The 54,919-nt window shown below is 37.5% G+C and overlaps 5 protein-coding genes and 1 long non-coding RNA gene across 9 annotated transcripts; 5 read left to right on the top strand and 1 right to left on the bottom strand.

Moving 5' to 3' along the window:
- The first annotated feature begins 9,173 nt into the window (after positions 1-9,173).
- LOC114167215 (TMV resistance protein N-like) lies at positions 9,174-13,124 on the top strand. Of its 2 annotated transcripts, XM_028052224.1 has the most exons (6): positions 9,174-9,576; positions 9,658-9,797; positions 9,901-10,993; positions 11,132-11,407; positions 11,520-12,248; positions 12,454-13,124. In XM_028052224.1, the coding sequence occupies exons 1-6, from the start codon at positions 9,274-9,276 to the stop codon at positions 12,829-12,831; spliced, it is 2,919 nt and encodes a 972-aa protein (XP_027908025.1). In that variant the 5' UTR covers positions 9,174-9,273; the 3' UTR covers positions 12,832-13,124. The 2 variants fall into 2 exon arrangements, with proteins under 2 accessions (XP_027908025.1, XP_027908023.1); XM_028052222.1 differs by having other exon boundaries at positions 9,175-9,797.
- An 8,998-nt stretch (positions 13,125-22,122) lies between these two features.
- Positions 22,123-28,619, top strand: LOC114166374 (putative disease resistance protein At4g11170). 2 transcript variants are annotated; one of them, XM_028051093.1, is made up of 6 exons: positions 22,123-22,789; positions 22,885-23,203; positions 23,348-23,890; positions 23,972-24,244; positions 24,373-25,101; positions 28,033-28,619. In XM_028051093.1, exons 1-6 carry the CDS (start codon positions 22,161-22,163, stop codon positions 28,477-28,479), a joined length of 2,940 nt encoding a protein of 979 aa, XP_027906894.1. In that variant the 5' UTR covers positions 22,123-22,160; the 3' UTR covers positions 28,480-28,619. The 2 variants fall into 2 exon arrangements, with proteins under 2 accessions (XP_027906894.1, XP_027906893.1); XM_028051092.1 differs by having other exon boundaries at positions 22,885-23,890.
- A 947-nt stretch (positions 28,620-29,566) lies between these two features.
- On the top strand, positions 29,567-32,843 carry LOC114166378. 2 transcript variants are annotated; one of them, XR_003599908.1, is made up of 3 exons: positions 29,567-30,001; positions 31,004-31,128; positions 31,698-32,843. It is a non-coding gene; the product is annotated as an uncharacterized LOC114166378 (long non-coding RNA). The 2 variants fall into 2 exon arrangements; XR_003599907.1 differs by having other exon boundaries at positions 30,328-31,128.
- Positions 32,844-33,362: 519 nt separating this feature from the next.
- On the top strand, positions 33,363-34,586 carry LOC114165115. Its single transcript, XM_028049783.1, has one exon. The coding sequence runs from the start codon at positions 33,363-33,365 to the stop codon at positions 34,584-34,586; it is 1,224 nt and encodes a 407-aa protein (XP_027905584.1).
- A 297-nt stretch (positions 34,587-34,883) lies between these two features.
- On the top strand, positions 34,884-35,762 carry LOC114165114. The gene has a single exon (XM_028049781.1). The coding sequence runs from the start codon at positions 34,884-34,886 to the stop codon at positions 35,760-35,762; it is 879 nt and encodes a 292-aa protein (XP_027905582.1).
- A 7,185-nt stretch (positions 35,763-42,947) lies between these two features.
- LOC114166997 (syntaxin-125-like) lies at positions 42,948-43,271 on the bottom strand. The gene has a single exon (XM_028051885.1). It carries the CDS (start codon positions 43,269-43,271, stop codon positions 42,948-42,950), a length of 324 nt encoding a protein of 107 aa, XP_027907686.1.
- Positions 43,272-54,919: the final 11,648 nt, after the last annotated feature.

Genomic DNA, 54,919 nt, shown 5'->3' with positions numbered 1-54,919 from the left:
GGTGGAGAACCTAGGGTTTTACAAAATTGAAGAATAAGGAAGAAATTGGAACCATAAAGTAGAAACAATCCCTCTCCCAAGGTTCTTGAATACTGCTCATGGTTCAATTGCGCCTCCCATTCGCATCTCCGTCTTCAATTTCGTAGCCCATCATCCTCTCCAACCCATAAGGGGTAAAACCTCAATGGATGAAGAAGGAAACCCAAGAAGGAGAAGGGAGAGTTTCCCAACACCCCTAATAGCCTCTAGGAGTCTCTCCCAAGCACCCAAGGTGTTTCTATTCGTGAAAAATGAGGAATCCCCTAATACTCTCGTAGAAACATGATTAAATAACCATATTTGCGTATTGGGGTCGATATTCTCGCCCAGCGGCTTCACACTAGCCCAGCGAGGCCTAAAATCGACGTTCTCGGACATGCAACTCGCTGGGCGAGCCACATTTTCGCCCAACGACTCAAATACTGCAGTTCTGGTCTGTCATTTTCGCCCAACGAGCCACCAGCTCGCCCAGCGAGTGACCCTGGCGCCTAATGATCGCTTTTTGGCCTTCCAAGGGTTGTCCAAGGTAGTATATACATATAGGTGAGTCCTTTCTCCATGTTTGCAGTGTTGGACTTGATCTCGGTGCCCCTCGACATGATTATTTTTGTAAAAGTCAATCTTTCATCTCCAATCATGCTTCCTTGAGCTTTAGCTTGTTTTCTTCCACCAGAATTGTTTCCTATTGTTTTATTTCACACACTTATAATAGAGATTAGAAGTAAAAACAACATAAACTAGAGGATTAAACAAGATAAAAGTTATGTAGGAGTTGATTTTATTCACAAAACTTAACATCAATAAAAGGTAGAAAACAACGTTATCAATTAAGCGAGAACTTGACGGACTCAGAGCATTACCAACAAAGCCCCTAGGGCCCACAATAATTGAGCTAAGGGGCCTGGCTAGGCCCAGGCCCACCTACGACCCAAACAGGGGCCCAGCCCATGACGTGGCTAGACATAATTAATAATCTATAAATATGCATGGACCCCAGCAATTAAAGGTACGCATTCATTAATTCCTTAGTCACGAGATTTGACTTTCTGAGAGTTCTTTGCTGACTTGAGCATCAAAGTCTTCTCCGCAGGTAACCCCTCTTGGGTCCAAACCGGTCCAAGCCGAGATACCAGCAAATAGCATATACCAGTCAGAAGGAAGCCTACTGAGGAGATTGCAGATTGAGGTAAGGTAACGTTTGTGTCTGACATCTCTTATTTATTTTCCGCAGGAACAATTGGCGCCCACCGTGGGGCACAAAGTAATACTTTACAGATCAACCCGCATTCTCTCGAAGATGGTCTCAACCCGCAGCACAGCAGGAGTTAACAAGCAAGCTGAAGCAGGTCTTGTAGCACCTGCTATTACCACCCCGGACTTGGCCGCTATGCTGGACGGCCAAGCCAAAATGCAACAAGAATTAGCATATTTGAAAAAGCCCAGTGCTGATGAAATGAAGGCACTACGACATGAAAACTCACGTCTAAGGAAAAAGATCGAGGCCGCAAAGAAGGGAAAAGTCAAGGAAACATCTGAAGCCGCAAAGTCGCCAGCTTTCCAGCCTAGTGAAGAAGAAAGTGAGTACAATGCTACCTTGCACACCTTCACCACCACTCAATAGACTCCCATCATCTCAACCCATCATACACACTTCCATAACACCCTCTCAAGACACCCTGCAACACCTACCCCAGCTGCCACCCTCCCCACCGCGCACATCCCACCTCCCAACTTCACCTCCACCCTCCCCACCACCCACATTCCACCTCACAACTTCACATCAACCTTTCCTACCCTCATCCACCATCCCATTCCCTCTTACCCACTGCCACCCCCACAACCCAGACGTCGCCACCCTTTTACTGATTTCATTGCCAACACCCCTCTCCTTGCCCAGTGGGAGCCTTTCACACTGGACCGTTACACAGGCGAAACTGACTCAAATGAGCATCTCAAAGTATACATAACGCATGTAGCCCTCTATACTTCTCATGATGTCGTTTTTTGCAAAGCCTTCCCAACCACCCTTAAAGGCCCCGCCCTCGAATGGTTTACCACCCTACCCCCATACTCCATCGACTGCTTTGACACCCTCTCCCATATGTTCACTACTCACTTCGCCGGCAGCTGCTCACATCAAACCACAACCATCTCTCTTCTCGGCGTCAGACATCAGACATCAGACGCATCAACCTGTTATAAAAAATGTCGCCTGCCGTAACCCCTTTTGAAATCTATTGATATGCTCCTGGATGATACAACCCTTCAAATCATCCAACTCCAGCTCCATACCGTCATATTTCTCCTTCAACTCATCGTAGTCAGCCTCTAAATCGGCAATTCAGCCCTTCAGCTTCTCTTCTGAATCCAGGCAGCGCACCATCCAAGTTGCCAGCCTCTTCCTTTCCTCTTGCCATTCCTCTTTTTCCTTTGCCCAAGCTTCTTTCTCCTCGGCGTGCTTATCCAACTGCCCTTGCAACTCCTCAAGCTTTTCTCGATTTCCTTCCTTCAACTATCTTTGGTACGAGGACCCAACCCGACGTCCCAATAGTAGCGCCTTGCTACCAAATTCCACCATAGTCCTCACTAGATGGTTAGGATCCATGTTATCAATCGAGTTGATCCGTGTCTCTGGCACATTGATTTCAATATCTCGTCGTACAACCGTCTTTGGCAGCTCAATCAACCCAACCTCCTGTCCTTTTGTGCCACTAGACGACCCCGACCCTAACAAAGCGACCCACACTTTCTTCACATCTTTGCCTCTACCAGGCCTAGCCGGCAACTTAGTCTTTCTTTTTGTCCCAACGTGCACATGTACATCCACCAGCGACTCTTGCAAATTAGGAAACCCAGTGTTCCCAGCAGCTTTGGCTCTAGCCACTTTCTCCTTTCGCAATGTCTGGAAAAGTGTTAGATTCTTTTTTCCCATCTGCGCCATGTGACTTGTGATAATGTTAATTTTTACCATTATCCAAGCTATAATTCATTAGCAAAATCATCTATGCCAAAGCTTTTAACCTACTTAATCCTCAATTTTACCTTACTTTTGTAAATAAATACATTGTGGGTTACATTGATCTAAATATACCACTAATCCCCATTTTTGTGTCCTTTTTGTAGATTGGAAGCTTTGCTCCAAAAGTTCACACAAATGAGTGACCCGGAATAACAAGGAGAAGAGCAAAAATGTCAACAGGAAGCGCCCGGCGACACAAAGTCAGCGCCAGGCGCCATACTAGCGCCAACCAGGCGCCACTGTTAGTCACCGCCTGGCGGCACATTGGACACCGCTGGGCGGTAGCGGGAAGTTTTGGCCCCTGTTTGTTGGTCACCGCCTGGCGGTGAGAGGCTTCCGCCAGGCGCCTGTTTTCGCTGATGTGTCAAGTGACCCTTTTTCTTTTGTTTTTCGCGAGGGGAAACTTATCTTGGACACTTTGGAGCTCGAACAACACGTCTTGGAGCGCTTGGAGGTCTGCTAGGGCTTGTGGGAACAACTCCATCTTCCTTTTTGTGTGTCCTCCCTCTTCCATTTCCATTTTGTAAGCTTGAGCTCTCCATGACAATGGAGAGCTAAACCCGTTTTTGTTGGGGTTAGATGTAGCCACTGAACTCTTATGTATTTTCGAATGGTTTGAATATATATATATATATGATTCTTCCACTGATTTCTAGTATCTTTGTTTATGTATTTAAGGCTTGCTTTGTTTTACCCATTCATTGCATGATATTTGGGTCATTAGGTATTGGAAAATATCTCTTGAAACCTAGAATTTGAACAAGATACCTAATGGAACTTGTATCTAGGAATGGAACTTGACCCATTAGTTGTCTTAAACCCTAATTTGTAAAGCGGGTTTGTTTATTTAGGGATTCAAGGAATTGACTCTAAATAAGGGAACCTAGGCTCATTCAACTAAGGGATTAGAGTTTGAGTAGACTTGTGGGTTGACATTAGTAATTAATGGAGAAGAGTTTTATTGTTTAATATACATGAGAGTGAAGTAGGTGAAGTCTAACTCCAACAATATCAATCCATTGCATTTCTAGTCTTTACCATTTTCTAGAGTCTTCAAATATCCAAGTTCAATTTTACTTGTTTATGAAACATTTATTTTATTGCATACAAAAACCTAAATTATGAATTTATTCATTAGTTTAAATTAGTCACTAATTACGCAAATATTTAGTATACACGAGTCTCTTGGGAAACGATATCCCGGTCTTACCGGTTACTACTTGCGCGACTTGGTACACTTGCCAAAGTCTTAACAACTTGTAAACAACAACAAACATCCATCAGACCACACACACACAATATAACACTCAAAAATACAAAAAGGATACCTTCAATATCAATAATCGGTTGAACCGAATTATAAACCCTATCTAAGCCCTTAGTGGGCATCTTATCGCTAAAAAGCATCATCGCATCCAATACCTTCCGGTCAGCCACCGACAACTCCTCTTTCGCCATCCCCTTATATCTCCAAGGGTTGCTGGTCCAGAAAAAGGGAAATTTAGTACTCCTATCGTTGGTGTAAAATGTGAACGTCCAACTTGCTTTACCACCACTTTAAAGAACCCATCTTTAAAGTGTTTGAAAGATTGGGTAAAAGCATCCAATCTGTTAATTCCAGGCCGACTTATAACTGACAACCACGTGGTCGGACTTATCGGCCTCGTATCAAAGAAATAGAGAAACGCCCACGGGGATGGTTGCAAGTACAAAGCCATACAAAACAACCAGAACGCTTGCAAGTACGCCCAGCTGTTCGGATGCAGTTGAGTGGGAGCAACATTCATCAACCGCAACACTCCCATGGTGAACTCGTCAAACGGCAACCGGATGTGCAGTTGTGAAAAGTTACACATGTACATATAAAAGAACTCCTCGACAGCTCCGTCTCGGCCGTGACAGACACATTCTACAACACTTACCCTCTCTGGCACCACAATATCCCTTTAAGCGCCCTTCTCAAAGATAGGAGTACAATTCAGCCACGACATCAGCAATCGCAACCACCGAAATATTGAGTATTGTGTTCGCACATCCGCTGCAACCCATTCGTATCCCGCCTTCGTCGACTAGCTGCTCTCCACCAACTCCTCTAGCGGACCCTCCCTAACTTCAACTGTTTTCTCCATAGGGATCCTCCCCACATATCCCGGTTGCTCCCTATCACTACTACTCGACTGACTACTCCTACTCCCCCCTGGCCACTCACTACTCGAACTCAACAAGGAAACCCTATCACTACTACTAGACATACCTATTCTTTTTAGGATGACGGTGGAAATAAGGAAGATATCGGACAACTCTAACGCACACAAATAACTGATCTCAGATTTCTTACAAATGAAGCAACGTGAGCACACTTTCAACAACATCCTCATTTATAAACATGAATCCCAAACGCTACAAGTTCTTCTCGCCAAAAGTCATAAGCCATATGAAGCGTCACAACGCAAACCAAGGGTCACCAACCTTAAAATGTCGGTACAAAACCCCTTTGACTAGACCTCTGACATCTGCCACCTCTTCACCTGCCACAAACCTATTCAAATTCCAAGCTTTAACATTGTTCATCACACTTAAAGGTTGGCGGACTGGTGTACTACACCTAGGCGGCCTAACAAAAGACATCAACACTTCTCATCCTTTGTCGCTATAGATACACCGACAAAGGTAGGGGGACTGGTGTACTACACCTAGGCGGCTTAGCTTGACTATAGCCGTAAAATCCGTCTACATAACCCCTAAGGACGCAAATAATCACCATATATATGCTGAGCGAATAAGAGTAACCAACCTAAGCCGCCAACTTAAGGAAATTAAGCGAGAACTTTACGGACTCAAAGCATTACACGCAAAGCCCCTAGGGCCCACAATAATCGAGCTAAGGGGCCTGGGCTAGGTCGAGGCCCACCTACAGCCCAAACAGGGGCCCAGCCATGACGTGACTAGACATAATTAATAATCTATAAATATGCATGGAACCCAACAATTAAAGGTATGCATTCATTAATCCCTTAATCATGAGATTTGACTTTCTGAGAGTTCTTTGCTGACTTGAGCGTCGGAGTCTTCTCCGCAGGTAACCCCTCTTGAGTCCAAATCGGTCCAAGCCGAGATACCAGCAGATAGCATATGCCAGTCGGAAGGAAGCCTACTGAGGAGATTGCGGATTGAGGTAAGGTAACGTTTGTGTCTGACATCTCTTATTTGTTCTCCACAAGAACAACTAGTATTATTTTACATCATAAAAGTCAGCAATAATTACTATAAAGGTCCACACTGTTCGCATTTATAAATTAATTAATTAAATTTCTCGAGTCTTACAAGATCAACACATAACATTAAGTAAAATACCCACACGACCCATTCATCTACTACTCTAACTAACAAAATAAACCCACAAACTCCCATGTTAAATTTACATGCGCATATTCCACCACGATGCCAAAAACTCTTTAACTAATTAACTCATAATTTTTCTAATCTCCCAATTAAGTCAGTTTTTGCAATTCATCAACATGCTTAAACACCCATTCATCCACCGAAACTTTAATTCCAGACCTCCAATTAATCCTTAGTTTCCTTTCATATACCAAAAATCAACATCTTAAAAGTTTAATTTCTCAAACTACTTCTCCCCTATTCAATCCTAAATTCAACCTTTAACATCATTTTTCATAAATCGTATCAAAATCACATAAACCCTAAACACATAAAATCTTTCTAATACAATAACAACCTTACTTAAAAAAAGATCAAAAGAAAATCATAAAACAACACATAGTCACAAAAAATAAAACAAGATCTAGTTAACTCCCCTTACTTGGAAATCCCACTCTAATATTGTTCTCCTAGCATTCTTCTTCGCACCAAACTTGTCCTAACTTTGGCCTCTACCATTGGGCACTCCTTCCAGCCTTCTAACTCTCTCTTAGGTTCCGTTGTTAGGGTTCTGAAAACTCCTTAGTTAGCCCCACGAAAATAGTATGTTTCCTTCACTAATCCACTCCCTCACTTAACTTTTCAACTCAAAACTAATTTAATTAAAATAAAATAAATTTAATTAATTAATTTCGCACTTAATGTCTAATAAACCCAATTAAACCCTTTGTTTATGTCCAGATTCATAGAACCTTCCTTTAGCTCATGACCTACCCAAATGCCACTAAGGTTAAAAATAAAATATAATAATTTTTGTTCTAAACAAGGTTCAAACTCTCATCCACCCCATTATCAAGCAAATGCACAACCAACAAGCCAATCCATGTTTCTTGATAATTTCTATGCATCTACGATTATATTATCATGCCCCATGGTCCAACATATTATTAAAATAATAAAATCATTAAATTAACACCCTAATGACATACACAAGATTCAAACTCAAGTCCTTTCAAAAGGAAGACGTATTCTCAAACACTTGACCTAGTACTATTCATTATCTTCTCTTTTAACATTAATTAACTTAGTGATTCCCGCCTTGCAATTATTAAATAAATTTATTTATTTAATTTTTCCGGATCTTAAAAAAAAGTAAAGCAACTTTTGTCATCAATTATGAGGAAATAACGATAATCATTATAGGTACATGCTTAAAAGGACCGCAAATGTCCGCATGGATAAGGTCAAAACAGTTAGGACAGAATTCAGTATGACTAGAAAAAGGAAATTTATTTTGTTTTGAAAGATGACAAGTATCTGAATGAAAAGAGGGATGAATGTTAGCTAAAGGAGTTTTTCATAAACAATTTTATACACAGAAGTAGGGATGTGGCGTAAACGTTTGCGTCAAACATCATATGAAACAGAATTACAAGATGAAATAATGTTTGCAGGGGAAATAAAATCAAAAACCAGAAGCCCATGAAGGAGTTTAGTTGTGCCAATCTTCCTCTGGGTGTGGATGAAGTAGGAAATAAAATACAAGGTAGCATGCTTAAAAGGACCGCAAATGCATGGATGAGGTCAAAACAGTTAGGACTGAAATAGAGGGCAAGGAAGGGATCATAAAGGAGGATTTGGCCCCGGATCAGTGAGAAGGTGTTGTTGAGACCCATGAGTAACGTCATCACATATTCCGTGTCGCCATAAGAACATTGAAATTGAGCGCGATATCATGATAATTCCTCCCACATTGATTTAAGCATCGTGTAGTATGTCTTAACAGGATCAGGACCTTGCTGTAGAGAAATAAGTTGGCGGCGAAGCTGGTAAATTCGAGGGTCGTTCTTCCGAGAGAAGCGAGTCTTCGAGTCTTCCTATATCTCACGAGCCGTCAGAGAAGCACTTCCATCGACCAAGGAAAGTTTGTTCTTAACTAATAAGGCAACCAACATAGTACGATTCCATGTTGTGTAGTTCTTATGATCAATAAAATGGAAAACAAAGATCAAGTCGGACCATCCGCGTGATGTACAAAGAACGTGATTGGAATCTTGAATAAAATAATACAAGTCCAAATATAAAGGGCATAAGAAAGACGGAATAAGAAAGAGGCCCAATGGAGATCCATTATACAAGCTGTAATAGCGACAAAGGAATTGCTCCCTTCTTCTCTTTCTGTACTTAGCGTTAGTGAATGTCCACTATTACAACAGAGCATCGGTGAATCATCCATATTAAAACTTTAGTGTCTTCTGGAAATATATTTTTCTTGACCTAAGCACTTTAATCAATAAACCAAAGGAAGAGAAAACTATGAATGCCGCATAATATATTTTTCATAGTTTCGAAATCATTATTTCTTACAATGTTTAAAAATCTTAATTGAATATCGTAAATTTTGTAATACAAAAAAGTTATTTGGAAAACTTCTGAAATTCTAAGTGAATAATTGCAACCCTTAAAGTTAAAGTATCTTTTTAAAAGCTTGACGTGAAGGTCGCGGAAAACAAGAAGTATGTGCACTCAGCTGGGTAAACGACGAAAAATATGAAACATATATGAGTCGGGGTCATATCGCACTGAAAGATTACATTCTTTCTTTAATATAATATAGAGTCTATTATCTTTTGAACAACTCATTTTGGGTCATAAACAAAAAAGTTAAAGGTTTTATTGTATTTCGACTTTTTCATCAGCACTTTTTGTTTTATGATAACTTATAATTTGTCATGTAAATTCTTATTGGACACTTAGAGATGAGATGATAAGTGCATAAACAACATCTTTAACATTATTGTTTTACCTTTGAAGATTTCATTTCAATTACTTTGATGGAGTTCGGTTCTTCTTCATCATCAGCATCTTCATCTTCATCCTTCTTAAAATCAGAACCGGTGTTCATATATGATGTGTTCATCAACTTTGGGGGAGAAGACATCGGTAGAAGGTTCGTTTCTCATCTCCATTCTTCCCTTTTACAAGCTCAAGTCAAAACTTTCATTAGCCAGGAGAATCTGCAAGAAGGAATGAAGTTGGAAGAACACATGGGAGAAATAGCAGCCTCTAAGATCGCAATAATCGTTTTCTCCAAAACATACGCTGAATCTACATGTTGTCTTTTTGAGCTTGAAAAAGTAATTGAATGCCACCAAACCTTTGGGCAAATTGTTCTGCCCATATTTTACGAGATTGACCCATTGGATGTATATCTTCAGAAGGGTGATTTTGGAAAAGCGTTGGAAGAAGCTGCACACAAAAGCTACTCAGGAGAACAACTGGAACATGTGTTGTTCAGGTGGAGTTGTGCACTCACCAAAGCTGCAGGTATCAGTGGTTGGGATCTCAGAAATTTCAGGTAAACAAATGAATCCTTCCCACTTTCTTGTGTTTCAGAATGAATGTAGCAAATGTTGAGGTTGTGATTTATTTTCCGTAATACATTACCTTTCATCTTGAAGGCATGATGCTGAACTTGTGGAGGTAACTGTTAACCGCGTTCAGAAATTGCTGGATTATCAAGGCTTGTTTATTACCCAATTTCCTATTGGATTAGAGTCGCACGTGGAAGAGGTGATCGGATGTATTGAAAATCATTCCACCAAAGTATGTATGATAGGGATATGGGGAATGGTAGGATCGGGTAAAACAACCATAGCCAAAGCCATCTATAATCGAATTTATCGTCCATTCATTGGTAAGAGTTTTATTGAAAATATTGGAGAAGTTTGGGATCAAGTATACAGAACACATGTTGATTTGCAAGAAAATTTTCTTTATGATGTTCTAAAATCCAAGCTCAAGTTGGAAAGCGTTGGGATGGGAAGAACTATGATCAAGAATGAACTTTCTCGAAGAAAGTTGCTCATTGTGCTTGATGATGTGAATGAGTTCGGCCAATTAGAAAACCTATGCGGGAATCCTGAATGGTTCAGTCAAGGAACTGTGATAATCATTACAACTAGGGATGTTCGATTGCTGAAGCGAATCGAAGTTAATTATGTTTATAAAATGGATGGTATGAACGAAAATGATTCCCTTGAGCTTTTCTGTTGTCATGCCTTTGGAGAAGCAAGAACAAGAAACTTGAACGAAATTGCAAGAAACAGAGTTTCTTATTGTGGAGGACTACCGCTGGCACTTGAGGTCTTAGGTTCCTTTTCATGTAAAAAGACAATGAGAGAGTGGGAAAGTGTACTGTCAAAAGTAAAATTAATTCCCTTGGAAGTTGAAAAGAAATTGAAATTAAGTTTTGACGGTTTAAACAAGGAGGAAATGGATATATTTCTTGATGTATGTTGTTTTTTTATTGGTAAAGAAAGAGGCTATGTCACAGAGATACTAAATGGCTGTGAACTACATGCTGATATTGGAATAACAGTTCTCATAGAATGTGGCCTCATAAAATTTGGAAGGAACAACAAACTTGAAATGCATCCTTTGTTTCGAGACATGGGAAGAGAATATATATGTCAGAGATTTTTAAAGGAACCATGGAAAAGGAAACGGTTAGGGTTTCAGGGTGATGCAAAATATGTACTAAAAAAGAATATTGTAAGGCATTATTTGATTTTGAAAGTGTTCTCTATTTCAGTGCAAAGCATGTGTTACTAAATTGTTAGACTCACGTATCATTCATCAACATAAATTTAGGGATTTCTCAATTGTTTCTCTTTATTATTTTCATCACAGGGGACAGAAGCTACTGAAGGATTGTTCCTGAAAATGCATTCAACTAGCAGAGATTACTTCGAAGCTCATGCTTTCAAGAAAATGAAGAGATTAAGATTGCTACAATTGGATCATGTACAACTTGCTGGAGATTATGGGTACCTTTCAAAACAACTCAGATGGATCTGTTGGAAAGGGTTTCCTTCTAAATACATTCCAAACAATTTTCATATGGAAAATTTAATTGCAATGGATTTAAAGTATAGTAATCTTCTACTTGTTTGGAAACAATCCCAGGTATTCATTACATGCCTTTTCTTTTAAAATTCTTAGGATAATTAAAATAGAAATATTACTACAAACACTTTTTTTTCCTACCTAATCTTTTATCCAAAATCTATCTTCGTAGGTTTTAGAGCAGTTAAAATTCCTTAATCTTAGTCACTCCAAGTACTTGAGAGAAACACCCGACTTTTCAGGGCTACCGAGTCTTGAACGACTCATTCTAAAAGATTGCCCATGTTTGTGCAAAGTACACCCATCCATTGGAGATCTCTGCAATCTACAACTCATAAATTTGAAGGATTGTGCAAGTCTAAGCAATATCCCTAGAGAGGTATACAAGTTGAAATCTTTAAAATCTTTCATCCTCTCTGGTTGTTTCAAGATTGAGATATTGGAAGAAGATATAGTGCAGATGAAATCATTGATAACTCTAGTTACGGAAAATACAGCTGTGAGACGAGTGCCCTGTTCAGTTGTAAGCTCAAAAAGCATTGGATATATATCCCTACGTGGATTTGAAGGATTGTCACAAAATCTTTTTCCTTCAATCATTCGATCTTGGATGCGACCAATGGTGAATCCCCAATCTTATTTTAGTCCGTTTTGCATGGATATGGATAATAATAATTGGCGTGACCTTGCACCATTGCATAGCGGCCTTGCAAATATTCGAAGTTTGTTGGTTCAGTGTGACACAACATTTCAACTATCTGAGCAAGTGAAAACAATTCTTGTCGAATACAGTTTAAATTTTACAGAGCAAAGAATTTCAAACCATTACTTGAGGTTTTCTTTGATTGGTGTTGGAAGTTACAGTGAATTCCTCAACACTCTCAGCGATAGCATTTCTAAGGTTCCTTCTCTAGCTCTCACCTCTGTGTGTATAACTTCAACATTCAATTTAGCTGTCCGTTAAGACAGCATGAAATGATCCTATTACAGTATCTAAAGTAAACTATAGAACTCACCTTTCTCGACCTGTCGTTTCTATAGTATCAATGCTTCATTTAAATGGAAAAGTTACATACATTACTTAAGCCTTTGTTCTCGTGGTACAGGGATTGGCAAGCAGTGAGTCTTGTGATGTTTGTCTTCCAGGTGACAACCATCCTTACTGGCTCGCCCATATCGGTGAGGGACGTTCTGTTTCTTTCACTGTGCCTCAAGAGCGTGACTTGAAGAGAATGGCTTTGTGTGTTGTTTATTTATCAGCCCCTGAATTCATGGCAAATGAATGTTTTCAAAGCGTCTTGGTTGTTAATTACACAAAGTGCACATTGCAGATACACAATCATGGCACAGTAATTTCCTTTAACGATAGAGATTGGGAGGGTATAATATCAAATTTAGGATCAGGAGATAAGGTGGAGTTTTTTGTGACTTTTGGTCATGGATTGGTGGTCAAGAACACAGCTATCTATCTCAATATATGGTGAACCAGCAAAGGCTTGGAAATGGGGCCTTGCACTGACCCAAAGGAAAATGCTTTGAATAAATTCACTAAGTAAATAGTAATGTGTGGCTTCTGTAAGTTATTGTTCTTATTGTTCTTCTTTGGGACAGATAAGGATCTCTTGATGTATGGAATAAAATCCTAGTGTCCTTGTTTATAGTTTAGTTCTTTGCATGGTTTTCTTGAGTCTGTTAGGTAGTAGTTTATAGTTAAGAAGTATCTAACCATGTAGAAACTATTCTGATCGAAAATTGTGCAAATATTACAAAATCGGAACTTCAAAGCAGCACTTCAAGTCTGTATTGATTGGTGTTGGAAGATTCAAAGATTTCTTCAATGCTGTCAGTGATAGAATTTCTGATGTTCTTCTCTAGCTTTTCCTTTATTCATTACTTTCACTATCATTTTAGCTATTAATTAAGAGAACGAAATTAGCCTAATCAAGTATGTAGCTGATTTTAATAACCAACTAACCAAGTGATTATGCTAATACTAAGTACTAGCAAATTCAACTAAAGTTTGATGATTGTTTTATTTCCAATGATGGTCTAAATATAAACTGAGACAAAAACAGAGCCGCATTCTAAATCCGTATAGAAATGATGGTGATATATACACAACAAAACTATTAACAAGATTTGTTTTAATCATGTATTATCTTTTTATTTAACAAAACATGCCCTTATTTATCTTACGATACAGGTATTTGAAAGCAGTGGGTCATGTCATATTTCTCTCCTAAGTGACAATGATCCTTATTGGTTGGGCGTAGAGATGGCAAACAAACCCGTCCCCGTGGGTATTGTCCGAACCCGTCCCCGTTTTGACGGGGAATCCCCGCATTGACTGGGTATGGGTATGGGTATGGGGAATCCCCGATTTTTTCAATTGGGTATGGGGATGGGGATGAATATATCCCCGCCATAATACCCATCCCCACCATATCCTCATCCTGATTCAAATTATTAAAATATTTACAATTAATTAAGTAACCCTATATATATATATATATATATATATATATATATATATATATATATATATATATATATATATATATATATATATATATATATATAGGGTTACTTAATTAATTGTAAATATTTTAATAATTTAAATGAGGATGATTTTTATTTTTTATTTCTTCTAAATATTTGGTTTGTCATGAAACTCATTTCGCATCTCCAATATATTTTTTATTTTATCACAACCTTTATGTAATTATGTTAAAATGATGTATGTCAATTAAAAAAAAAATTATGTCTAACATTTGAATATTTCTATTATTTTTTAATATTTTTTTTATTGTATATTTTCCTTTCACATGAGAATATTTAATACTCTCAATTTAAGTGTTTAATAGCATAAACATTTCATTTACTAGGTAATATAAAAAAAAATTATTTACTTATTATTATTAATTTTTGTTTCATTTGAAGAACTCTTTTGTTTCGCTAAAACAATTTTTGTTATTTCTCAACCATTGAGTATATATGTTGATATTTGAAAAGTTTTCTTAGATATCTAATATGTTTTTCGTCTTATCATACCCTTAATTATACATTTGTTTTTCTTTGTGTAATTCCTTCCAATAATCTCCAAATTATTTATAAGACACACATTTGTTAATTTTTTAATATTTTTATTTTTGTTTATTTTCATCATATAGAATACTATTTCGATAAATTTTATCTAATTTTTTTTTTATTTTCTAACTCATTACAATCATACTTTAATATTTTCAATATAATTGTATAAATAATTTTTATTTACTACAATATAAAAATTTAATGTAATTGTCATGAATATTTTTTTATCACCATCCAACATATATTGGAGTTTAAAAAATACCATATCTATGATAAAATTTTATTATGTTTATTATTTGTTCTTTGCGTCATTTTTTTATCAAACATTGAGTATATATGTTGATATTTGAAAAGTTTTCTTAGATCTCTAAGATATTTTTCATCTTATCATACCTTTAATTATATATTTGTTTTCATTTGTGTGATTCCTTCCAATAGTCTCCAAATTGTTTATAAGACACACATTTGTTAATTTTTTTATATTTTTATTTTTTTGTTTATTTTCATCATGTAGAATACTATTTCGATAAATTTTATCTAATTAGTTTTTATTTTCTAACTCATTACAATCATACTTTAATTTTTTCACTACAATTGTATAAATAATTTTTATTTACTACAATATAAAAATTTAATGTAATTGCCATTAATATTTTTTTACCACCATCCAACATATATTGTGGTTTAAAAGATACAAGATTTATGTTAAAATTTTATTATTATATTTATTATTTGTTCTTTGCGTTATTTTAATCAAGTGATGTATTATAACTTTTATTAGTGTATAAAAAATAGATTCATTACAATTTAAAAAATTGAAGTAAACAAACATTTAAAATATATTTTAATTTAAATATTTTTTTCCTTTTATATTTTTTTAAGAATTTTTTTTCCTTTTATATTTTTTTAAAAATATTTTTAAAATTTATCAACTAGGTTTCATTAATGTTTGCAAATTTAATAAATGTTTTGGTTCTCATTAAATTTTATTTGGTATTCTAATATAAAATGTAAACAATTATAATTTATTTCAAAGTATTTGATATCGAAAAAATAACCATACTCCTAATATTGAATATTTGATAATATTATGTTTCCTTTACCGTAATTTTTTATTATTTTATAAAAATTTGATGGGGAAAACAACAACAAACAATATACCAGAGAATGCACCGGATATAATTTCCCCTAACTTGCAAGAATCTATGAGGAGCAATAATCAAAGAGCAGCAATAATAAATCACCAAAAGCACAAATAAAGACACCAAGATTTTTAACGTGGAAAACCCCTCAAATCAAGGGTAAAAACCACGAGTCGTCCAGACCAAAGAAATAGCTCCACTATGATCAACAAGAGTACAAAAGAGTCTCAATCAATAGCACAAATTAGTGCCAACACCCAACCAAATAACAAAGCAACAAAGCTTTCAAATAGAGAAGAACAAGAGGGGAAAACCTCTACAAATCACTGCTGCAGTGCGAAATTAATATCTCCCAACTCAGACCTCGTATCAAAGATCCGACCGGTCAGAATGAAGAGCAATGAGTTCCGAACCTGCTGTAAAAAATTCAGCCCGATCCAACGGTGAACGAATCCGGAGCGCCGAATTTACTGCGACAGCTCTATGAAAAACATGAACAGAATTTTCCCTCTACCTCTCCCTCTATGTGTTAGGGCTTTCAGTGTATTCTGACTCTATTGTTCTGCCTCTCTCTTTATTTTATAGCCTCCTCTCCACTAGGTTTAAGTGAGACATGGGCTTCTCAAATTTTGGGCCTTTTCTCCACATAGGAAGGGAGCCCAATACCCAACAAATCTCCCCCTCACAACTATGTGGAGATAACCGCCAAACCTGCGATCTCACAACAAACTTCAAACTTTCCTCTTGGCAATGCTTTAGTCATCATATCAGCACCATTATCATCTGTATGAACCTTTTTCAACTCCAACAACATAGCATCCAAAGCATCACGTATCCAATGATACCTCACATCAATATGTTTGGATCTAGAATGAAAAGTTGGATTCTTACCAAGATGGATAGCACTTTGGCTATCAACGAACAATGAATAGTTATCTTGCCTAAAACCAAGCTCCTGCAAGAATTTCTTCAACCATAATAACTCCTTGCATGCTTCAGTAATAGCAATGAACTCTGCCTCTGTAGTAGACAACGCTACACACCTTTAAAGTCTTGATTACCAAGCCACGGCTCCCCTTGCAAACTTTATCAAATAGCCCGAAGTGGACTTTCTGGAATCAATATCTCCAGCCATATCTAAGTCTGAGTAACCCATCAAAGTAGGTTTATCACCTCCAAAACAAAGCTTCATATCAACTGTACCATGAAGATACCTCAAAATCCATTTCACAGCATTCCAATGCTCTCTACCTGGGTTTGACAAAAATCGACTAACTGTACCAACAGCATGTGCAATATCTGGTCTTGTACACACCATCGCATACATCAAACTGCCCACCGCAGATGCATAAGGAACTCTACTCATATTGGTCTTCTCAACTTCATTTGAAGGACTCTGTTTAACACTCAGTTTAAAATGAGTAGCAAGAGGAGTACTCACAGCTTTAGCATTTTCCATCTGGAATCTCTGCAACACCTTCCTAATGTATTGCTCTTGTGATAGATAAATCTTCTTTTCTCTCCTATCACGTGAGATATGTATGCCAAGAATCCTTTTAGCAGCTCCCAAGTCTTTCATGGCAAAAGACTCGCCAAGTGTCTTCTTTAACCTGTCAATTCTGGAAATATCTTTCCCAACAATAAGCATGTCATCAACATATAATAACAGGATAATAAAGTCATCATTAGAAAAACTTTTAACAAAGACACAATGATCAGAAGTAGTCTTCTTGTAACCCTGCTCACACATAAAAGACTCAAACTTCTTATACCACTGCCTTGGAGCCTGCTTCAAACCGTATAGACTCTTCCTTAGCCTACACACATAATCTTCCTTGCCTTCAACAAGAAAACCATCAGGTTGCTTCATGTATATCTCTTCCTCCAAATTACCATGAAGGAAAGGTGTCTTCACATCCATCTGCTCAACCTCCAAATCAAGACTAGCAGCTAAACTTAGCATAGTTCTGATGGATGACATTTTCACCACAGGTGAGAAAATCTCATTGAAATCAACACCCTTTTTCTGTCTGAAACCTTTCACCACTAATCTGGCCTTGTACCTTGGAAGTGTAGAATTTGAATCTTGTTTCACCCTGAAAATCCACCTAGTTTCCAATGCCCTTTTGCCCTTAGGCAATTTCACCAAGTCGTAAGTGTGATTATCATGCAAAGATTTCATCTCATCTTGCATTGCATCCAGCCACTGTTTCTTCTCTTCACTATCCAAAGCCTCTTCAAAACACTCAGGTTCTCCACCGTCAGTCAAGCTTATGTACTCATCACAAGAATACCTTGTAGAAGGTTGTTTCTGTCTATTAGACCTCCTGAGTTGGACTTGAGGTGATTCAGATATATCACCAAGATCATCATCATCATCATGTTCCTCTTGAGCATCATCAATTGGAACCTCTACTCCACTTCCAAACTGTTGATCATCAACATCACCATGTTGCTCATTGTCTTGAGCTTCCATTTCAACATTCTCCAAATTGTGAGCGGACAACCTCATCGGATTACCATCAGTGAGATTACTGTCTTTCTCGGGTGTGGTCTTCTCCACCTTATCAATGTCTTCAATGGTATGGTCTTCCATGAATTGTACATCACGGCTTCTAACAAGCTTCTTCTCAACAGGATCATAAAACCTGTAGCCAAATTCATCCTCACCATAGCCAATAAAGATACATTGTCTTGTCTTTTTATCTAACTTGGATCTTTCATCCTTAGGAACATGAACAAATGCCCTGCAACCAAAGACACGCAAATGATCATAGCTAACATTCTTACCAAACCAAATTTTGTCTGGCACCTCAGTATTCAAAGCAACTGCGGGACTGAGATTAATAACATGCACAGCTGCAAGCAATGCCTCTCCCCAAAAGTGCTTAGGCAACTTTGCTTCTGAAAGCATACATGTAACCCTTTCAACCAAGGTCCTGTTCATCCTCTCCGCTAGACCATTCAACTGAGGAGTTTTAGGAGGAGTCTTCTCGTGTCTAATACCATGCTGCCTGCAATAAACATCAAAAGGTCCACGGTACTCACCACCATTATCACTATGGATGCATTTCAGCTTCTTGCCTGATTGCCTCTCAACCATAGCATGAAATTCCTTGAACTTTTCAAGTACTTGACCTTTCCGCTGAAGAGCATAGACCCATAGCTTCCTGGAACAATCATCAATAAAAGTAACAAAGTAAAGTGCACCACTAAATGACTTTACCTTTAATGGGCCACAAACGTCAGAATTCACCAATTCAAGCAATTTTGACTTCCTTGAGGGTGGATGCTTCTTAAAAGATACTCTGGTTTGTTTACCAGCTATGCAATGAGAACATTTCTCCAATTCTGCATTTCTCAATCCCATAAGCACATCCTTTTTAGCTAAGCAGTTAAGCCCTTTCTCACTTATATGACCAAGCCTCCGGTGCCACAAAGATGCCTCCATATACATAGCATTCACACTGTCTTTAGCAACCAAAGCTTTAGTCCAGTACAATTTAGATTATTTCTCCCCTCTGGCCATAACCAAGTTACCTTTAGTGAGCTTCCATTTACTAGAACCAAAGTGATTGTCATAACCACAATCATCAAGCAACTGTACAGAAATTAAATTAAAACGGACATCCGGAGCATGTTTGACTCCTTTAAGCAACAACTGCACTCCCATGTTGGTTTGCAGGCAAACATCACCAACACCAATCACTTTAGACTCACCATCATTACCCATCTTCAACACTCCAAAATCACCAGAAGTGTAAGATGTGAAGAACTCCTTCCTAGGTGTAACATGCAGTGTAGCACCACTATCAATAATCCACATGCTCTCATCAGATACAAGATTAACGGACTCAAAGTCATGAAGAAGAACAAGATCACCATCTGTAGCAGTAGTGACACGATCATCATCATTATGATCACTCTCTCTGTTTGCCCTTCTTGTCTTTGTTCTCCTTTTTCCACTTAAAACAGTATTTTTGAATGTGCCCAGTTTTATGACAAAAATGGCACTCTAAATTCTTGTATCTTGACTTGGACTTGCTCCTACTCTTCTCTCTACCACCTTTATGTTCCTTTTTCTGACTTCTCCCCCTAGCTTCTGTAACAAGCATCTTAGACTGAGATGAAGAACCATGTGCCTTCCTTCTCATCTCTTCATTAAGAGCACCGCTCTTTGCCATCTGAAAAGAAACAACACCATTCGAGGCAGAATTCGTAATTGAAACCCGAAATACCTCCCAAGACTCTGGTAGAGTATTAAGCAACCATAATCCCATAACTTCGTCATCAAACTTTATGCCCATTCCTGACAATTGATCTAGGAGCCCTTGAAACTCATTTAAGTGATCAGAAATAGAAGAATTCTCCCTGTACCTCAAATTCATCAAGCAATTTAACAAATACAATTTATTATTGCCCGACTTAGAAGCATACAAAGACTCAATCTTCTCCCACAAAGCTCTGGCATGTGTCTCATTAGCAATATGATTATAAACATTATCTTCAACATATTGCCGAATAAAACCACATACCTGTTGGTGCTCAAAATCCCATTCTTCTTCAGACATAGAATCTGGCTTCTGTGTAGTAAAGACCGGAAGATGCAATTTCTTGACAAATAATAAATCTTTCATCTTGCCCTTCCACAAATGATAATTTGTACCATTCAAAGCAACCATCTTTGCATTTGCCTCCATCATTCAAGCAAGTAAATATAGCCCAACCAAGAGCTCTGATAACACACTGATGGGGAAAACAACAACAAACAATATACCAGAGAATGCAGCGGATATAATTTCCCCTAACTTGCAAGAATCTATGAGGAGCAATAATCAAAGAGCAGCAATAATAAATCACCAAAAGCACAAATAAAGGCACTAAGATTTTTAACGTGGAAAACCCCTCAAATCAAGGGTAAAAACCACGAGTCGTCCAGACCAAAGAAATAGCTCCACTATGATCAACAAGAGTACAAAAGAGTCTCAATCAATAGCACAAATTAGTGCCAACACCCAACCAAATAACAAAGCAACAAAGCTTTCAAATAGAGAAGAACAAGAGGGGAAAACCTCTACAAATCACTACTGCAGTGCGAAATTAATATCTCCCAACTCAGACCTCGTATCAAAGATCCGACCGGTCAGAATGAAGAGCAATGAGTTCCGAACCTGCTGTAAAAAATTCAGCCCGATCCAACGGTGAACGAATCCGCAGCGCCGAATTTACTGCGACAGCTCTATGAAAAACGTGAACAGAATTTTCCCTCTACCTCTCCCTCTATGTGTTAGGGCTTTCAGTGTATTCTGACTCTATTGTTCTGCCTCTCTCTTTATTTTATAGCCTCCTCTCCACTAGGTTTAAGTGAGACATGGGCTTCTCAAATTTTGAGCCTTTTCTCCACATAGTAAGGGAGCCCAATACCCAACAAAATTAATTAAAATTAATATTAAAGTAGTAAGAAAACGGGTACGGGTATGGATACAAGATTATACCCGTTACCCGGTGGGGATGGGAATGGGATAAAAGTTTGATACCCGTTGGGTTTGGATATGAGAATGGGGATGAACTTTTTTTACGGGGATAGATATAGGATAGTGAAACCCGTCCCCGCCCCGTTGCCATCCCTAGTTGGGTGCACAGAGGCGAAGGGAATGGCTTTAAAGATGCAGATTAAAAGCCACATGTGTCTGGTGGATTTTCATTAGGTAATAATTATTCCATTGAATTGAATGCCAATATATATCATATATGTGATATTCTAATTTTGACCGGTTAAGAATACAAAAATACCTGTAACAGTGTATTTAAGTTTTGTCCTAATATGCTATAATATTCGAGTCTTTTGTATTGGGTGTCTACATATCAAAATAGGTAGCCAGAAAAAGGGTAAGGACCAGGTCAATCGTTACGTGTACAAGATGCATCTGAGATGTAGCCTAAAATTTTCACTATAATTGCTTTGGTTTAATCATAAGAAAACAACTTTCGCAAAAGGTATAATTACATTAATTATTAAAATGAGACATAGACCAGCAAGCTAGAATTCAAAATAAATATAAATGGAAAAAAGGTAATGTTTCTTTAATAATAACTACAAAATGGTATTAAATAATGTTACAAAAATGCGTATGATATAGTTTTGTATCTCAAATAAAAGGGAAAACTAAATTTTCTTTGCGTTTTTAATAAAATGAATGACAGTAATCTCTTTTGTAGTTTTAATAAATGATACAAAACTTTTATAATAAAGTGATCTCTAATTCTTTTATTTTACAAATAAATTCAGGTATAGTGACGTTTCTCTAAATTATATTTATACTTTCTATTTTTTTTTCATTATTAGAAAGGCCTCATTAGATATGCGTTAATGTGAAAAGAATATGTATTTGTTATTCTTTAAAATTTAAAAGGCCTCATATATTGATTTTAAAATCAAAAGTAAAGCTAATATGTAATTTTCAAAAAACGGATCATCACTAGAGAAGTTTTCATAGTTAATCAGTGTAATGTTTTCTTTGGGTGGACAAAGTGGGTGTAGGTCTAATTTCTTCAATGGCCAAAGTAAAAAGTGTTCTGTAATGGTCTTAACGCGCTTCCACGGCTATAAACAAATATTAATCTTTTGCTACTTTGAATGGTTTTGTGTCTGTAAAGAGATCATCTCTCATGTGTTGCATTATTGCTTTCTCTTCCAACACTTCAGAACGTCACCAGTTTCTTCCATGGAATTCGCCTCTTCAACTTCCAAACTTCCACAGATGTATGATATGCTGATTAACTTCAATGGAGAAGACATCCACAGGAAATTTGTTTCTCATCTCGATTCTGTCCTCTCTGCTGCTGGACTCACCACTCTCCTTCACCACCAGAATGCAGTCAACGACATGGATATCCAACAACCTATTCTCAATCTCTGTCGTGTAGCAATTGTTGTTTTCACCAAAACCTATTCTCAATCTGCTTGGTGTCTTCATCAGCTTCAACAAATCATTGAGTGGCACAAAACTTATTACCGACATGTTCTGCCCGTATATTACGAAATTCAGCCATCTGATGTTCGTCTTCAAAGGGGTGATTTTGGAAAAACCCTCAAAGCAACTGCACAGCAATCATTTTCAGCACAACAACTGGAGCATGGCATGTCCGGGTGGAACCACGCACTCAGCAAAACTGCAGATTTTTTTGGATGGGATGAGAGCAATTACAGGTAAATCACCCGCTCACTCAATAACCATATTTTTAAGCTTGTATTTTAATTTTTGTTATACATGACTTCTTTTATAACTTCTATTGAACTTGAAGGAGTGATGCTGAAGTAGTGGACAAAATTGTTAAGAGCGTTCTTAATTTAGCAGTCTTGTCTGCTACTAAATTTCCAGTTGGATTACAATCCCGTATGGAGGAAGTGATTCAAATTATAAAAAAAGAATCCACGAAAGTTTGTAGGATAGCGATATGTGGAAAGGGAGGGTCAGGTAAAACCACACTTGCTAAAGCCATCTATGATCAAATTCATGATACATTCACAGAGAAATTTTTCATTGAAGATTTTGAACAAAAACAACTTTGTAGCATTGAGATGGGAAGAAGTTTGATTCCGGAAAGAATTTATGGGAAAAAGGTGCTCATTGTACTTGACGATGTGAATTTTTCTTATTATTTAGAAATGATTGTAAGGTCACGTTTCGGTGAAGGAACTGTAATAATCGTTACAACAACAAAACAAAACCCACCGTTCACAAGAGATCTTTATTCTATTTTTCAGATAAACTTAATGAACCCAAACGAGTCCCTTGAGCTTCTTAGTTGGCACGCATTTAGAGAAGCAAAACCAAAAGACGAATACCATTTCCTTGCAAAAAGAGTAGTTGCTTATTGTGGAGGACTACCTCTACTTCTTGAAGTCATTGGAAGTTGTTTGTATGAAAGGACGAAGGAAGAATGGAATAACGTATTGTCAAGATTAGAACGTCTTCCCCAGCATAAAGTTCTAGAGATATTGAAAATAAGTTTCGACGGTTTACCTAATCAATATGAAAGAAATTTATTCCTTGATATATGTTGTTTCTTTGTTGGTAAAGATAGAGTCTATGTTACAAAGATCCTGAATGGTTGTGGAGTAAACGCTGAAAGTGGAATCAGAATTCTCATAGAACGTAGTCTCATAATAGTTAAAAATAACAAGTTTGGATTGCATCCTTTGCTAAGAGAAATGGCAAGAGAAATTGTTGCCAAAATTACTTCAGGAAAGGAACCTGAGAAGACCAGTCGACTGTGGTTTGATAAGGATGTACTGTTAGAGCATATTGTAAGAACATTCTTTATCTATTGTTTTTAAACTCTTTTTAAAAGTGTTTGCTTTCTCATGTGCAATATATTTGTTTTTTAGCTATTTTCATCACAGGATAAAAAAGTCATTCAGAGATTCCCTCCGAAATGGTTTCTAACTGTAAGAGATTTCTTCAAACATGATTATTTAGAGGTAAGAGACGCAATAAGAAGGATGAAACTCGGTGGACATTGTGAGTACCGCTCTAAGGAACTAGGATGGATTAGGTTGGAAAATTTTTCTTCAGAATTCCTACCTATTGGATTTCTACGTGATGCAATAGCCATTGATTTAAAACACAGTCTTCCTCGACTCGTCTGGAAAGAACCCCAGGTTTTATAACTTCACATTTTATTTTTGAACCTCTGCCCAAAATAAATATAGTATTTGTTTCCACTTACAACTATTTTATTCCATCACTTTCTTTTCTAACATTTTCCAAAAAAACTATCTTCTTGAAGGTTTTGGCATCACTAACAGTCCTTAATCTTAGTCACTCCAAGTACTTGACAGAAACCCCTGACTTTTCGAGACTACCAAGTCTTGAACAACTCATTCTCAAAGATTGCCCAAGATTGTGCGAAGTGCACCAATCTATTGGAGGTCTCTGCAATCTTACACTTCTAAATTTGAAGGACTGTACAAGGATAAAGAATCTTCCCAGAGAGATATATATGTTGAAATCTTTAAAAACACTCATTCTTTCTGGTTGTTCCGGGATTCACCTAATGGAAAAAGATATAAGGCAAATGGAATCCTTGATAACTCTAATTACTGAAAGTACAGTTATGAAACAAGTTCCTTTTTCAATTGTAAGCTCAAAAAGTATTGGATATTTGTCTCTTCGAGGATTTGAGGGATTATCACATAATCTTTTTCCTTTTATCATGCGGTCTTGGATGTTGCCATCAATGAACCCCCTATCTTATTATCATTCCTTTTGCATGGATGTGGAAGTTAATAGTTGGGATGATATTGCGCCATTACTTAGGATCCTTGTCAATCTTCGAAGTGTTTTGTTGCAATGTGAGACGGAGTTTCAACTATCTAAGCAAGTACAAGATATTTTGGTCGAATATGGTGTAAATATTACAGAATCACACACTTCAAAGCAGCACTTCAGGTCTCTTTTGATCGGTGATGGAAGATGCAAAGAATTCCTCGATGCTTTCAGCGATAGCATTTCCGAGGTTCTTCTCTAACTTTCCCTCTGTTCATTACTTTCACCACCATTGTAGCTATTAATTAAGAGAACACAATAATCCTAATGAAGTATGTAACAGAAACTACATTTGTAAACTTTTAGCATCCTACACCTCTACACCAACACAACATCTTCCAAAAGTATATGATTTTAATAATTCTTGGGATTTTTAGGGCTTTTGAAAATATGAGAGATATATGTGATATGTTATACGGGAAACATGTTGTTGTTGTATTTTATTGATATACCCTGTATATAGAGCAAAATTTTACAGAATATTAAGTATAAAATATTTAGAATATCTCACTCCTAATCTAAAATAATAACTAACATATCTCTAAAACTGAAATATTTTCTAAAAAATAATTTAAATAAAAAAGATATTAAGTAATATTCTTAACATTCCTCTTTGCTTAATATTTGTTTATTTAAAATTTATATCTTCATATTTGATTCTCCATCTTTTGATGATTGATTTTCTCCTCTTTTTGTGCTTGTAATTTTTGTTTTTCTCTTTCTTCCATGGCATCACATCTTTATTCAATTTGGCATCATCCTTTATATTTTTTCTTCTTATATCAACATCATATTCTTTTTCTTTGTCCAGTGTGGATTTCATTGTAGTAGCATTGGACCTTTTGTGAATATTAGAATGTGAACCTCCATCTACTTTCTTCACTTGTACATTTACTTTCTTCCAGAGATATGATTTTCATCATTCTTTCATACTCACTCTATTTGTAGCACATTCCTCCTTCATGAAATCCAATGCAAATATTTTCTTTCATGTAGACTTTGATTACTTCTATGTTTTTAGCATTTTTTATCACACAAACTTTATTTTCAAAGGAGACCTTGTAACATTTCTCTAACATTTGAGCAACACTTAACAAATTTTTGGTAATCTCAGAAACATATAAGACATCAAAAATTAATTTAATACCAGAATGAATTTTAATTGAAACTGTTCATGTACCTTTCATAGCAAGTTGTTCTCCATTCTCAATTCTTACCTTGGAAATATTTGATTTATTGAGCTCCTTGAAAATTTCTCTATCATGAGTCATGTGGTTTGTGCAATCACTATCTATAGTCCATTCTTTTGTAGATTCGTTGGTTGACACATGATGTTGTAAGAAGTAGTTCCTCCTCTAATTTATCCTCCACAATTTGAACATCTTCTTGAGAATCTTAGGATTTGCATACCTTTTCCACATGTCCCAATTAACCGCGCATTTGTGACATTTGACATCTGGCCTCCACCAACACCAGTTGGGTTGATGACCTTTTTTCTTGCAATGGGGACAAGATGGAAAAACCTGTGTGTTGTTGTATTTGCTCCTTATATTTTTCTTGACTATGAGAGCATTCTATTCAGTGTAATTTAAATTACCTTCAACTGCCTCATGATCTTCTCTCATCAATCTTCGTTGTTTTTGTGCTTGCAAGGCATGTATCACCTCTGCCAAGGTAATTATAGACAAATCTTTTGTGTTTTCTAAGGAAGTAATAGATGTCTTATATCTTTCCGGCACCGTCACTAGAATTTTCTCAATGAGTCTAGAATCTGAAAATTTCATCTCAACAATTTTATCTTGTTGGCAATACCCAACAATTTGTTTGAGTATTCTTTAATCATCTCTGACTCTTTCATTCTTTGCATCTCGAACTCCCTTATCAAGTTCAAAACTCTCATGTCTTGAATCTTTTAGTACCCTTCATATTTTGCTTTCAAGTATTCCCAAATTTCTTTGGGAGACTTTAGAGTCATGATCTTGGTCATAATCATTTGTGAAACACCTGCAAACAAGCATGACTTTGTCTTTTTCTTTCTCATTTTTTGTCTTTATGTGCTTTTATTTGAGCCACAATGGGATTCTCAGACAAGGGAACATCACCTTCCTCCACGACTTCCCATAGATCTAGCTCCTCTAGATATGTGTGCATCCTTACCGCCCATAGATCATAACTTTCACCATCAAAGAGTGGAATACCGACATGTGACATATTTCCTTCCATTCTATTAGCAGTAAGAATAATGGCTCTTTATACCACTTTGTTGGGACTTTTAGGACTTTTGAAAATATGAGATATATGTGATATGTTATATGGAGGAACATGTTATATTTTATTGATATATATAGAGCAAAATATAACAGAATATCAAGTATAAAATATTTAGAATATCTCACTCCTAATCTAAAATAATAACTAATTTCTAAAACTTAAACATATCTCTAAAACTAAAATATTTTCTAAAATTTAATTTAAATAAAAAAATAATAAAAATTGTTGGGAATAGTCCAAGTGTGAGTCAAAGTCTCACACTGGATAAAATAGACAAAGTTAAACACTATATAAGAATATAAAGACTCATAACACCATTGCCTTAAGGTTTTGGGATAAAAGTGGTGTCAAATGTCTTATATGTGTAATACAAATGTCATATAACCATATGGAACCACAATCTCTTAATGACTATAACCAAAACATATGAAAGAACCCTTGAGGGGAGATTGTTGGGAATAGTCCAAGTGTGAGTCAAAGTCTTTGCATAAAAGTGGTGTTAAATGTCTTATATGTGTAACACAAATGTCATATAACCATATGGAACCATAATCCATATATAACCATATGAAAGAATATATAACCCAATAATAACCAACTAACCAATTGATTATGCTTGTGCTAAGCGCTAGCAAATTTTTAATTTCCACTTTCTTGCTTTACTAGCTTTATGATTGTTTTATTCCTAGTGATTGTAGAAATATACACTAAGAGAGTCAAAAACAGAACCGCATTCTAAATCCATATAGAAATGGTGATATATACCGAACAAAACTATTAACCAGATTTGTTTTAATCATGTATTTGTTTTTGTTTAACTAAACATGTCCTTATTTATCTCATGATACAGGTATTTGCAGGAAGTGAATCTTGTGATGTTTCTCTTCCAGGTGACAATAATCCTAATTGTTTGGCCGATATGGGTGAGGGCTATTCTGTTTCTTTCACTGTGCCTCGGGATCGTGACATAAAGGGAATGGCTTTGTGTGCAGTTTATTTATCAACCCCTGAAATTGTGGCAACCGAAGATCTTAGAAGTGTCTTAATTGTTAATTATACAAAATGCACATTGCATATACACAACCATGGCACGGTAATTTTCTTTAACGATAAAGATTGGGAGGGTATAATATCAAATTTAGGATCAGGAGACAAGGTTGAGATTTTCGTGATTTTTGGTCATGGATTGGTAGTGAGGAGAACAATTGTGTATCTTATATTTGGTGAATCATATGACATAGAAAAGGAGTCTACATCAAAGAAAAATTCCCTCATTAGATTTATAAAAAAATTGTAAGTCATTTATCCTCTTTTAGAACAGCACGATCCCTTGAGTTATGGAATTTATTTTGTCATACTTTCGTTGTGTCCTTGAGTGGAATTCATTTGTATAGCTTACAGTTAAGGAATTCATGTTTATTATCCTGTTTCTCGCTCCTTGCATCGTGTTTCCTTGGTTTTATTTGATCTATTTATTGTATTTGCTTTCTGGTTGTTGCTTTTGTCAATTCTTTTACCTTTTAGCAGCATATAATAATAATTTATTAAGAAGTCCTCCAAAAGAAATACTGCATTATGAAATAAAGATAGCCGCGATTCGATATTTTGTTACGTGTTTTGCTTTGTTATCTGTTAGAAAGTCTCTGTTTTTGTTTCAATTTAATAAGCACCGTAGTCTCATCCCTTTATTTAAGACTAAATAAAACAAAGTTTTATTTTATTTTTTTGTTTATTTACGTTTATTCTATTTGTTCTATGTACATTTTAAATATATCATGTTTTTCATTTATTTTTATAAGTTTGATTAGAGCTTTCAGTTATGTACACCAAAACTTTTTAGTTTAGCAGTGAGAAAACCTCAATATATATGGAGGAAAAATCCACGGAAAAATCTTCCACTAATAATAATTAATGAGTACACCATCAGTTCTCTTGAAGCTTCTTCTCTTCACCAAAACATACCACCACTACTAGAAATTTACGATTTAGTTGCAAAATTTACTGTGAAAAAAATTCATAAAAATTTCATGCAAAATTTATTAAGAATTTACTTATTATATGATTTTTTTTCTTACTGATCTTGATCCGCAGAAAATTTCACAAAACTTTCTTATATTTATTACGATTATTTTTGCAAATTCAAATCAACACGTATATATTTAATAGATTTTGAAATTTGGCAGGAAACTATTTTAAAAATTACAAATTTCCTGCAAAAATTTACTTAATTTATTTTCGTCGGAATTTGATAAAAAATTATTGAAATCTATTTTACTTTACGATTATTTTCATACAAAGTTTTAATTCACAGCAAGTTTATACTTTTTTCTTATAAATTTCTTTTATAGATTTATATTTGCAGGAAGTTAAGGGTTAACATTTGAAATTTCGCAAAGGACTTTTTTCAAACTTTCTTATACTTATAGAATTTTCAAAATTATTCGCTATCTCCTCTCCTCCAATGGCTACAAGTAAGTACGTTGATCGGCATAATCGCGTGCAACCTTGAGGATCCAAAACGGAAAGCACGCCTTCATCAATCTAGGGTTCGATTAGAGGTAAAGGAATGAGGGCCTTCGACTTCAACATCGCGCTCAACAATCTCGAGAAGTACGTTTTCCGCGAACACGTGAAGGAATCTGGCAACTCCGCCGCTGTCGAAGAGTATCAGATCGACATACATCCTGTTGTTAACGCTTTCATCCACGGACAATGATGACATGGATCGTTCCTCCACTGCCTTTACCTCCTTCATCCACAACGAAATCAGCCTTGGCAACGCCAAGGAGCAAATTCTGCCTTCGGCCTCGATTCATATGGTAACTAACCATTTCTCTCTGCTCACTCTTCTTTTAGTTTAGGTTAGGTTTTAATAAACTGATTTTAGTGCGAAGTTTGTGTACTTGTCGTTCCTCTGCTTTAGGCGGTTGCAACTCAAAGGAACGAGATAGAAAGAATCTTCTTAAATATATGTGATTTGTCATTTATGCATGCTGAAATTTGTGATTTATGCAAGTTTAAATTTGTTAGTAATTGAATGATTGAATATGGTGATATGCTAAAATTGGTCATTTATGCATGCCGAACAAAGTTTAGAGTTTCATATTTTCAATAAAGCTTATGATCCTTTTCCTTGGAAAACTAGACTTGAAATAACACTTGGAGCAGCCTAAGGGTGAACTTATATTCATGAAGAATTAGAAATTCAGGTTAGAGTTTAATAAATATGATTATAAATTATTCTTGCTATGATCATTCATTGCTCAAGGGTGAACTTATCTTCATGAGGAATTATAAATTCATTGTTATGATCATACAAATAGTGAAATACAATATGGTTTCAGCCTTGAAAAATAGTCAAACATATTTTTCCTTGTGAGTTTCTATTGAAGTCATTTATAACTGTCATTTGTTAGACAACTATAATTGACCTCTTAGTTGGTATTCTGCAGTATATATAGACATTGTAACAGAAGTTCCTCATTTATGAAAATTTTTCCTTTGATACAAAGCAATATATGGATTTTGGTTCCTTTAGTTAGCATTATCTTGTTGGATTTTGAATTTGGTATATTTCTATTTCCTTGCTATATTTTTTTCTGGTAGTTTGGCTATACTTATGTTTAGTTCTTTTATAATTTATCAAATTATAGCACTTAGGAAATGCAGAAGACAGGATAGAATACTTTGTCTCTAAACCAATACTTAAAAAATATTAAAGTGTATTGTATCTAACAAATGTTTGATGAAGTTGTTTTATTAGTGCTCAATTGTTTCTGTTTATTGATGACATGTTAAACTCTGAGCCTTTCTACGTGAAGGGAGTTGAACAATTTCGACAAGCTTCAGAGATTTCACTATAGTGTGTGCCTGCACAATATGGACTTGGTTTGGCAAAAGACTACATAATCTAGGAGCATATAGATGGGTGGTTTCACTGTTAGAGGTTTTTCTCTTTAATTTTTTGATTTTGATTTATTTCTTATTAAGTTAGACACTTCCATTTTTATAACATTTAGGAAACATCATTGAACTGATTGTAGGAAGCATATGAGGTTGCAAGGGCAACTGCTTATTTTTTTCATAAACTTCTCATGTATTTGGAAACTACTTGCTGATATTTTTCTTAGCAATATGATGACATGGATTTTTCTTCACTTGATGTTTTATTCAATTTTATTTTATTTTGGACTGTTGTAACTTGCATATGCTAGATGTTATCCTTGGATTGATGATGTTCTAGAATGGGAATCTAATAAGGAAGCTTTCGGTGCTTCTATAAATTCTTGGAGGAGGACCTGCTTTTTTGTTGCAAGACATGCCAAATTTTCATATCAAGAGCCAAATTTTGATACATTGGGCTATTAGTTGCTTATTTTCTATTGAGGATTATGTCTTTCTTACTATTCCCCTAAAATATGAACTGTTTGACATTATACTTGTAGCTAGATATTTTTTGTCTTAATTATATTTCAATTTGAAAACTAACATATAAATACACAAACTATGATGCAGGCAGGGAAGCATGGAGTTTCTCTTCTCTTAGCCCAACACAAAGCCAAACACATATCTTCTATCTTGTTCTACTTAGGTTGCTATAATTGAGGAATGACCATTGAAACCAAACAGGGGAAAGAGTTCATTTTCAGGTCCAAGCTTATTAATTCCAAAATTTGTGGGACAGTCTTTGCCCCCACGAGAACGGTCTACAACTACTCTAAATTGTTGTCCTGATGATGGCTAAGATTGATAAGTATGAAAAATACTTATTATTCTTATTTTATTGGACCTCTTAATTGTACTTAATCATGTGTTTTGTGGGAAGTTTTAGGTTGTTTTTAGGTTAGATATATTTTGTTATCTTTGAGATTATTGTATAGGAAAGTGAAGGATTGGAGAAGAAGTGAGGTTATTCTGTCAGGACCCAGTCGCCCAGCGAAATGGACCAGTCGCCCAGTGAGTGTGCTCTTTCGCCCAACGAGTAATCACCGGTCGCCCAGCGAGTAAGTCATCTCGCCCAGCGAGAAGACGGTTTTCTGAAGTGGTTATAGTTTCGAAAAGTTACACGAAACTGTGTGCTGGAGTGTGGGAACGCGATAGAACCAGAAAGGAGACGAAAAAGCACCATTCTAGGGCAAGGAGACTTCACAACAATTCATCAATTCCATCAAATTCATCCATCTTTTGTTCTAGATGCTTAGGAGTGACTAAACTCCTCCTTCATTAGGGTTGGATGTAATGAACCTATACTCTTTGTAATTTTCCTATGCAATGTAACCTCTTTCGTTGTTCATATGTTTTATCTCAATTATAAATGTGCTTGATGTAAATCTTTGCTATTTGGTTGTATCTAATTATTGGAAAATGAATTGGAACTTAACCTTGGATAGAACAACCATGAGATTGGGTTCTAGGAATAGACGTAATCTCTAGGTCATTCTATACATCAAATCTTAATGTAAGTCATGTGTTAAAATAGTTAAGGAATTAATATTTTGACATATTTGACTTAGAACTTACTTCTAAGGAATTAGGGGTTAGTAAGCTTATGATGAGGATGTTTGAGCACGATAGAGAAATTGTGTAGGAAATATTGCGTTAGTATGGTTCATGAAATCCAACCTTGATGAAGTGTTTCTTAAATCCTTTTATAACTTTAGTGTTTATTAATTTTGCATCTTGTTCTTAAATTAAACCAATATTTTACGTTGACATTATTGCTAAAATTAGTAAATAAGCACACTTAGACAAACGAACACAAATCCCTTGGGAAAACGATACTTGGACTTCCATTTTTACTACTTGTAACGAATTGGTACACTTGCCAAAGAGTTAACAAGTTTTTGGCGTCGTTGCCAGGGATTTGTTTGTTTTTGATTTGTTTGATTGTGTTATTTACCAGTTTAGGCTTCTACATCATTTGTACATTCATCTTTGTTTATAGTTTGTATATCTTTAGTTGTATATGCTTATTTGTCTTTTCTAGTGTTGTTGTTCTGTATGAGTAGCAGGATTCGAGCTGATAATCTACTATTTGATCCTAAAATTGAAAGAACAGCTCGTAGGAACAACAGTAGAAGACGAAGAAGAGGGCAAATTTAGAAGGTTAAAGAAGAGATAGAGGCAGCATCTACTTATGAACAAGCTATCTTCTCCTCAACTGATCAAGAGGAGAAAGAAATGGCTGGTGAAGGACATGGTGACAAGCATGTTCGACGTACTCTGGAGGATTATGCTTCATTCTCCACCCCTCTTAATTTCAGCAGCATCGCACGTCCTATGGTGAATGCTGCCAACATGGAGATGAAGCCAGCTTTGATTCATTTAGTCCAGAGTAACCAGTTTCATGGCCATTCACATGAGAATCCATACACCCATTTGGCTACTTTCTTGGAGATCTATAACACAGTGAAGATTCACCAAGTGCTAGATGAGGCCATCAGATTGAGTCTTTTCCCTTTCTCTTTGGCTGGGAATGCTAAGGTTTGGTTGAACTCCTTTCCTGAGAATAGTTTGACTGACTGGGAGGATGTTGTAGCCAAATTCTTGAACAAGTACTTTCCACAATCAAAGGTCAATAAAGGGAAGCAAGAAATCTCATCCTTTCAACAAGAAGATTCTGAGTCATTGAGCCAAACATGGGATAGGTTCAAAGGCTTGTTACGAAGAACCCCTACTCATGGTTTTGACATGCCTACGCAACTTCCTCTATTCCTTGGAGGATTGCAATCTCATACTAAATTGATGTTGGATGCCTTAGCTGGAGGCAATATCAAGTGGAAGACACCTGAGGAAGCCCATGAAATGATTGAGAATATGGCATCTAATGATAATGAAACACAGAATGAGAGGGCCACTTCACAGAAGAAAGGAGGTATGCTAGAGCTTCAGTCTCAGGATGCAATATTGGCTCAGAACAAAATAATGACTCAACAACTTGAATCAGTAATGAAGAAGCTTTCTCAATTGCCTAAGGAACTTCAGAATGTCTCTCAGGCTCAACACCAACAAGCTGTGCAAGGATGTGAGTTGTGTGGTGGAGATCATCCAAATGGGCAGTGTGTCATGAAGACCAATTCTCAGGAAGAGGTTAACTACATGGGAAACCAAGGCCGTCAGGGTAATTATGGTAACTACAACCAAGGTTGGAAGCCTCACCTAAGCATGGGCCAACCTGGACCTTCTAACAGACCTCTACCTCAATCCCAACCATCTTTGAATGATAGGACCACTAAACTTAAGGAAGCAATGCAACAGTTTGTGCAAGTGTCTATTTCCAATCAAAAGAGCACGGAGGCATCTCTCCGTAACTTGGAAATGCAAATTGGGCAACTTGCTAAGAAGTTGGAGGACAAGCCAGAGAAGAACTTTGGGGCTAATACTGAGGTTAACCCCAAGGAGTAGTGTAAGGCTATTGTTACAAGAAGTGGTAAAGTGTTAGTGGAGAGAGATGTGATAAAAAAAGAGAGTGAGAAAGAAAAAGGAGAGATAAGTGGAGAGAAAAGTGAGAATGATGAAAAAGTTGAGGGAGAAGATGAGAAAGAAGTGGAGAGAAAAAATAGTGAGAAAAAAGAAATTGTGAAGCCACTTCCATATCCCAAAACCCACTCTAGAAAAGAAAAGGAGAAACAATTCTCTAGGTTTTTGGATATTTTCAAGAAACTAGAGATTATCATTCCCTTTTCTGAAGCTCTCCAACAGATGCCTTCCTATGCCAAATTTATGAAGGAATTGCTCACCAAAAAGAGGAAGTACATTGAGGAGGAGACAATTGAAGTGCAAGGCAATTGTAGTGCAATTATTCAAAAGATCTTGCCTCCCAAATTCAAAGATCTAGGTACTTTTACTATACCATGCACCATTGGGAAATTACCCATTGGAAAGGCATTAATTGATTTGGGAGAAAATATAAATTTGATGCCTCTTTCCATGATGAGAAGAATTGGAGATTTGGAGGTGAAACCCACGAGGATGACACTTCAATTGGCTGATCGGTCTATTAAGTGTCCATATGGTGTTATAGAAGATGTATTGGTGAAAGTTGATAAATTCACTTTTCCAGTGGATTTTGTCATCTTGGATATGGAGGAGGATACTGAGGTCCCTCTCATATTGGGGCGCCCATTCATGAAGACTGACAGGGTGATTATTGATGTGGATGATGGTCATCTAAAAGTTCGTGTGCAAGATGAAACTGTGACTTTTAATGTCATAGAGGCCATGCAACATCCAAGTGATAGTGGCAATTGTTTCAGAGTGGAGGTCCTTGATGAAGTGATTGACACAGCTAAGAGTCAGATGCATGTAAAATCCTCTCTTGAGAGAGTTTTGACTGATTCTTGTGATAATTTGACTCTTGAAGAGGAAGCAGAATTGGAAGAAGTCACTATACAGTTGGAAAAGACTAGAGAAGTATCTTCCACTCATGCTAAAGTGGAGAATTTGACAAAGGAGAAATCTGATGATCAAGGCAAACTTGAGTTGAAAATATTGCCAAATCATCTCAAGTATGCCTTCTTAGAAGACGATTGTAAGAAACCGGTGATAATTAGCAGTACACTTTCACAGTTTGAAGAGTAGAGGCTTTTGGAGGTTCTCAAGGCAAATCAAGGGGCTATAGGTTGGCATATTTTTGACTTGAAGGGGATAAGCCCAACCTATTGCATGCACAAAATCATGTTGGAGAAAGACTTCAAACCCATTGCACAACCACAAAGACGTTTGAATCCCACTTTGAAAGAGGTGGTGAGGAAGGAGGTGCTGAAATTGTTGGAAGCAGGGATGATATATCCAATTTCAGACATTTCTTGGGTAAGTCCTGTGCACGTTGTGCCAAAGAAAGGGGGAATGACTGTTGTCAAGAATGAGAAAAATGAGTTAATTCCAACTCGAACAGTCACTGGGTGGAGCATGTGCATTGATTATAGGAAGTTGAATCAAGCCACTCGGAAGGATCATTTTCCACTCCCTTTTATGGACCAGATGTTGGAACGGTTGGCTGGGCAAGCTTTCTACTGTTTCCTGGATGGTTATTCAGGATATAATCAGATAGTTGTTAATCCAGAGGACCAGGAGAAGACTGCTTTCACGTGTCCTTATGGTGTATTTGCTTATAGGCGAATGCCTTTTGGCCTTTGCAATGCACCTGCCACCTTTCAAAGATGCATGCTAGCCATTTTTGCTGATTTGGTTGAGAAGAGTATTGAGGTATTTATGGATGATTTCTCAGTTTTTGGTCCATCTTTTGATTCATGCCTTGAGAACTTGGATGTGGTTTTGAAAAGATGCATTGACACAAACCTTATGCTGAATTGGGAGAAGTGCCATTTTATGGTGAGAGAAGGTATTGTGTTGGGCCATAGAGTTTCTTCTAGGGGAATTGGTGTTGATCATGCTAAGGTGGATGTCATTGAGAAATTACCACCTCCATCAAATGTCAAAGGGGTTAGAAGTTTTCTTGGTCATGCAAGTTTCTATAGAAGATTCATCAAAGATTTCTCCAAGATTGCTAAACCCCTGTGCAATCTCCTTGTTAAAGATGCTCCTTTTGAGTTTTATGGTGAGTGTTTGCAAGCTTTTAATAGCTTGAAGGAGAAACTAGTTGCTGCCCCAGTGATAATTGCACCAATTTGGACTCAAGAATTTGAGTTGATGTGTGATGCTAGCGATTATGCCATTGGGGCGGTTCTTGGCCAGAGAAAAGAGAAAGTTTTTCATGCTATTTATTATGCAAGCAAGGTTTTAAATGGTGCTCAGCTTCATTATGCCACAATTGAGAAGGAGTTTTTGGCCATTGTCTATGCATTGGAGATGTTTAGACCTTACCTTATTGGGTCTAAAGTGATCATATATACAGACCATGCTGCCATAAAGTATTTGTTGTCCAAGCCTAACTCCAAGCCACGGTTGATCAGATGGGTTCTCTTATTACAGGAGTTTGATTTGGAGATTAGGGACAAGAAAGGGAGTGAGAATGTAATTGCAGATCATCTCTCTCGGTTGGTAAATGATGAAGTTACATGCAAAGAGAGGGAGATTTGTGAGACTTTTTGTGATGAAAGCTTGATGCTCATTCAACAAAGGCCATGGTTTGCAGATATGGCTAATTTCAAAGCTGCAGGTCTTCTCCCTGAAGATCTTTCATGGCAGCAGAAGAATTTTTTTTTACATGATGCAAAACAGTACCTTTGGGATGACCCTTTCTTGTTCAAGCTTGGTGTTGACAATCTTTTGAAGCAGTGTGTCACTGTAGAAGAAGCTGCAGGTATCCTATGGCATTGTCATAATTCGCCTTATGGTGGACACTTTAATGGAGAAAGGACAGCCGCCAAGGTGCTCCAATCTGGTTTCTACTAGCCCACTTTATTCAAGGATGCTCATGCTCATGCTAGGAGTTGTGATAAGTGCTAGAGGATTGGAAGCATTTCAAGAAGAAATGAGATGCCACTGCAAGCAATTTTGGAAGTGGAGGTGTTTGACTGTTGGGGCATTGATTTTGTTGGTCCTCTACCTTCATCGTACAGTAATGAGTATATATTGGTTGCAGTGGATTATGTCAGCAAATGGGTGGAAGCAACTGCTTGCCAAAAGAATGATGCCAAGACAGTTATTAAGTTCTTGAAAAGACAGATTTTCTCACAGTTTGGAGTTCCTAGGGTCCTCATAAGTGATGGTGGATCCCATTTTTGTAATGCTCAGTTAGCCAAAGTTTTGAAGCATTATGAGGTTAGGCACAAAATAGCCTCTCCTTATCATCCTCAAACCAATGGCCAAGCTGAAGTGTCCAACCGAGAGATAAAGAGAATTCTTGAGAAGACTGTGGCATCATCCAGAAAGGATTGGTCGGTGAAGCTTGACGATGCTCTTTGGGCATATAGGACAGCCATGAAAACACCTGTGGGGCTGTCACCGTTCCAATTAGTATATGGCAAATCTTGTCACCTGCCGGTGGAGATGGAGCATAAGGCTTATTAGGCCTTGAAATTTCTTAACTTTGATTCACCTTTGTCTGCAGAGAAAAGAAAGATGCAGTTGCAGGAACTTGAAGAAATGAGATTGACAGCATATGACAACTCCAAGAGATACAAGGGAAAGGTAAAGCTCCATCATGATAGGAAGCTTTTGAAGAGAGAATTTCACCCAGGCCAGCAAGTGCTACTTTTCAATTCAAGATTCAAGCTCTTTCCTGACAAGTTGAAATCAAAGTGGTCAGGGCCATTCACCATCAAGGATGTCAAACCATATGGCGCAGTTGAACTAATGGATCCTTCTTCTAGTGATCCAAATAGAAGTTGGATAGTAAATGGTCAGCGCTTGAAGCATTATGTGGGGGGTGAGGTTGAACGCCTCACCACTATCATTCATTTTTCTGATCCATGAACTGTTACCCGTCAAGCTAGTGACGTTAAAGAAGCGCTAACTGGGAGGCAACCCAGTGTTGTTGTTTGCTATTGTTTTTAGAATAGGTTTGCTTCTGTTTATAGTTGTTTCTGTTCTGTTTTGTTCGCCCAGTGAGTGGCTGTCGCCTAGCAAGTCCGTTTCTGCAGAATCTGGTTTTCAAAAATTATGCAGACTCGCCCAGCGACCACCACTCGCCCAGCGAATAATTGCGTTGATTCGACTCTGGAGCAGTAGCTGGGCGAGTCACTCTCGCCCACTGAGTCTGGCTAGTTGTGAATTCAAAAGTTATACGCACTCGCCCAGCTAGTAGTAGTCGCCCAGCAAATTATTGAAACAATTTCGCTCTGGAACAGTAGCTGGGCGACCACTACTCGCCCAGCAACCAAGCTTCGAGAAAAAAAAAACTAAAATTCGAATTTGAAATTGGAGGGAACTGGGACGCTCGCCCAGCGAGCCACGTCAATCGCCTAGCGACTACGACAGACTTTAATGTTTTCAGGAGGTCGTTGGGTCAAATTTGACTTTTCTAAAAACGAGGCTGCTCGCCCAGCGAGTAGTGTCACTCGCCCAGCGAGTGCGTCTCGCTGGCCCTAAAAAATCAGATTTCCCCTCTTTTTCTTTCTCTTTCTCTTTTAAAGAAAACCCTAGCCGTTTTCTCTTCTCTCTTGGGTGTGGGTCGCGCAGCTAATTTGTGCTTCCTCCTAGCCATTCCATCTTCTTCTTGCACTAATCTTCATCAAGGTAAGTATTTCTCATCTTCTTCTTCCTTTTTCTTTCAATAATTTAGGGTTTTACTTAGGGTTTTCTTTAGGATTTCTCATTGTTGATTTTGAATCTATGGAAGTTTGTGTAACTTAGTGTTGTTCGAGTATTGCATATAGAGTATTGTGTGTGGGTAGTGTGTTTGCAATTTTGATTGAGTCGTGTTCGGCTAGCGAGCTTGCTCACGTTCGTTCTGCGACACTGTTAATCTGCTGCAGGTTTCATCACTCGCCCAGCGAGTTGCTCGCCTAGCGAGTCTGTTACAGCAGCTTCTATTGTTGCTGCTCGCCCAGCGAGTTGCTCGCCTAGCGAGTGAACCTCTGTAACATTGTTTTCTTTTGTTATGTTTTGTGTGTTGATATTAGCATTGTTGTTTCTAACCTTGTTTTGTGGAACAATCTCTGTGCTGGTTCTGTGATGTTAATTGTGCAGATGGCTCCTCCTAAGGCATCTCAGGATTCTAAGAAGCGGAAAGTTACTCGAGGGTCTTCGTCCCGTGCTCCTCCCATTGATTCAATGGACGAAGACGCCGAGTTTGAGTATGATCAGTATAAGTTTACATCTGAAGCTGCTGCAAGGAGATTTTTGGAGATCATGCATGTCGGTATCTTACTAGAGAGACATGTGAACTTGAAGGTGGGGGAGTTTGATGATTTCAGATTGGAGTTGGAGAGACGATAGTGGCATAGAGTGCTGGGAAACCTTCCAAATGAGGTTGATGAGGTCCTTGTTAAGGAGTTTTGTGCCAATGCCTACAATTCGGATGGTTCTTTGCCACGCCAAGCCAAGGTCCGGGGCAAAATGATCAAGTTTGACCGCAAGGCACTGAACATCTTCTTGAAGACTCCTATTTTTCCTACTGATAGGAACACGCCTTATAGAGATTTTCTGAATGAAGATAAGGATTTTGAGGCCATTGCAGCAAGATTGTACATTCCTGGCGAGTCCTATGTGATAGGTGTTTCTGGCACTCCTGTTCGCATTCTGCACAAGCATCTAAACTCCTTGGCACAGATGTGGAGTGTTTTCTCATATAACAACACATCTCCTAACACTCACACCTCCGATATCAATCTTGAATGATCGTACTTGGTTTTTGCGATCATGACCGGAATTGAAATTGATATTGGAGCTGTGATATCACAGGAGATTGCCCTCATTGCGAGTAATGCTACCAAGCTCGGGTTTCCAGCACTCATCACGGCCTTATGCAAGGCAAAAAGTGTTGTTTCAGACACACCAGTATTGCTTCGTCTCCAACCCCCCATCAATAGTCGGTTCATTTCTAAACATTGTATGAACCCAGCAGTTGATCATGTTCCTGCACCTAGACCGGTTCCTCGCCCTCGTCCACCGAGTGTACCTCGTGCATCATCTTCTATTTCTAAAGCTACCTTCCAGGCAGCCATGAGTAAAATGTTTGCTAGGCAGGAGGACATTTGGGATAGCCAGCAAGCAGTTCGGCGTGGCACACGATGTATCATGGACAACTTGCATAAGTTGTCTTTGGCTGTTCCAGACACTCCAGATGATTATTTGATGACTGGTGCTCAATTTGATGAGTATATTTCTTGGCCTCGGGGCAGGCCAGAATCTTAGTGGGGGGTGGTACTTCTGCTGACTCTGATGATCGTGATGATGGTGATAATGGTGCAGATGATGCTGATGAAGCTCAGAATGCTGTTGAGGAGGAGGTTCCTCCTGATGATGACGCCTGAGATGTGTCGTGTTTAGATGTGTTGTGTTTAAGACTCTGTTAATTTGTTTAGTGATGTGTCAGTTTTGTTATGGGTTTAGTACTTTGTTTTGTCTAGACATTATTGTTTAGTTGTGGAGTTTATGTTCGTGCTTATGTTTGTAATGACATTGTGATCTCTGTTCATATAGCCTTGCATGATCTTTGGTTATTTGCTTGCAACTTTGAATGATTTATGAAGTGTTGATGTGGTTGCAATGTGATTCAGTCCTTATCCAGAGTGAAATTTGGCTCAATGAATGAGATGGTTGAGTGTTGACATATGTGCTTGGTGAGAATGCTAGGAAGCTATCATTGCTATGAAGTTAATTTTTGCATGATTCTTTGAATGCAATCACACACACTTGGTTAGGGGTGAAAAAGGCAATTGTTTGTTGTTATGTAATGAAGCTACTTGGCCAAATAGCTAACCTTTGTGCATAATGTGAAACCATTTTTGAACCCTTTTTGAGCCTTGATGTATTGTTTCTCTACCCTAAGCCTTGTAAAATTTTATCTTACCTTACACCATGGAAGAAGAGAACAAGTTTTATGTTGTGAACATGGGTATGAGTGGAGATTAAGTTTGGGGGAAAGATGTGATTGAGAAAGGATAAATTGTGATGATTGAAAAAGCTCAACACTCTCAATAAAAAAAAATGTCATAAAAAAAAGAAAAAGAAAAAAAAATAAAAAAAAAAGAGAAAATGCAAAGGCAAAGTAATGAAAAGGGTGCATGAAATGAAATTGTGAGGTTGAGCTATGAAAAGATTATGGTGGATTGTATTGTTTGTATATGGGGAGTGAGGATATTCATGAATGTTTATGCATATAATTGTTCTCCTCTTCCAAGGTGATTTGATTCCATGAAAAACCATAATTCTTTGTAGCCAAGCCAAGTTTCAAGCCTAGAAAGACCTTTTGATCTAATTCAATGTGTGTGAAGTGTATGAATGAGATGATGTGCAAAAATTTGATGGATTGGTTTTATGGTATGCTAGTTGTGAGATTGTGTGGCTAACACATGTGTGAGGAAACACTGACTTTTGTGTGATTTAGTGATTCTCATTGTTGATAGTCATATTTAATTCTGGATTGAGGAATTGATTTTCATGGAAGCACCACATCATATCTTCTTGAATTTGAGAAATGCAAGTGAATGGTCTTTGATATGTGTAAAGGGGATTATGTTATGAGATCATATGTCTTTGGTTCATTTTTAAGTAGAGTGTTTTGTTTATGTGTTTGTACAGTTAGGTTTTCTTTTCATGAGGACATGAAAAAAGTACAAGTTTGGGAGAGTTTGATAAGTATGAAAAATACTTATTATTCTTATTTTATTGGACCTCTTAATTGTACTTAATCATGTGTTTTGTGGGAAGTTTTAGGTTGTTTTTAGGTTGTTTTTAGGTTAGATATATTTTGTGTTATCTTTGAGATTATTGTATAGGAAAGTGAAGGATTGGAGAAGAAGTGAGGTTATTCTTTCAGGACCCAGTCGCCCAGCAAAATGAACCAGTCGCCCAGCGAGTGTGCTCTTTCGCCCAGCGAGTAATCACCGGTCGCCCAGCGAGTAAGTCATCTCGCCCAGCGAGAAGACGTTTTTCTAAAGTGGTTATAGTTTCGAAAAGTTACACGAAACTGTGTGCTGGAGTGTGGGAACGCGACAGAACCAGAAAGGAGACGAAAAAGCGCCCTTCTAGGGCAAGGAGACACTAGTGCAGTAAGGGCTTTTGGCCCCGGTTATTTTCGTCATTTTGCCTCGGTTTTAGACCCGAGGCATATTGGGACGAGACCAAAAGTTTGGTCTCGGTTGCAAAGGAACCGAAGCCATAGAGACTTTTTTTGTTTCGCCCACCAACCACCATTCACGCACCAGCCACCATGTCCTTCAGCTTCTTCCCCAACCCGCTCACCACCGACGTCCTCGTCCGGTCCGCCGACGACCCCGGCCCGCACCCCGGCAAGCTCCGGTTCGCCGCGTTCGACTGCTCCAGCGCCTCCAGCTTCCCCTTTACCACCTTCGCGCGCTTCAGCACCAGCTCCACGTCCTTATCCATGCGCGCCTGAATCTCCTTCATCGCCTTCGCCGTTTTGCTCTCCTCGTTCGCCTCTTGCAGCTTTCTGTACAGCATCTCCACGCTCCTCATGTCCTCTTTCACGTCCTCCACATCCTCGAAGAACTTGTCCATTCACGCATCCAACCATGGCAGATTCACCACACCAGGCCTCCGCGACGCAACCACCACAACAGATCCATTCATCACCGCGCTTGGAGCAGATCTGCACCAGTTTATCTCGTGCGACAGCTTCACAGCAGTAACACCTCCATTGGCGAACAAAGGCAGCAAACCACCATTGTTGCAGCTTCACCGCGAGCCTCCACGCGTGAGCCAGAAATAGATCTGCAACAACGAAACAGATCTGCACCACGCTCACGGAGAGGAGAAAAATTTGGGTTGGCGTAGAGAAGATGAACAGGTGCAGGGTTCGCGAATTTGGAACCCTAAATAAGGTCTATGGCCTCGGTTCCATTAATGACCGAGGCATAAAGTCGTATAGGCCTCGGTCCTATTCCACCCGAGGCCAAAGCCTCCGCTGTCAATGGCAATTTTGAAATTTTGGGGAACACTGACGAGTTATAGGCCTCGGTTGAGTGATAACTGAAGCATAAAATCTCTTATAGGCTTCAGTTGGATAGGGACCCGAGGCAAAAAGGTTTAAAAAATTTCAAAAATGCCACCGCGTCCTGATAGTCTTCAGTTCCGCAGTAACCGAAGCCTATAAGGCGAGTTAAAAACATGATTCTGCACTAGTGAGACTTCACAACAATTCATCAATTCCATCAAATTCATCCATCTTTTGTTCTAGATGCTTAGGAGTGACTAAACTCCTCCTTCATTGGGGTTGGATGTAATGAACCTATACTCTTTGTAATTTTCCTATGCAATGTAACCTCTTTCGTTGTTCATATGTTTTATCTCAATTATAAATGTGCTTGATGGAAATCTTTGCTATTTGGTTGTATCTAATTATTGGAAAATGAATTGGAACTTAACCTTGGATAGAAGAACCATGAGATTGGGTTCTAGGAATAGACGTAATCTCTAGGTCATTCTATACATCAAATCTTAATGCAAGTCATGTGTTAAAATAGTTAAGGAATTAATATTTTGACATATTTGACTTAGAACTTACTTCTAAGGAATTAGGGGTTAGTAAGCTTATGATGAGGATGTTTGAGCACGATAGAGAAATTGTGTAGGAAATATTGCGTTAGTATGGTTCATGAAATCCAACCTTGATGAAGTGTTTCTTAAATCCTTTTATAACTTTAGTGTTTATTAATTTTGCATCCTGTTCTTAAATTAAACCAATCTTTTACGTTGACATTATTGCTAAAATTAGTAAATAAGCACACTTAGACAAACGAACACAAATCCCTTGGGAAAACGATACTTGGACTTCCAGTTTTACTACTTGTAACGAATTGGTACACTTGCCAAAGAGTTAACAAAGATTAGGCCATATTAATTAAACTAAATAAAATATAATTGTATATTATCTTCATGAAGAATTAGAAATTCAAGTCAGAGCTTAGGAAATATAATTGTCATGGCATTTAAATCTAAACAAATTTATTTGAATATATATATATATATATATATATATATATTATTGTTTAGGTTTTAGGCTAATCATTAGGTGTGAGATGTGTATACAATCTTCTTTTTTCTTAGGTAATTAGATATAGAGTTCTTTCCCCTCTGGTTTTATGGTCTTTATCATGTCAGAGTGATTTTCTTTCAGTAATTTATGTTTATGCTTTTCATAAGGACATCGTCTAGGATCATTCTCATATAAATTTGTATTCCTATAATACTATAAATTTGTACTCATAGAAGTTTTTTCTCTTCTTGGAGCAAGCCCTTTCCTTCCAAGAGCATGTTCAGTTACTTGGCATTGGCTTTAAAAAGTGGATTAGAGGTACCTTGCTTTTTTGCTTACTCAACATTTGAATTTTATTTTTTGTAATGGTTATCTAAATAATGCAAGTGTATTGACGGTTACCTTTCGCGTTAAACTTCAATAACATTATCAATTACCTTCGATTGCAGATTTATATCTCTACACAATTTCAAAGAATACACTTTCTGTGGATACTTGAAGAGAAGAAATCTTGCACATCACTATAATTATTGTTGTTATATATTCGCAGTGTAACTTTTTAGTTTTATTAAGATCTTCATACTCCAAGTCCAATATCTATGAATCATGTTATCATTTCTCAATATAATTTATTCTAGTTATGAAAGTGAATTATTTTCTAGATTATTTGTAAAAGCCCACTCTTTTTTTATTATTGATCTAAACTATTTAGATAACGTGTTCATAAATGGTAAAATTTAAATATATTTTATTTTATATAAATTAATATGTAAAAGTTATTTAATTAAAAATACAAGAAATATTTTATTTTAATTAAATTATAAAATATAAAATATATCAACATATACCGAACTCAAAATAAAATAAAATTATGTAAGATCCAATATTTCTGCCCTTATGTTTAAGGGCTGCTTCAGATCTAATTGGGCCTAAGTGCTGGCCCATGAGGAGCCAAAGACCCTAAACCAGCCTAACACTCTCACTTCCATCTTACTTTCAGAAAACATTTGTCCTCTGTCCTCAAACCCCTTCATTCTCAACGGAAGCTCTACTAGGGTTTGATCCTTAGCCTTCATCAAGGTTGCTCAAGCTCTTTCGACCCCACGTAAGTTGCTCCTCAGCTCATATTAGATCTCTCCTGGTCTTATTTTCGTGTTTACTCTGAGGCTCATCTCAATGCGCTTATTCTGTTCCATTCTGCTATTTTTTCCCAGCTTCTAAGTTTGTTCCTTGAGCTGTGGTGCTCCACTATTGGTGTCGAGGCCTTGCACTAGCTCATTCCAGGTAAGGGAAGCCAGAACCTAATCTTGTATTCGTCCTTTTCACTGTTTGGCTGTTGTACTACGATTCTGTGGTTGATACACTAGTGCAGTAAAGACTTTTGGCACCAGTTGTTTTTGGTATTTTGCCCCAGTTCCAGAACCGAAGCATATTAGGGTGAGATCAAAAAGGCAAGACTTTTGGCCTCAGGTGTGCGAACCGAAGCCAAAGCACAATCTGCAGTTTTCGAACCCTAGCAACCATCTTCTTCACGCTGCCGCCACATACAGATTTATCGACCACCGCAGCCTCGCACCAGTCCATTCAACCACCATGGAATCAACCAACCTGTAGCAGAACACGAACGACAATAGCATTGTAGACGCGAATATCGCGACACACCACCTCTGCAACACGAGCATATCGAAATCGTCGTCGCGAGAATGAACGTGTTAGCGCTTGCATCGCGAGTTTAGCCTCACTGCGAGCTACCATTGAAATAACTTGCACCTTGAAAAATCATCTTGATGCTCATAGAAACCCTAATCGCGCCACCAAGCACCTACAATGAGCAAAACGCGCAACACGTTATGGTGGCTCTGAATCGCGCAACAGAGGTTTGATTTGGGGATGAAGAGGAACAGTGTTGCGATTCACGATTTGGGGACCTAAATCAGACATATGGCCTCGGTTCAATTAATAACCGAGGCCTAAAGTGCATACTGCCTCGGTCCTATTTCACCTAAGGACAAAAACTCAGATATATGGCCTCGGTTCAATTAGTAACTGAGGCCTAAAGTACATACTGCCTCGATCCTATTCCACTTGAGGCCAAAAACTCTGCTGCCAATGGCATTTTTGAAATTTTAAGGAACTCTGATGCCTTATAGGCTTCGGTTGCCTTTTAACCGAGGCAGAAAAGCCCCTATAGGCTTCGGTTGACTTTTGACCCGAGGCAAAGGAGTTCAAAAAATTGCAAAAATGACACCGCGTCCTTATAGGCCTCGGTTGACTTCGGTTGACTTTCAGAAAACATCTGTCCTCAAACCCCTTCGTTCTCAACGGAAGCTCTACTAGGGTTTGATCCTTAGCCTTCGTCAAGGTTGCTCAAGCTCTTTCGACCCCACGTAAGTTGCTCCTTAGCTCATACTAGATCTCTCCTGGTCTTATTTTCGTGTTTACTCTGAGGCTCATCTCAATGCCCTTGTTCTGTTCCATTCTGCTATTTTTTTCCAGCTTCTAAGTTTGTTCCTTGAGCTGTGGTGCTCCACTGTTGGTGTCGAGGCCTTGCACTAGCTCATTCCAGGTAAGGGAAGGTAGAACCTAATCTTGTATTTGTCCTTTTCATTGTTTGGTTGTTGTACTATGATTTTGTGGTTGATATGATGTCCTGGATGCGTGAAATGCTTTACTGTGTTATTCTTGGCTTGGTATGAATGGCTGTCGCAGGAAAACAGTGCCGAGACCTGATAATCTCGCCCAGGCGAGCCTGTCTCGCCTCGGCGAGATGAGTAGAGGCTCGCCCAAACTTTTTACACGAGGGGTCGCTCTGGCGACCAGCTCAGTTTTGAGCGAGCTAGTGTCTCGCTCAAGCGAGGGGAGTCTCGCCTAAGCGAGAATGCGTAGAGGCCGTTGTGGTGTGTGTGTCGAGCTCTCGCCTAGGCGGAGGGAGCTCGCCTGAGTGAGAGTCCTTCTCGCTTGAGCGAGATCCTCCAGCCTGAGCGACGAGCTGGGCGAGAATGCATCCTTAATTGGGTTCCCTCTGTGCTTGAATGTTTAGCTAGTACTTGTATGAGTTGTATGATGGCTTAATGGGAATGTTTATGCATGATTGGGAGATGGTTTTATGTGTGAATCATGAGTTTGACATAATCTTTATATGAATTATACTCGAGAGGTTGAATATATGAATATATGTGGTCACGAGTTTGACATGAGCAATAATGGACATGATGGTTGGTAATCCAGTGGCATGACTTTGGTATGAGGAGAAACTCTTTACTCATGGTTGGGAATGACGAGTTAGTATTGATTCAAGGTATGATAAATAAGGATTGCTTACGAATGAGGGGATGAGGTTCCTATGTATGATATATGTATCTGTTACTTGGTTGTTTGTGTATGTTTGTCATGTGGTCAGTACGTAATTCCTTGAAGTCTCTAGGTGGGACTTTAGGGTCGTGCTTTAGTGGTCGGGACGTAATTCCATGGCCCCTGTTAGTGGGTGTCCATGGTGGTGCCCCATCTATATAACTTGGTAAGGATTCAAGGTAAGGATCACATCCTGACACTCTAAGGAGTTAGTTAGTCTCACTTAGAGCGGACTGGCTCTTGTGGTGAGAGTAGCAGGAGGCCTGAAACTCATTAAGGGCTAACTTTATGTGTGAGGGAAATTGATTCATTGTAACACTTGTAACATATAGCTCGAGGGTGAGCAGCTCGGGGGTGAGCAGATGTATCCACCACAAGCGCAAGCATTCGCTGAATCCGACCAAGTTATATGTATCCGGATGAGTCGAGTCTTAGTGTATTATTTTGGAAGGTCATAACATGCTTGGGTGATGTATGTATAATTGACTGTTAAAGCATATCTGATTGCATGATAAAACCACTTTTGGCTCTAGCTTACCCTTTTGTTTTTGTTGTGTGTCCTGCTGTGTCGTACTCTCTTTTGCGATGATCATCAACTTGTTGATGTGAGCAAATGCGAGGAACACCCGTGGTCAATAAGGAGGTGACGGTTTCGCTGCTTAGCCTTTGGGTTGACTTCTGCCTTTATGCTCTTCATTTAGGGCTAAGGCCCATGTATTGTTTTCTCCGGGAATTTGTTTAAGTCATTTTCACTCTCTTACTTTACTTTGTACTTGGCATCGTGGTGTATCTCTTTTATTCGTCCTCTAAGCAATTGAGATATCTGTAGGAGTGACGTTATACTCTTTTATCCTCGCTTCTTATATTATATTGTGTGACATATCCTTTATTTAGCTTTATTAAATAAATGGGGTGTTACAAATTACATTCAAATAAATATATATATATATATATATATATATATATATATATATATATATATATATATATATATATTAAAATAACATCATTAGGTCCTCAAAAGAATAATTATATATTTTTTAAAATTTATAAAAAGTTTCTTGCGAATTTTTTTGCAAAATAATTGGTAGAAAAAATATACTTACAAATTAATTTTCGCAAAAATACTTGTAATAAATTACCTGCGAATTTAAAATACGCAAGAAAATTATTTGCGAAATGTAAATTTGCAAGAAAAAGTACATGCGATTGTTTAGATTGATTTTTTGTAGGAAAAATTGTTGTGAATATTTTTCATAAAAAAATTTGCAAAATATTTCCTACGAATTTTTAAATTTCACGATAATTAATTACCCATGAAGGTATTACCTACCGATCAAAATTTGCAAAAAAAATGGCAGGAAACTCTTTTCCTGCAAATTTTTGTAAACAAATTGCAAGAAAATTTCCATGTAATTTTGAAAATTCTAGTAGTGCACTATTCTCTTCACCAACCACACTAGTACTTAAATAAACAACACAGGGAACCCCAATATTTGAGAAGAGGAAGAAAATCTTATCTCTAAGGTAGTTTCTGCACAAAATTCCATAGGATTAAGTGGTTGCTCTTATCTCACTCTCTAATGGCTTCATTCTTTAATCACTAGAGGCACTCACTCACAACTTCTGTCTGTTTGTCTCTCACTTTATTACCTCTCTTCACATATCTGACGCAAGGTTTGCACATTTTAAATTGCATAATGGGTTAGGAGTCCATAAAGAAAAATATCTATTTTATTTTTCTTAAATCAGCATAGGCCCAATAAATTTTTGACCTACCTGAAAAATCTCCCCCTTCACCAATTATTGGGGCATAGTCAACCAAACTCAGTCAGTGCAAATAGAAAACTTTCTCCTTGTTCATCTCTAATGCATCCCATATCCAGTGATATTGAACTTCAATATGCTTTGACCTTGAATGAAAAGTTAAGTTCTTGCTGAGATGGATTGCACTTTGACTATCATAATATAAAACATATTTTTCTTGTGATAATTGTAACATCCTGGACAAATATTACTAATTTAAATAAAATAAAATAATAAGTAATAACAAATCGAGAATTAATAAAACCTTTTTTCCAAAGCGCGAAATTTTTTTTAAATTTATTAAATGTGCCATAGTTTAGAAATTCAAACTAAAACATTAATAGTTCCAAATTTCCAAATAATAAATGCTATAGTATCTGAAACAACATCTTCTCCTGTGTAATGAGTTACACGTTCATCGCCAACCATACATAGAAAGGGTGAGACCAAATAATAAAAAAAATAATAAGCATCACAATGTAAACCTGCATCCTAACTTATTAAATTAACCCAACACCCTTTTGGAGAACCTCCATCCTCCGACACTAGAAATCATGACCACCACCATGTACATCCAAATTCTACACACTCTAATAATGGCCTTAGGATAACACTTGCTGCCACGAGCCACCACTCAATGTTCCACCTCTACGAGCCACCATTCATAGATCACACGTGTGGAAATATCATGTTACAAACCACCATCCCTAATGCAAGGTGGAGTTCCCCAATACGAACCATAATTTGTATTGTAAACACAAGATTCCCAATCATAGGCCACAACCCATTAGTGAAAATCAAGTGGAGCTAACTAATACGAGCCACAACTTATATGCTCACACCAGATTTCTAATATCACCAGGCCACTACACGGGATTGCACGTGTTTACCATTCATTTCGAGCCAGAAGTCCTGAATGGGCATCAACAAGTTTCATACTTAAATTCATCACCACAAGTCGTGTAAAACTCTCAATATCATTAACCTGACCTATACAAGATCAGCACACAATCAACCTGGATCTTAGGGATTGTAATTCTTCCACGAACCTCCCCGTCTATAGTCTAACACGCGTGAACACCTGCTATGAACCTCCTCGCTCATAGCAACCTCAAGTGTGAGCACGAAACATACGAACCTCTCCGCTCGTATCCCCACACAAGAGTACATCCAATATGAACTCCCCATCCGTATTAATCACGCGTTTCCAACTCCATTACGAACCTCCCTGCTCGTAATATACGTAAGCATAACCCAGACTTTATAATACCATTAAATGTAGGATCATAATTTCATAACCTATTATGAGACTATCACTCCTTTAATACATTGTACACATTCTTGACCTTAGCCTTAAGGATATCACATGCTTCCACGAACTTTCTTGCTCATGGTCCAACAACCTCTACGAACCTTCCCGCTCATATCCTTATACGAGAGTATCATTAATATGAACCTCCCCATTCATATTAATCATGCCTTCCATCACCAATCACGAACCTACCCACTCGTGATACTATCAAGCTTATCCTAGTCCAAGTTCGACCTCTCAAAACATCCAAAACACAATAAATAGCACACTGCCTCTATGTTATCGCCAGGTAGTCCTAGCTCACCGCCAGGTGCCACGCGCTATAGAGCCTCCATAGTCTTTCCTATTGCCTCATAGTCACCATTGTGCTGCCAAGCGCCATACCAGTTTTTGTGACAGTGTAATACCCGAGAAAATTAAATAATTAAATAAATATTTTTTAATATAAACGCGGGTAATTGAATATTTGTGACATTTAATGTAGGGAGTTAGGATAAGAAATAGTACTAGCTCATGTGGTTAAGAGTACTTGGTTATTATGAGAGGACTTGGGTTGAAGTCCTACGTATGCCATTAGTATGATGTTTTAATTATTTTTATTTATTTTGTGGGCATGCATGAACGAGTGGCATGGATTATAAAGCAATATGAGCATAAAATGTCACGAAACATGAATGGGTTGATTTGGTTGTGCATTTTCTTGATAATTATGTGGTTGGGAGTTCAAACCTTGGTTAGCACTAAGTAATATTATTTTTATGCTTGAATTATTTTGATATGTTGGTAAGTGATCGGAAACCCTAGTCGCCCATATGGGAGTAGTTATAGAGTTGGAGGATGACACAAAACCTCCATGTTAATGCAAAATAAAATGACAATTAATTATTTCTCGTCTTTATTAATTTTATCAATTTTTTAGGGCTGAAAAATTGTTTAATGGGTTAATGAGTTAGGAATTAAAGGGGAAATTTCGTGTAGGTCATAGGGCAGAATTTTTAGAGCACCAAAAGGGACCTAAGAGGAGCATATACGACTAGGAAGGGTTCTAGGTGGTAAAGGCAAAGTCTAGAGTAATTTCTGGGCAAAGAAGATCACTAGAATTGCTTTAGGAGCAGGAAATTTCAGGTAAGGGAAGCTACCTCTAGTTGTGTAAATTAATTGTCTTTTAGAGTTATCTGGTGTATCATGGTTGTTCTAATTTTTGTTTTATTCTATGGTGATTCATTGAGCATACTATGTTTTTGAATTTATATGGTATGAAAGAAAAAACTATTTTTTTTGGGATCAAAATTGGTGAAGTGACGAGAGTTAAGCTTTTGCTTTTTAATTACCGGAACTGTTTTGGGGAGACAACTACGGAAATTGTTATGGTAATAATATATTGGCATTGTCGTTTTCATCTCTCATAAAAGTACTCTAGGTTGATATAGAATTATTGAGCTTGAGGAAATGCGGTGGGTTTTCTTGATGAGTTTGATTGTGTATGATGCCTTTTTTAATTTTATGGCGTTTACTATGTAAAGTTGTATGCGAAGTGATGATTTTTCTGCATGATTGCAATTGAATGTGTATACGTGGTTTTGGTGCATACTAACCTTAAGGTAAAGCATTAACAATATTGTTCTTGGCATCTACTTCCATTCAAAGTCTTATATTAAGGGTAAAATAATATTTGTTATGAGCTTGGGGTTTTATTTGGCTGGAACGTGTGGGTATTTATACATATAATCTTAGAATATAAATTAAAAATTTATGGGGCTTAATCGAGATTGCAAAACAAAATTATAGGTTTATATTACATGATATAGAATATGTGAAGTGGTGTGTGCAGGAATGGAATGTTGTGATTATTATATTTATATATGTTTACAGTATATTATAATTACTATATACATGGTATAAATTGGGATCATTTCTTTAGCGTGGTAGTAGGCTATAAAAAATGATTATTTTATTTGGGATAAAAGGTTATTTGATTGAATTGGTATAATATGCAGTTTATAAAAGTTAAGGTATCTCGTATAAGATTTTAGAAATATTAAGGAGTATATGTGGTTGTGAAAAGTGTTCAATAATTGCAATGTTGCTATTGTTGGTTTCTTTTTAGCAATGTTGTTGTTGTTGTTTTATTTTTAATGTTACTGTTGTTGTTTTTTTATATAACAATGTTGTTGTCGCTGTTCATTTATTTTTCAACGTTGTTGATGCTGTTTGTTATTTTCGTTGCTGCTGTTGGTGTTTGTTTAATTTCAGTGCTGTTGTTTTTTTTAACAAATGATGTTGTTATTGTTTATTTGCAATGTTGCTACTATTATTTTTTTTATAGCAATGTTACTGCTATTGTTTTCAATTTAAATGTGTTATTATTTGTGAATCCTCATATGAGCATGAAGAATCTCTTGATAATGGTATGGGTGGCTAAATTCAAGGGTGCAAATTAGCAATGTATGGATGTTAAAACATGATTGATTAATATGATTGGTGATGATGTAATTTGAGGTATGTCGAAAGGTAAAAATATACAATTTTGTATTTTGAACATGTGCCTGTGATGATTGGGGTGGTAAAAACATGGATTCTACAGTAATTAAACCAGTAAAATTACATACTGGTGAAGTGCCTGGTAGTGCGGATTGGACCACTAGACAATAGCTACCAATAGAGGGTTCGAGAGCATGTGGCGGTCGGCGGTGAGTCGAGACCGTTAGGCAGTCTGCGTTAGGATTTTGCCTGACAGCGCTTAGGCAGTGCCAGGTGATAGCAAAGAGGGCAACGTGCTCTTTTGCTTACATTTTATGTGCTTTTGAGATGTTGAACATGGACCAGGAGATGCTTGACAATGTCACGAACGGGTAGGTTTGTGACTTGTGGTGAACGCATGATTAATATGTGCGGGGAGGTTAATATTAATGATGCTCTTGTTTGAGGATACAAGCAAGGAGGTTCATATGTTTCATGCTCACACTTGAGGACTGTTGCGAACGAGGAGGTCCGTAGCTGGATGGATCATGGGTGTTGGAATATGGGCGGGGAGGTCTGTAGAGTTGGACTACGAGCGGAGAGGTTCGTAGAGGTTGGACCACGAACGACCAGGTTCGTGGAAGCATGAGATATCTTGTGTCCATGGTCAAGTATTTGTACAGAGTGCCTAGGGTAGTAGTTTTATTTGTATAATGAGACGATGATCAGAAAACCTTTGAGTAATAAGGATTTAAGATTAAGCATTGAATTGAACAAAGTAACTTGGGTGAATATCTAAATTATTTAATTGAATGTTTATCTTGTTATGAGCTCACCCTTTCTGTTTGTGTTTGGTAATGATCGTGTAACTTGTCACACGTGAGAAGATGATGGTCCAGCTGACGCTGGAGATGCGTAGATAGGGAGAGAGAGAGCCACTATGGGCGTTTTATTATAACTATCTATGATTATAGTATATATAGCTTAAAAATTTTTGACAATTCCCGCTTTTCCAGAATTTGAAAATTTTTACATCCTTTTATGCCTCAGTTATTTTATAACCGAGGCAGTAGATGACTTATGTATCGGTCCTCCTGCCAACAGAGGCATATGAGCAAGCCAATATGCCTCGGTTTCGAATTATCCGAGGCAATATCGTTTCACAGGGTTAAAAAAACCCAAATCTTTTCACACCACAGCAGCACACATTCTGCACTTCTTCTTCTTCTTCAAGCGCCGCAC

The sequence above is a fragment of the Vigna unguiculata genome, chromosome 10 (assembly GCF_004118075.2).
Source record: "Vigna unguiculata cultivar IT97K-499-35 chromosome 10, ASM411807v1, whole genome shotgun sequence".
NCBI lineage: Eukaryota > Viridiplantae > Streptophyta > Magnoliopsida > Fabales > Fabaceae > Vigna > Vigna unguiculata.
The sequence above is the reverse complement of the archived record's forward strand: the minus strand, read 5'-3'. Positions and strand labels throughout refer to the sequence as shown.

What these genes read in the sequence shown, in the direction of transcription:
- LOC114166374 (XM_028051092.1), top strand. Translation starts at nt 22,161, where the DNA reads ATGGTCTTAACGCGCTTCCACGGCTATAAACAAATATTAATCTTTTGC. An exon ending in ATGTACTGTTAGAGCATATT is followed by an intron (nt 23,891 to 23,971) that starts GTAAGAACATTC and finishes TTTGTTTTTTAG; the next exon opens with CTATTTTCATCACAGGATAA. An exon ending in TCGTCTGGAAAGAACCCCAG is followed by an intron (nt 24,245 to 24,372) that starts GTTTTATAACTT and finishes ATCTTCTTGAAG; the next exon opens with GTTTTGGCATCACTAACAGT.
- LOC114167215 (XM_028052222.1), top strand. Translation starts at nt 9,274, where the DNA reads ATGGAGTTCGGTTCTTCTTCATCATCAGCATCTTCATCTTCATCCTTC. An exon ending in ATGTACTAAAAAAGAATATT is followed by an intron (nt 10,994 to 11,131) that starts GTAAGGCATTAT and finishes TTTTCATCACAG; the next exon opens with GGGACAGAAGCTACTGAAGG. An exon ending in TCAGCGATAGCATTTCTAAG is followed by an intron (nt 12,249 to 12,453) that starts GTTCCTTCTCTA and finishes CTCGTGGTACAG; the next exon opens with GGATTGGCAAGCAGTGAGTC.
- LOC114165115 (XM_028049783.1), top strand. Translation starts at nt 33,363, where the DNA reads ATGGCTGGTGAAGGACATGGTGACAAGCATGTTCGACGTACTCTGGAG.
- LOC114165114 (XM_028049781.1), top strand. Translation starts at nt 34,884, where the DNA reads ATGCCTTCCTATGCCAAATTTATGAAGGAATTGCTCACCAAAAAGAGG.
- LOC114166997 (XM_028051885.1), bottom strand. Translation starts at nt 43,271, where the DNA reads ATGGACAAGTTCTTCGAGGATGTGGAGGACGTGAAAGAGGACATGAGG.